General features: G+C 52.1%; 1 protein-coding gene across 2 annotated transcripts; it reads right to left on the reverse strand.

The window, feature by feature from the left end:
* Positions 1-12196: 12196 nt before the first annotated feature.
* TBX3 (T-box transcription factor 3) lies at positions 12197-23464 on the reverse strand (the record flags this gene model as incomplete). Of its 2 annotated transcripts, none has more annotated exons than XM_080628527.1 (7): positions 12197-13316; positions 13915-14618; positions 16000-16157; positions 17447-17523; positions 19716-19862; positions 21045-21312; positions 23070-23464. In XM_080628527.1, 7 exons carry the CDS (start codon positions 23462-23464, stop codon positions 12870-12872), a joined length of 2196 nt encoding a protein of 731 aa, XP_080484653.1. In that variant the 3' UTR covers positions 12197-12869. The 2 variants fall into 2 exon arrangements, with proteins under 2 accessions (XP_080484653.1, XP_080484652.1); XM_080628526.1 differs by having other exon boundaries at positions 20949-21312.
* Between the last annotated feature and the right edge of the window lie 47322 nt (positions 23465-70786).

A 70786-nucleotide genomic window follows, 5' to 3' on the forward strand; every position in this document is an offset into this window, starting at 1 on the left:
CCAGGTTTCTATCCAGCTTTGAAGATCTTGATTCAGGTCTCTACTCAAGCACAACATAAGTCACTGACCCAGTTTACAGCCCAATTTGCAGTTAAACTCCCCATCATAGAAAGGGTGATGGGCTGGCCAAGCTAGGCACAGAGAAACTCACTTATTGAGGGCCAAATAATGGTATTCAGACAAAGCTTCAAGCTAGGAAGGGATAGCTAAGAGCAGATACCAGAAAATGAGGTGGCTCCATCCCATCTTTCCCTCCACACCTTTCCAAGGTGTTTTTTATTAAATCTCAGATTATTTTAAAGCCAAAACATTGCAGTTCTATAGGAGTAGTTTCTTAAAAGCAATATCTATTTCTACTCCTTTTCAGACCAAACAAAACCATAGCGTTGAGTAACCCCAGAAGCTCACCACAACTACTCCTCTATTCCTGCATGCTGGTTAGCAACAGCAAGAGTCCCAGCACACCCACAGCCCCAAGTGGCACTCATTATCAGATCATTGTCCCAGGTTTACTGTGATGTGCCTTGCCAAGGAGGGAAAATTACACATTGATGCTTTACCTGACTGAGGTCCTTAGAAATAAGAAACACCATAGGTAGTTTGGGGACTTCCCACATAAGAAAGCAGGTGTTGAACGGACCAGCCAGGCTGGCAGATAAAGGCAGGATGATAAAAGGCTGCCAGGCCAGCTCGAGGCACCATGTCACTTGTTTATCAAGTTCCTTCCCTTCCAGCTATGCTCCTAACTCTGGAACAGAATCTTTGCCACGCTCATCCCCGAGTTTCAACATCCTCCCCAAATCCAGGCCAGCGCCTTTGTTCTCCAGCCAAGGAACTCCAAAAATCAAAAGCACAAGAGACTGATACCACAAGACCCCACGTATAACTCAAATCATTCCACATCCACTTTCAGGTGCAGAACAGATTGGCTACAAGTTCTCCTCAAGGACACGTTGACACTTGGGGACCAAAAATCAGGTTGGCTTAGCTCTAGTCCCATAGACAAGAGAAGGTAAGTCTGGAAGAGCCTCAGCAGGGGAAGAAACCAGCTGGATAACTGCATAGGCATCATGATAAAACCTGGACCCCTGGATTATTTAATGCTTTGTCTTACTAGCACTTACAGCCATGCGATGGAAGCCAGCAAACACAGCATCAGCTGAAAGGCCGAGGCAATCCAGCATTCCAGGGAGGAGAAGCAGCACCATAAGAAGCTTCTACCAGACCCAAACACCACCTGCCCCCCGGGTTTTCACACACAGACATTGCAGATTTGCACAGAGCATCTTTCTCCTTCACACTTCAGTCCCATGTAAATCACATCACTTGAGTCTCTGCTCATCACACCAGTCCCCACAGAAGCAGAAGCCAGAGCGCCAAGGCCCTGGAGCCCTCTGAGCCACAAGGAAGACACATCTAACACAGCAAAACACCCTCCTCACAGCTCTTAAAGGCAGCAAAGAAACCACACAGCAGCTATTAACAGCACTGTGCCCACACCACATCCCCATTGCTTCCAACACAGCCTCCTACCTCCAGAACGAATGCAGAGCTCCTCATTGCAACCTCTGCAGATCCTCTCAACAGCCTCTTACAGCTCATTTGACACTGCAGCCATCCAGAAAAGACCCTTTCATGGCCTGAACCAAGCTTATAAAGACTCAAGTCCCTCTTCCTCCCTGCAGCAAGTTCACACCTTAATTTTAACTTAATCAATCACAGTTGGTCCCCTTTGCTCCTGCTGTGTAATGGCTTGCACCAGTGCAAAGCCCAAGGTCTACAGCATGAGGGGAAACCCCATTGCCAAAGCAGGCAGTGAGAGGCTGGAGACATGTCAGGTCCTGCTCAAGGGTGGGAAGGTATTTGAGGGGGATTGCTCAAGTGATGTGCTAGGAATAAAGAGCAGCCTTCAAAGCTCTTTGGTGTTGTCTGAGCTCACAGAGCAACTCCCCCCTCTATTTCTGTAGGAAAAACAGAGTTTAGCCCCAAAATGGATGTTGCTTCTATTACAGCTCATTTCAGTGCAAGAGAACTTTGGTGCACGGTGCCCAAAGCCGTGGTCCCTGCAATGAAAGCAGGTTGGAAAACATCACCCTCCATCCCTATGGCCTCAGGGCGTGGGCATGAGGGTGCTCACTCAGCCTCCGAGTACACGGTCAAACCAGACCTTGGCTGTTATTTCTCCATCGTTACTCACATTAACACCCAACACTGATGGAAATACTTTCTGAAGGGAAACCTCTGTGCACTTGGAGTGGTCTCACCCCCTGAATGCACCAGGGTGATGTGATTTAAGAGGAAGTTGAGAAAAGCAGCAATTGATTACCCGTAGAACAGGGTTATAATCCCATAAATAAATGATAAATCAGTGTGTCTCCTCCTAGCAAGGAGCTGGAGACCCAAAGCTCCTCTCAAAGCAGCTGAACAGAATAGCCATTATTCAAACTGATCGCAGCTACCCAAGTGGAAAGAGCAGCTGTGACTTCCCGTTTCCTGACACTATTCCTTGCACCTTACACCCTTCCTTACTGAAAATGAAGTGATTTGGACTTGAGATAACTCATTAAGGAAAGGCAGGATGGTTGTTTTCCAGATTACCTGACCCCTGTCAATTCAGATCAGCACCTGACACCCAAAGAGCAAACTGGGGTTACTTTGATACATCTCAAATTAATCCTGTGAAATCACTGCCCTTGCAGTTGTGGCGTTCCCCGGAGGTCCATTCACACAGCTTCACTGAACAGTCCTCAGACCATCATCCTGCCCTCCCCATCCAACGCTCCTGGAAGCACTGGGAACTCCAAAGTCCTTCAGAAGCTTTTTGTGCTGCTGGAACCTGGGAATTGCCTGTTCTTCCCTGCCAAACAGCTCAGCTGCAGACTTGCACACACACAATTCAGGGGCCTTAATGAGAGCGTGCACCAGCCTGGGCACAGACAATGGGCATTCCTCATCCCTCAGCAGAGACAGTCAGAAAGTAGGGCAGCGCTTTCTTTGGAAGCTCTGCTAGACCTGGAAAGCCACTTCCCTCCAGGAGCACAGGGATAAGGTCCCCTCCGCGTTGGTCCAGACATCACTGACACATATGTGTCTGCCACCAGTTCCTTAAGCGGGGCGAGTGTCTTTTCTTCTTTCCCTGGGAAGGCTTTCTTCCCCATTGTGTGACCACTGCACAGTAAAAGGCAATCAATATCATTCCCATTGTTTACCCTGAAGTTTGATGCATGTCTTCCTGCTTTTACATCCTTGTTCTCACATTTTAGTGTCCCCCAGTTCCACCAAAGCAAGTTGATCTCTGGCCTGCAGCGAAGTGTTTCATGCAAAAGGGCAGTTTCTGGGGCAGAACAGATTTGTAATGAGGTAAAGGGCAGAAAAGAGAAATAAGGATATAACAGGACAACATGCTCATGAAGAATAGTTCTCTGTGTGTGTAGAAGAGCAAAAAGTGTAAGAGAAGTTGGAAGAGTATGAATAAAACTATGAAACAAAATAGGAAAAGATCCATTTTGTGCTTGCACACAGCTGTAAATGTGTATGAGTGAGCACGTGGTGAGGTTAGCACATGGAAAAAGCCAAAAACAGGGAAGCAAAATAGCTCAGCACATGTGCATATGTGAGGGAGGGCAACAGAGACAAAGCAAGGGCAGGATTGTGCCATGCAAACAAACCCACCAGTGCATCCCCAGGAGGGTGATGGCTCATTTTAAGAGCTCTGCTGCTTTCAGAGCGCAGCTCCGCACACACCTGTAAAACTCTGGGAGGTTTCCTACTAAAATGCCAGGCCTAACACTGCTTCCCTCCCAACACCCAGCACCAGGGTTTGCGTTCGGAGGCCACTGAAACCACCAGGCGCCGTCGTGCCGGAGCTGATGGCAATCTTGGATACACACTCTCAGCCCCCTCCCTGCTGTAAGGGAGCAGGAGGAGGGTGGGAATGTGGATTTTCCAGACAAGGCGCTGAAGAAGAAAGACTTCAATTCTCCTTTTTTAATGCTGCTCCTTGTATCCTCTGCGCTTCTCATTGCCAGGCCCTTGGGGACGCTCCGCACAACCCCGCTCCCCTTCCAAGCTGTAGCGAGACGCTTCCCGGGGGGCAGCGGCGGCAGGGACCCCAAGAGCAGAGCCCTGCCCGTGCTGCCGCTTCGCTCCCACCAGGTGGCGCTCCAGGAGCGGCTTAAAGACGCCACTGGGAACGGGAGCGACCCCCTCCGCGGGGGACACCCCCAGCACCAAGGCACCGTCCTCTTCCTCCTCCTCCTCCACCTGCTGGCTGCCGGCAAAGGGCATCCCGGTCCTGCCATGAATTCGTGATTCCCTGATTTCATTGTTTCGGGATTTCAGGGAGGCAGGAGTCAAGGGACGAGGCTGGAGCCCCCCCGCATCACTCTGCCCCGAGTCCGGGGTCAGCCGAGCAGAGCTGGAAAGCGCTCCCGCCCCGCTGGTCCCTCCTCCTGGAAGCATCTTGGAGCAGCGAGATGACGAGCTGAGATGGGGGGGGGGGGGGGGGATGAGAAAGATGAAATTTAAAGATGAAATTCATATTTTATCTCTCTTCCCCACCCTGCCCCCGAGTAAATGTTTGGCAGAGGAAACAACCCAGGAAGTCGGCTGGAAAAGCACCGGGGCGGCAGCGGAGTGGGGAATGCGGTCCAATATGCCCCCCTTTTCCTGGAGCTGAGATGGGCAGCGAAGGACCCGCAGAGCTGCCCCGGGAGTGGCGAGGTAGCCCGGCTGTGCTCGTCGAGCTGCTGCGTTCAGAAATGAAATTACTCAGGACCCGCTTTAGCCAAGATAATGCAAAGCTAACAGGGACACAGTGACCAAATACACCAGTTAGAGCCCCGCGGCCCCAGCCTGAGCGCTGCTGGGCTCGGCCAGGCGGGACAGACTCCGACAAAGCCTGGCCCGGAGTCGGCAAGGGTTGTGAGCGGGTTCGGGGGCCGGGAAACACAGTGCCCGGTGTCTCACACCGCACACGTCTTGTGCAAAGTGTAAAGAATGCGCGCATAGCCTCATCTCTTTGCATTATCTTTATATAACGACACGTACATATACGCAGTTGAGCTATATAAATATTTGAAATATATAAAGCTGCTTAGCGCTCTATACACATTACGCACGGACAGAGCTGTAGCTAAATAAAGCCATGCACAGATACAGAGGAGTTCTGGGTTCTGCACGTGGTTTCTGAGCGGAGAAATGTGCCTTCGTGAACGCAGCCGGTAGAGACGGAGGGGACCGGGACTGCTTCGGGCCCGGGTCAGCGGCAGCTCACCCGCGGGCTCGGGCGGCCGCTGCAGCAGCTCGGTTTTGGGGTTTATTTTGTTCCCCTCGGTCATTGTTAAAGAACATTGGAATATCGGTGCAGTAAATAAAGTCTCTGCTGGCCCAAGCCTCCGCTTTTCCCTGGAGGAATCATTTCGGGGTGCGAACCAACCCCCCGTTCTCTCAGACCGAAACAGCCACGTTTTCGGAAGGGTCGTCGCTCGCTGCGCTCCCCCACGTGTGTTTTCACCCTCCGTGGTTCACCCGGGAGCCCTGCCGGGACAGGTTATTCCATCGCTTCTGGGCAGGTTCCTGTTGAGAAATCATATTCACAACAAACCAAAGTAGCCACAGGACCACCGCCGCCACTGTGGTGCGGCTCCCGGCTTAACCCCCCCACTAATGACTGACGGCTGGTGCCACTGAGACAAATAAATACATCGTAAGGAGGGCAATGGGTCGCGAGTCGTTTTGGCCCTAAGGTGAGATTTAGCAATGACCGCCCATTAAAACAAGCTTTTCACTTTTTCTAGGCGCAGCCCTTACTCCCACCCGCTCCAGCCAGAGGAGCGGGGGGAGCCTCCTGACCCGGATTCTGTTTGTATTCAAGGTTTGGGGCTTTTTTATCTCCCAGTTTGTTTTTTCTCTCGGAATCGGGGAAAATGGAAACCGGCTGAAATAAGACTCAGAAGAGCTGAGGAGCTAAAATGCGCCCCTAAAAAATCTACGGGGAAGGCCATGAATGGACAGCAAAGGAAAGCTGGGGGGGGGGGAGGGAATTAATTTTCCAGAAACCTGTCAAAAATAAAGGCGAAAGCGCCTAGGAAAATTTCCCAGCGGAAGGGAAATAATCCTGCCAGAAGATCCCAGTGTTTCCCATGGAGCACGCAGCGCGGTGGTGGGGGGCAGCGGAGACCCCCTTCGTCCCCACGGAGGAACCAGGGACGTTCCTCCGCGCTTTACACGACAGCCTGGGGCAAATCCGTCCAGTTTCCTCCCTGACCTAAGGAAGGTTCCTTATCCCAGTGAGCCCTCAGATCAGCCGGTGGGATGCCCCAGCCCGGTCCCCCAGTCTCCTCGGCCGGCGTCCCCCTTCCACTCGTAGCTTCAGAGGAAGGAGCAGGTCTGGAGCGGGGAAGCATCCCTGGCTTTTTCTGCCCAGCCAATTTCCTTGTTAATGTAATTTTTGTCTGCGGCGCTTTGGCGTCTTGCAAGCAAATAAAGCTTGAAAAGACTTGGGAAAGGAGAGCAGAGGGAGGCTGTCCTGAGAGAGGGTCGGGTCGGGTCGGGTCGGGCTGGGTCGGGTCGGGCTCCGCACAGCCCAGCCCGCTTGGTTTTTTTTTTTTAGTGGTTCAGTGCCCCTCTACTAAGGGCTTTATTTAGAGGGAGTGAGGGGAAAGCTGAGTTTAGTGACACCAACGTGAAATGCCGCAGGAATTATGGCCGTGGTTACCTGCGCTGGAGGTTGGACTCTGTTTTGGTTGAGAGAGTTAAAAAAGGGGGTATTTTCTCCAGAATAATCAAATAATTTTAAAATAATTTTTAAAATATATAAAAAAGGAAACTTTAATAAATGGCCAAAAAGTGCATTGGTAAAGGGAAAACCCAGCGATGGTGTACGCGGGGCAGCTGCGGGCTGAGCTCCGCAGTAACAGCGGGAGAGGGGAACGCAGCTCCCGAGCCCCGCAGCTGGCCCGGCCTCAGGCGGGCAGGATCCTCTGCAGCCCCCCCGACCCCGAGTCGGAGCGAGGAGCTGGAGCCAGGAGTTACAATAAATAACGCCTTGAACGGCCACTTCAAGCTAAGGGCTTCTCCTCGCCGTGTTTTTACACGCCTTAATTGTTCACTAATAATGCGGGGTTTGGGAAGAAGCACGTGGGAAGTTTGAGGCTGGGAAAAAAGGAAAAGGAAGAGAAGAAAACCCTCAAACCAACCCCATGCATTACCCCCCTAGCTGGCTCCATGGAGCCGGTGGCTCTTTCTCCCCGTTCGCAGTCCGAGGGGCTCAGGTGCTCGGATGGGGCACTGCGGGCAGCTCGGCTGGTCAGGCCGATAACGCGCTGCTACCCAAGCTGGAATGTCTCCTCGTGGGGCTGTTTGTTCCCCTCTATGTGCCTGCATAGCCTGTGGGGGGGGGTGTGGGCTCTGGGGTGCCCCCGGGGACGGGGGTTCTGTGCTGTAGATGCCGAAGGAGGGAGGTGTTTTTCCCGCCCCGTTTCCCCCCCTCCCAAGCTCACCCCGGCCCCGCCGTGCCGGCGCCTCCAGCACGGATCCGCCCGGCCTGGTGCCCCCGCTGTCGTCGTTCCCCCCCCGGGCCGGGGCGACAGGGACCGGGGAGGAGCGGGCTGTCCCCGCAGGGTGCGCGGCCGTTCGTCGCCGCCCCGTCAAGCACCAGCGCCTCAAGGCAATCGCCACATCAGACCATTCACCCTCCCGAGACAACAAACAGCCGATCCGCCCGTCCGTCCGTCCCTCCGTGCCTCAGCCAGGGCACTGCGTGTCCGTGTGCGGAGCAGCGCGCTCCGGTAACCGCTTCGCACCGGGCTGCGCAAATGGGGGGTGAGACCTTTGCGAGTCCCCAACGTTCCCCCCCAAAACGCTGTGGGTTCACTTTGACCCCGCTCTTGTGACGGCATTTGGTGGGGTGCACGGCCCGGGCCCCGCTGCCTACCTGGGCAGCACAGAGCCTGCTCCCACCCGGGATGGGATGGGATGTGTGCTTCGGCAGACACACGGCTGCTAAATTTCAGGCAACTCCTTCGATTTTTTCCCCCCTTCTTTCTTTCCCTTCTTCCCTTCTCTCCCCCTCTCTGCCTTCCGAAAATCGTTTATCGTTTCCCTGTGCAATCCTGCAGCCCGGAGCGAGGGAGGAGGCGGGATGCTCCCAGTTTCCAAGACTTCTACGAAAAAAACCCAATCGTGAAAGAAATCAACCTTTTATTATTCCCCCCCCCCTTCCCCTGTGCGGAAGCTGGAGAGGTCCCTTTGATCTGCGAGGCCTGGCGCTCTGCGAGCCCACACGCTGGCTGGGTGCGGGGAGGGGGCTCAGCCATAATGAGACACCACCCCCCCCTTGAGCTGGGACAAGAAATAGAAAGGGGAAGACAAAGGAAAAGAGGGGGGAAAGAAAAAAAGGGCGTCCAGGGTACGGGAGAGATACCGAAAGGCTTCAATATTTCATATTCCTGGAAGCTGTCAAGGCCAAAACCAACAACCCGCCTCCCTCGGAGTGTTTGCAGAGGGCAGGAGCGTGTGTGCGTGTGAGGGGGCCGGGAGAATGGCGGGGGGGGGGACGGGACGGGGACGGGACATGACACACCTCATAAATTTTCACTTGTAATCGATCAATAATTAACTAATAGCGGAGCGCGGCCCGGCAGGACGGTGGCTGCTAATCGGACGGCCGGGCCCGGCGGGGGGCTCGGTATCGGTGTTTGCATCCCGGGTGGCTGCAACCCCAGCCCTGCGCTCCTCTCCTGCTTTCCCAGAGACTTTGGACTCGGGGATGAACCTCCCGCGCATTAAAACCCAGCAAAGCCCGAAGCGAGCCCCACCGGGGGTCTGAGGAGTTGGGGGGGACGGGTGGTTCATCTTCCCACACATCCCCCCCCCCCCCCCTCGAAGCTACCGGTGGGTGCCCCAGGTCTGCTCCGCATTGCCCGGGCTGCCCGAGAGGTGGCGCCGGCGCCGCGCAGCCCCCCCCCGGCGGCCGGACACCCCCCCTGCAACCAGCGCCGGGTCGCCTGCATCAGCCATAAAACCATTGAGGATATCAAGACAGGCGCCAGGTGAGTAATAGACAGGATAATCCAGAGAGATTGCTCGCTGTTTACCTCCATCCACAAGCGCCACAAGAGTTACTCATTAACGTTACTATATACAAATAAGATACACAAGAGATAAAGCCATTTGCAAGTCAGAGTTACACCTGCGGTACACGGATTTCTTGCAAGGGCATGGGGAGGGGGAGGTCAGCGTTAGGCCCGGGGGAGGGGGTTAAATCAATCAAGCTGCACCCTCAGCCTTTAAAAATATAATGATAAAGGGAAATAAATCGTAAACTCCGGGTTTGCGGCGCCCCAGGGCTGCGGAGCGGCTACTGGGCTCCGGGGCCGGCGGGAAGGCGACGAGGGAGAGAGAGGGAGGTGTTCGGGGGGGTGTTTGCTTTCCTCTGAACACCAGAAGCGAATTTCCTTGTCAACTGCAAACACACACCCCATACCCCCCCACCACCACCACTCTCCCTCTGTAAGAGAGATTGGGGGGGCAGCAGCTGAGGGGCGGGGAGAGAATAGGGGTTCCCCCATCACTCCTGAAGCCAAATGAATGGCAGCGAGGGGCTGGGAAGGGCTGTAACACTGGAAAGATGCCCCTACGCTGCCCCTGAGGCCAGAGCTGAGAGAGGAGGAGGAGGCTGAAGGCGAAGCGAGGGGGGTTGTACAGCCTGGGGGGCTCCGCGGCTCCGGTGGAAACCGGCTTGTGGGGTGCAGGCCGAAGGCTGGCTGCCTTGGATCGGGAAGGGAGTTATTTTTTCTGCTAGACTCTATCCCTAAAACCCCGCCTGGCCCAGAGCATCAGCTGCAGTGGCACTAGTGGCACTTCCAGCAGCCATCACCGTGGGCCACCCGCTCAGCCCAAACCTTTCCCCCCCTGCAAGCACTGCGAGTTTAAAATACACACACCCACCAAGCTGAGATGGAAAGGATCCCATCCCCTCATGAAGGGGACTTGAGCTGGATTTGATGTGCAAGGGATGGGGGGGGGCTTGAGGACCTGTTAAAAAATCGGAGTTTTCTCTCCACTTTCCCCCACCGAAGCTCCCTTTATCTCGCTGGTGCAGGAGCCGGGGGCCGGGGGCCGAGGGCCGAGTATCAAACAGGATACAGGCTGGAAGTACATCCTTATAATATTTATTACTGGCGGAGGATGAATCGCTTTCCAATATACGGGCCACTAACTGTTGACGGGAGGCGGGGGGGAATCTCTTTAGCAGAGAGAAATATATATGTTCTGCTAAAGGATGTGCTCATGGGCTGGCAAAGGTACAGGCAGGAGCTGCCAGGTCTCAGTTCTCTTCTCAGTGACCTCCCAGGCCACTGGTCCAGCCTGGATGCCTGCTCCTGTTCCAGCTATTTTCTACTTAATCTCAACGTATCTCGCCCAAGGGCGAGAAGGGGCAAAACCAAAGGAGGAAAAAACCAACAAACTCCTCGATTTCCAGGTGATAACTGACTGGAAAAGCCAATTCCTCTGCCCGGACGGGAGGGAAAACAAGCCCAGCAGCTCCTGAGCACTTTACCTGGAAACTTTGAAGGAGTGCTCTGCATTAAAATTTAACCGATCGATTCTCTAATTCTTCACTTTTGCGTTATTAATTTATGACAGATAAAAGCATAGCTGAGCCTTTCTCATTAACTTTTCAAACGCCACTTAATATTGTTCCATTAAAAGAGGTGACTGAGTAGCCTCTGGATCGACTTTAAAAGCGAGAGGGATGAGGACGAAAAAGGCACATTAAACAGCTTGCTTAAAACCCGTACTTTCCCACCAACAATTCAAACGACACCATCCTGACTGGTTCGTACTAGCTCCTTCCAGGAGAAATAGCTTAATATTGGGATGGGGGATGGAAGAGAAAGGCAGGCGAGGGATATATATCTTTCAACCCCTCCATCCTCCCAGGCACGTTGGGGAGGGATGGGGTGAAGGCATTTCACAGTACGCCCAGGACATTTCAATAAAAATTTATTGAAACTTCAGTGACTTTTAAAAGGAGGGGGGAAAATACAGAAAAAAAAAATAGAAATAGCAAGAACTTCTCAACATTTATATAACACAAAATATACCTTCATTAGTTTTGGTTTTTCCTTTGAACCAGCTCTGAGCACCTGACTTTCAAGCCAAGAAAATATGCACTCACTCAAACAAAGACAACGATAAGCACAGTAGTAAAACTCCATCGTGGGGTTGGTTGGGGGTTTTCTTTTGAGACACACCAAGGAAATGGGGGAAAAAATAATACAAAGTAAAGACACTCTCAGAATCTTCATCTTTTTCCTTTCTCTCAAGCCGCTGGAGAAGCCTGTTGTCGTGTGTATAACTTTCTGTTGATATCCTATATGGAAAGTAGCGCTTTGAACACTGAAGAAATCGATGATTAAAAGCTACCATGGCACATCGCCTTTCCTTTTAATCTTGCCTTCTTCTTCTTTTTTAAAGGTCTTTGATTAATTTTGCTTGTTTCTGCTTTGCCTTTTGCGTTCGGCTCCTTTACAAAAGGACGAGGTCAGGTTCTCTGGGGTGAACTCCGATTGAAAACGTGAGCCCTCAGAAACGGGGGGATTTCTCCTCTGGGTCGGGGTGTATGTTTAAAGGAATTGCGCACTTGAAATGAAAACGACTAAAAATAAAACCAGAACAGGAACAAAAGAAGACGGCTGCAGTCGTATTTACAGAGATATGTACAATGTCAATAAATTAAAGTTTAATTTTGAGTATTCATATTCCACGTATTTACAAGAGTTATCAAATAATTACATAAATACTTTGTTTTAATAATAGTGTCCGCTCTTTTCTTCTTCTCAGTATGTTTAAACCTTGTTATTGCATATACAATTAAAGAGGGAAAGCTGTGATAAACCTACAGTCAAGCTAGAGGGTTGGATAAAATAAATTCACTTCTTTTTCTCTTTCCAACTACACTTCTTATTGTTGTTGCTACAGGGAGAATGGTTTAAGATAGGTCTTATTTTTGTTGGGTTTTTTATTATTATCATTAATAATATTTTTTTTTTTCCCTGGGATTTGAAACGAGCATTCAAAAAGAAACAAAACCCCACCGAAATCAAAAATAATACACCACCCCCCCTCTCAAAGAAAAAGCAGACTACTATGGAACATGCAAAACCAGCCACCGGCTGGCTCTCAGGCATCACAACGATATTTGAAACACACAGCTTCCCTTAATATTGACTAAGGGGGTTGTCGTTCACAACCCGCCCAGGAAACAACTGTTGAAGAACCGATATGCGAGTTACTTACACACTTCTCTTTTGGAAAGAAAAAACAAATCACTTCTCTTGCTTATTTTTCATCCATACATTTGTTTTGATTTTTTTCTTTATTTTTGCTTTAAGGTTTTTTTTCCTGGTTTTTTTCTTTTTTTTTTTTTTTTTTTTTTTTTTTACCCCGGTTTTTGGTTCATTTCGGGATTGGTTTTACACAGTTTAAAAAATCAAAATAAAAAAAGAAAGAAAAGAGGATGCCACAACCCTGCCGGTGACCCGGCCCGGCCAGGCCGCTCCCTGCGAGCAGCCTCCGACCCAGCTCTCCCATCCTTAACCCTCTCTCCCCCGCCGGCCTCACCCCCTTCCCCTGCTTCACCGGATACCTTTTAGTTGATAAACGCGCACACAAGACTGGGGGGGGTTACATTAAAAAAAACAAGATAAAGGGGAAAAAAAAAGACAAAATAAAGGAGGGGGGAGTAAAAAACCCCCAACGAAACAAAACCCAAACACTCGCGGGGTGGAGGATGTGGTTTCTTTCAAACAAAGTGCACTGCGAGACTGATTTGAAATGAGCTCCCGGAGACGGTGGGGGGGTTACGGGGAGCCGCTGCGGGATCTGTCCTGCTTGGGGTCGAGCCCGCTGACCAAGCGCTGGATGTTCTGCAGTTCGCTGGTGGCCGCCTCCTTGTCCGCACCCAGTTTCGGGGAGAGGGACACGGAGCCGGAGGAGAGGGTGGACGAGCGGCTGGTGAGGTCTGAGGCGGAGTCCAGGGGCACAGAGCCGGGGCTAGCGGCCAGCCCCGCCGCTTTACCCTCGCCGGAGCCGGCGGCCAGGCCGGGCAGGGCGGTGGTGAGGAGGCTGCTGCCGTCGGGCAGGGGCACGGGCAGCGGGTAGGGGCTGTAGCGGAGCCGCGGCCGCACGGCGCTGAGGAAGGGGTGCCGGTGCACCGAGCTGGAGGCGGCGCTGGAGGCGGCGGCCGCCGCTGCCATGTAGGTGTAGGGGTAGGGGAAGAGGCTTCCGAAGGGAGACATGGCCAGGCCCTGCGGGACGGGGGAGGAGAGAGAAGGGAAAGGGTTACGAGCCTGCACTTCTCCCCCTAAGGGGGATGCTCCACGGCACCCCCACACCGGCATCCCCACCGCAGACATGCCACTGGGAGAGCAGACAGTGGCCAAGCTGCTTCCCACGGGAGGCGATGCAGACCCACCCAACCAGTGCCGAGGTCAAAACCATCCGGATCTTCGAGGCAGACCCTGCCCTGCACGGCTCCCCCTCCCCGTTCCGCGGGGAGGTCGTGGCCCAGTAGGGGCAAAACGAGATAAGGGACATGCTGTCTCCCCCCACCACCTTCTCTGCAGCGGGATTTTCTTTCACTGGGTGAAACGCTCTGGCCCCACAGGTACAACCATAAACACCCCACCCTTCCCCCGACGGGGCGGCCTCACTCCAGTGGGCAGGAGGGGCTGCCAAAACAAGGGGGTGAGGGTAAAATGCTTGGTCCCGGTGCAGTGTCACAGGAGCTAGAGGACAACGGGGAGAGTGTGTGAATGGAAGAGGTCTGGGGGTTCACGTTGGTGCCCTGCTGCCCCCCTTTCACCGAGACAGAGCCTTCCCTGCTCCAGGGTGGGGGTGCGGTACCTGAGAAGCCAGGACGTGCTGCTGCAGATGGAAAGGCAAAGCAGCTGCCGATGCTCCTGAGAGTCCCTGGGCCGCTGCCGTGGCCATGACCGTGTTGTCCAGTCCCGAGACACCGGCGGATGCCCCGGAGACGGTGGCAAGCAGGGGGCCCATCCCGGCGGCCATGCCAGAGAAAGCCCCCCCCATGGCGAACTGCCCAGGGTGCAGCAGCAGCGGATGCCCGTTCCCCAGCGGGTTGAAGAACTGCTGGCCGGCCAGGGCAGGGGGAAAGCCGAGGTTTTGCAAGTGTCCCTGGCTCAGGTGGGCCGTGCTGTCGGTCTGGACCGTGAGGGGGGCGAAGGGCTCTTTGCCCAGCAGCCGGTTCTCATCTACTTTGGGACCATCCCTGAGGGGGCTTTTCAGTTCCTCGCCGCTCAGGCTTCCCCCCCGGGTGCTGGAAGAGATCGTAGCCGGGCTGTGCCGGGAGTCTGGAGGGGCTTTCTCCGTCCTTTCTCGGCTCCGACTCCCCGCTGAGTCACTGGGGAAGAAGTGGCTTTTAGAGGGGCTGCCCCCCTTCTCCCGGGGGTCATCTCCCGAGGCCGCGGCGGAGCTGGCGGGTGCTGGGGTGGTGGCTGTGGTCGTGCTGATTTTGCTCGTCTCGTTGGCTTCTAGCAAGGGATCGTCTTTGCTGTCTGCATCGCTGTCTCCCTCGCTGGGACAGAGATCTGCAAGACAAAGGGAGCCCGGGGCTGGGATCCAGAGCTGCACGTCCCTAAATCCCCGTCGGGCTGGGGAGGGGGGCAGAGAGGCTTCCTGGCCGGCCAGAGATTTAGGTGTAAATACTTCCTTTTATTATGATTATTCTACATATAAATAAATACACCCCTGCTCCCACCGCCCGCCCTATCCAAGCCAAGCCCGAGTTTTATCCAGTGCAGCTTTTGCTGGCTGCGAAACAAAAGGAGGGCCCCCTTAGGCCGAGAGTTTGGGGTGGGGGCATGGCTGCCTGGGGTATCCGCACCCCCCCCAGCCCGGGAGCCTCCTGGCTGCTGGAGAGGCAGTGAAGCGGTAGGGCCGGCCCCGTTCCCCCGGCAGGGCTGGAGGGCCTCGGGGATGTCTCTTCCAAGAACTTCTCCCAAGTTTTCAGCCCTTTTAACAGGCAAACTTTGAACACGGGCGCACACACGCACAGAGCAGCCTCCATCACCCCCTTCCTCCTCCTCCTCCTCCCTAAACGCATGCACGGCTTCGCTGGATTCCTCTGCACTTCATCTCCTAGTTTCAGCGCCCCAGGTGCGAAGCTCTGGTTTGCTTTTCGGGTCCCCTCCCAGCTCCCCTCCCCTTCTCTCGGCAGGACTTTAAACAAACGAGTAAAGCAACAACAAAAAAGAGGTTGTTTTCTCCTCCCCCTTCTCCCCCCCCCCCCCCCCCCCCCCCCACCCTCTGGATGGATTAATACATGGGAGAGAGCTGCAGACAGCTCCCAACCCCGCACGGGGAGGAATCAAGGGTGACTTTTCTATAACAAAGTTCGGGACTGTATCCAGGGGAAAGATCCTTCCTCTAAAAACAGATTCAGAGAGGAATATTAATGGAGTGACTCCAGTTTTGAACTTTTGCCCCGTGGTCTGTCTTTGCTCCCTTGACTTGGAGCTGGCTCCTTTCTGAACCAAGGAGGGGAGGAATGAACGTGCAGCAGTGGGAGAGGGAGGCCGGGGAAGAGGAGGAGGCCGGAGGAGAGGGAGAAGGCGAGAAACAGTGGGGGAGAGAGACTGAGAGAGGAAAAGACGGAGAAAGGGAAAGATAAAAGGAAAAGAAGGAAAGAAGGAGAAGGAAAGCAGGAAAGAAGAAGGAGGAAAGAAGGAAAGAAGAAGGAAAAAGCAAGAAGGACAGAGAGGGGAAAAGAAAAGGGGTCAAAAAGAGAAAGAAACTAGAAGAGAGAGAAGACAGTAAAGAGAGAAAACAGAAAAGAATGAAAGATAAAGGAAAGAAGGAATGAAGGGACGTGGGTGCTGGAGGGCAGCGGTACAGGCTGGGATCTGTCCCCCCCACAGAGCCAGGGCCCATCCTCTCCTCGGGAGTGACCCGAGGGGCCGCAGCTCTCACCTTTGAGGCTGGAGGTGCCGACAGCAGGCACGGTGGGGCAGGAGGACTGGGCGAAGCACTTGAAGGCCGTCTGCTCATTGGAGGACTCATCCGAGGTGGGGTTTTCCTTCTTCTGCCTCTCATCGTACACCCGCATGGACTGCAGGGTCAGCTGCTTCCTATGGGCACATGCACCCGCTGGGCGAGTGGACCTCGGGACCCCCCCGGGACCCCCATCCCTTCCCCAATCCTTCTTGAGTTCCTATTTGGGGAAGACTAGGGGAATGAAGGGCCAAGGTCCCCTCGAGGGGAGAATGCCTTGGCTGCTAATGAGAGGAGATTTCTTGGAAGCAGTGAGCAGCTCCTCAGCAAAGGCAGATATTAAAGACAAGAGGCAGAGGGGAGAGGGAAGCATTCCCTAGAGATTAGCTTTTAAAAGGCGAGGATGTTCCAGAGATATGAGCCATCTTAATGGTTGCTAAGATTGCTAGGAAGTGGTTATTTTGTTAGGCACTTTATGTAATCTTTTCACCAACAATTAACCCGGAGTAAAAATCTATTTATATTTAGAGAGAAATTAGAAATCATTTCCGTCCTGTGGCTCCAGCGTTGGCTCTATTTTCACACTGGCGGACACAAGGAGCTGGCGTGTGTGTGTGTGTGTATGTGTTGGGCTCAGGGCTAGGTAAAGAGAAAGGCCTCTTGTTTTACGTTACATTTCCAAACCCCTTTTTTTTTTTGGAGGGGGGGTGGTGGTGGTGGTTAAAAAAGAGGAATGAACAGATTTATTCATTATCTAAACTCGAGTGCAAACGGCTAAAATAAAAACAAAACAAAGACATATCCCCCATCAAAGAAAACAAAAATCATCCCTTTCTCTACTTTTTTCCATGATTAAAAATGGAATTCTTGAGTCCATTAAAACGAGTCCTGTCCATCTGGCTACCTGAGGCACAAACTGCATCCTGCTGCTTTCAGTAGAAGACAGAGATTCTTCCATCATTAATTACTTCCATATTCACCAGATAACTCTGTCACAACAGTTTATTTACATGTTTCTCCTCCATATATTAGTCTGTTCAATACAGTCGTCGGGAAAACACCAGAGATTGAGCCAGCGATCAGCTCTGCCCTCTCTTCTCCCTCTTTCCCAGTTCCACATACTATAATGTAATATTCCCTCTCAAAAATTTAGGGAAAACTTCTTTCTCCGGTGATATCTGCTTAATATACCACCAGCCCTTTGGCAAGCCATTCCTTGTGCCATGAGAACAAAAAAAACCATGGAAAGCAGGAAAGAATTCCCATGCAATCAGCTTGGCATGATTAACGCCAAGATCCTTATGAATTTTGGCGGGGGGACGTGTGGTTTGGAGGCAAGGCGAGGTGATTTTGACCTCTGCTCGAGTTCTGAGCTTTACCCACAAAACCCCAACAAGGCGCCTCTATATAATCTATCCAGACTCACCTTTTTTCCCTCCTTCCATTCCCGGTGTCCCGAAAACCTTTGGCAAAGGGGTTGTTGTCAATTTTTAATTGAGTAATCTATAGGATGGAGAGAAATAAAAACAAATAGGTAGGGGGTTGGGACAGAAATAAGGCGATTTTGTGTTAAAAACCAGAAGCAAAGAGACCTCTCTCCCCAGTTTTCCCAGTGCCAGCAGGATCCCAGCAGGAGCAGGAAGAGAACGGGTAGAGATCCCTGTTTTTGGTGTGAATCTCTCTCTTCCCAAGCCAGTTTGGACGCAGCTCATCCCCAACCCCCTGTCAGGACTGGCCAGTGACCCCGGGCTGCGGTGGCAATGAAAGAGCCCCGTGTTGCTGCCACCGCATCGGAATTAATTGAGCCGTGCAATGCGATCCATGCAAGTTATGCCTGTGCTTAAAACTCTTTAAATGCCATAATTAAACCGCAAAGGAATCATGCTCACCCCATCCCCCTTGCTATAATAAAATACTTTATATAATCGCATTATGCTCCGCGTGTGCGTTGGGGCGCTGGGGGTGCCAGGAGCCAGTTGATTTTTGGGGGCAGGGGGTGGGTAGTATGTAAGTTTTCCGGTGGATGCTTGGGGTTTTCCTCAGAATTCAGGGAATGAGTGTTTCTTCATGAGTTTGGAGGGACTGGGGGGGTGCAGGACACCCCGTACCCCTGCATACAATGAGCGGAAGCTGATTCAAAGCCCAGCTGGGGCTCCCATGGCTATAATGGGATAACGACAACGGGAGCCGGGATGCTTCACTTCCAGTCCCGGACCGGGCTGGAAGCGCCGCAATCTCCCCGGTTTGAGGGCAGAGCTGGGCACCGAAAAGCAAATCCCTGTCTGCAGCTGAGCACTGGGCAGGACCGACACCGGCCACCGTGTTACCCCCCCCCCCGCCGCTTCCACCCGGGATCAGCAAAGAGCAGGAAAACCCACTGCTAAAACCCAGCAGGAGTTTTAATCCAGGTGATCCCGGCCGTGCCTTCCGACCGGCCGGCGAGGGCTCCCGCCACTCCCGCACGCCGCTTTCCAGGCGATTTCATGGCAATCAGACAACTATGCTCATTTCGGTCCTTCAACCAAGCCGGCCCCAGCTGACAGAGCTGGGCGAACAGCCCTGCTGATAAGTCCCAAAGCAAAGTCTACTCTCTCTGCACACACATTTTCTCTCCATTTCCTTGCAAGCGCCCGACTGCAGAAAAGAGGAAAATAACCCGAGCCGCCGAGGGAGAAGCGGCTTTTTGGAAACCGAAGGTAGAAGGGACGGGGTCCCCCCTTTTCACTCCTTAATAGTGAAGGATGTGAAGGGGCAGAGAGAGGGACGGGAAGCCGCAGCGAGTGGGCACTGCACATCCAGACCCTCCGCACTTAATGCACACGCTTGCAAAGTTGTAATTTACAGAGAGGCTAAAAAAAAAAAAATCAAAGCCCCTTTTTTGGCTCTTTCCCTTCCTTCCACTTGACTTAATTATCATAAATTCACCATTTGCCACTCTCCCAGATATACCACCTTGGTCGCAAGCGACAATAAACCAGCAGAAACGGGAAGGCAGCGTCCACAGCGCTGCAAAACTTTCTCACACTGGCTCTTTCAGACCTCGCAGCTAAATGCGAGCGAGATAGCCCTCTCTGATCAGAGCATATTTCTGCACCACAAAAAATAATAAAACACTGCAGGATGCAAGAAAAAAAAAAATCATAATATAATAATAATAGGAACCAGACGTGCGCTCCAGCCTTATTGCCAATTGCTGTTAAAGGAGCTAAAACAGCACAAAGGCCAGGAAGAATTACAAAGTCTCCAGCCCCGCTGCTCTCCCCCTCTGTCTTTCCACACACGGAGCTGATTCTCTTTTTTCACCCCCTCTTTTTTTCCCTTTTCTGATGCATCTTAGATTAAATTCACACCGAGAGCAGCGATCGCGATCCCCCACCCCATCCTACCTCTTTTCACATACCGGGGAGCGGTACCGGTGAAATAAAAAGGTAAAGAGCCCTAAACGGCCCTCTCAACCCCCCAGACCTCCCTTTTAATTGCCTTCCCCGAGGTCAGTATTCGGAGGGTGCCCGAATCCCTGCTCTGGCGCCTTCCCGAAGTTGGATCAAGGAGATTTGGGGGGAAAAGACGAGGAGAGGAAGAGGGGGGAGGGAGAAGAGCAGGATGGGCTTCGTGATTTTTAAGGGAACAATGCAGAGTAAAAGTTCTCTTAAAAGCCAAAACACGTAAAACAAATCCATTCTTAATCTCCTTACCTTATCATTCTGGTATGCGGTCACTGCGATGAATTCAGTCTCCGGGAAAACGTAGGTCCTGAACGTGCTATAGGGAAGCTTGAGAATATCGTTGGCTCGGACGATGTGGAACCGGGGCTGGTACTTGTGCATCGAGTTTAAAATGGTCTGGGGGTGGGGGAGCGGCGGCCGGCAGCAGAGAGCGAAGTGGGGGGGGAAGAAGACGGTCATCAGGAGCAAGCACCCCCGCCTCGCACTTCCCCCCAGCCACCGGCACTTTCTCCTCCTAATTTGCCTTCCCTCTCCTTCCTCCACTCACTCCTCCTCCCCGCCGAGCACACTCCAAACACACGCACACGCCTTGCAGCAGCCAACAAAAAGCACTGACAGCTCCAGCTCGCCGGGGTTAGGCTCATCCGCTGGCCTTTTCGGAGGGGGAAAGGGAGGGAAAATCCCAGCATAGCTCTCCTAGGAAAGGGGGAGAAACTGCCTCGGCTCGGGCCGCAAAGTACTTTGATTTCAAAGTGAAAGAAACTAAAAACGAAATAAAAATTAAACCCAAGTAAAAAAGCAGCAGCAGCTACAACAGCAACACGACCACGAGAGCCTTGGCTAGGTCTAATTGCTCGCCCCAATCCACTTAAGGCCTTCTGCGAAAGGCAAAAATGTATCGTCTAATCAAATCACAGCCAGCAAATGCAATCTTCGGCACATTAGAGATCCCCCGACCGCGGTCACCACCAGCAACCCCCGGCTCCGAGGCGGAGGCTTGCCCAGGAACAGAAAGAAATGGCAAGGATCGCCAGAGCACTTATCAGCAGGTTTGTTTGATTTCACTCTTAGGGTAAGTTTTTATCTCTGCACACCCGGTAAATGTAAAGGAGTGGATAGACATGAATGGGCAACTTGACCTCTGATTTTGGTCCCTGTTTATTTTCACTCCGGCTTGCTTTACATTATCCAGATTAATATATATTTAAATGTTTGCATACTTAGGCCTTTAAGCCCTTTATACACACACATATATCAATTTCCTATGCTTAAAAAGCATGATCAACTTTATTAAAGAAAATAAAATAGATATAGAAAGTCACCACAGCTCTAACAAATACCCAGTTGCGCTATGCTGGGAATATACCTCTCTAAAGTGAATGCTGAATGGCATGGAGAGGATATAGAATAAACTCGAATGTTTCGTCCTGACCTCAGGAGCACTAAAAATCAGGGAATGCTATAAACCAGGCTGAAGCGCACTATTTCCCTGCCACGGGAGCTGCGGGCCCAGCTCTGGCTGGAGCAGGGGGTCCGGAGGTAAGGAGGGGGGCAAAGCAAAGGGGAAAAGGCACTTACAAATCCGTGCTTGTCAGAGATGTTGTTAGTGAGCTTCAGCTTGTGAAAGGTGACGACTTTGGACATCCATTGTTCGCCGGTGGCCGGGCTGTCCGGGTGGATGTACATTCTCTTTGGCATTTCAGGGTCAGCTTTCCCGGCTACCATCCACCGGGAATTATGGAATTTGTACCTACAATCATCCGCCGCCACAATATCCATCAATAAAATGTACTTGGCCTTTTTATCCAGTCCAGTGCATCTCACTTTAAATGGAGGAAACATTCTCCTATGGGCAGAGAAGGAAGGGGTTGGGTGGGGTGTAAAGAAAAGACAAGACGAAAATAAAACATAGTTAATTACAGCGTTTAATGAAGCTCCTGATTCTCTGTAGCGCTTCTACCAAGCAATAGCTTCAGCTCGAAGCAGCAAAAGGCCTCCCCCCTCCTCCGCCCACAGCGAAACGGTTGCTCAAACGCCTCGAAGTTTCAGGAGAAAATGGTCCCTGGGATGGGAAACAGAGGGGGAGAGGTCCGTGTTCCTTAGGAATCTGCAGGCGCCTTCCCTCTGCCACTCCTGAACCCTCAGAGCCTCAGCTGGGGCTCCCGGCTCTCCCTTTATTTTCCTGCTAAACAAAGAAATGCGAACAGCTCGCACCCCGATAAAATACCTATTCCGCATGATTCTGACTCAATTCACCGGTGGGGAAGCGGAGAGGGGATGTTTTCACTTTACAGAAGAGGAGGAAAAATTAAGCAGCCCCTTCGGTTGAGGCGGACAGGGCGGCTGCGGGGCTCCCCCCCCACTGGGGACAGCCCATGGTGTGCGGGGGGCTCCCCACATCCCGCACCGCGTTGCCTGGCCCGGCTCCGAGGTGCAACAGGATACCACAAATTTGCTGTTTATTATATCGAGCGGTTGGCATTCAGCGATCTCAACTTAAAAGGAAACACATGACTTTGCAACATGTAAGAGCGCTTAACACCGGCCGAGGCTTTCCCGCAAAAACTTTTGGACCACAATTAACACAGGAAAACTTGGGGAAACCAGTAAAATGGGTGAAGGGGGTTTTAGTCTTTCCCTCCTTGCTGCTCTTAGTTTAGTTTTTCTTTCCCCTGAGCCTGCAACTGGTGCCCTGCAAGTAGGTGAAACTCCAGCAAGGCAGCAGAAGGCCATCTAAGAAGACTTTTCAGGAGTGGCTTCCTCGAGTCATTTTCCTGGCAAATCACACGCGAATTGTTTAGGAGGTTTCTAATAAAGTCCTTTAGAAAAGCACCCGGGTGCAAAGGGGTTTTTTCCCCCCTCTGTGTCATCCCAGGGATAGGTAGAGTTGTAAAAGAGAGCAGATGTCAATAGAGATTGGGATTTCAGGTGGGCAAAGCTCTAAAAGGCAGAAGCGCGGAGCATGAACGAGCCGGGTGGGTTCATTCATTCCCGGGAGAAGGTTTCACGACCGTAGAGACGAGAGCTACGGGGCCGGGACCGCTGCGTGCCTTTGGCAGCTTTTTGTGCTTTTCCAGCTAGAATTAGTCAGCACAAATGCACGCCTAGATCCCAGCAGTGAGAGGCATAAGGGAAGCGACCGATAAGCTGAACCTATCTGCCCTCCTGCAGCTCCTGCCTCGCCAGCAGCGAGCCGCCGCTCCAAAGAATTTTTCCTTCATTCCCCCTTCTTTTTCCTGACGGAAGGAAACCTACGTGCAGCAGGGCTGAAATCAGGCCGGCTCCTTTTCCAACCCCAAGTCATTTTCTTTCTGCTCCCAGTTTTCCCCAAGTAGCTTTAAGCTACTGAAGCACGAAGGGACCCTCTCACTGAGCAGGGCCGGTTCGTGGTGGAGCCTTTCCCCGCAGTGTTGCTGCCCGAGTTGGGCTCGGATCTCTGGCTGCCTAAAACTTCACGTAATTCCAGGTGAAAGGAGCTTTATGGAGAAAGCCGCCGGTGAAAGAGCCTTGTTCTGGAGCAGCCTGGTGGGGTGCTCAGGGACTGAGGGGTGAGGGAAAGGGGTGGAAACAGAAGAAAGACGCAAACCCCCGACCCAGACCTACCTTCCCGATTTGGTAATCACCATCTCCGTGCCTCTTTTATGGAATTGCTCCCAAAGCTCTTTGGCTTCCAGATGCACTTTCGGATCATCTTCCACTTCTTCTTCTGGCTCCAGAGTTTTTAAAGGCCTCAGATGGGCTGCTGCCTGGTGACCCAGGGAAGAAAAGGGGATACCAGTCTCTGCAGCCCCCACTAACTGATCCATGATGGGTTTAGCCAGAGCCCCGGGAAGGGAGAGAGCGGCCGCCCCGTTGGGAGGCAAAGCCAGAGCCGGGAAGAAGGGAGGCTGATGTCCCAGCACAGCGCTCATGGCAAAGTCCGGTGCCCGGTGCGGTAAAAAAGGATGATAAGCCATGCTTGTCCCAGGGATTACTGGATCTCTCATCGGTATATTCATCCACTCCACTCCTCGGTCTTCCTACTGCTGGAATAGTCCCGGAGTGGTTTCTAACAGCACATCATGAAGAAGAAAAATTAAGATAATAACAATAACAGCAAGAATGCACCAAAAAAATACAGGGTGGGGGGAAACAAGCTCTAGACAGCACAGTACATGGGGGAGAGGCAGAACTTCTACAGCCTACAACTTCCCGAGCCGCGGCACATCCCCAGCCCTCGGGACAGCGGATTAACAGGATTGTTCATTATTAGTCCTGCTTTTTTTGTCTTCGGTCTCTGCTGTTTGCCTTTTTTTGTGTGTGTGTGTCCTGAGTGGAAGTCCTTGCGCTGGAAAAGAAACGCCGAAGAAGGGAGGGGGGGGGGGGAAAAATCCACCGGGTTCGCTGTCTGCTCCTGTTGCCGCAGAAGGGCTGGACAAGCAGAGATCCCCTTTTTTTTCCTCTTCTTCTTCTTTCTGTTAGTCTCAATCCCCCGTCTCTTCTTTCGTGGCGGAGGGTGACGGCTCGAAGCTGGGTTTTCTTTTTGGGTGGCTGGCTCTCCCCCCCCCCTCCCCCCCACCCCTCCACCTTTCCTCCGTACGGTCAGGCTGCAGAGCAGAGGCTGGGAAGGGAGGGAAAGCAGAGAGAAGAAAACAAACCCACCCCCCCCTCGCCGGCCGAGGAAGGCTCCTGAGCAACCTTCAGCAGGAAAAACTTGTAGGGAAATCTCGGTTTTGCCTCGCCTTCCCCCCTCTCCGAGAAGGAGCTGGTCAGGGTGCCCTGATTTCCATCAGGATCTCTTCTTTCTTTCACCCTTTTCCTTTATTTTTTCCCCCTTCTCTTTCTCTTTCACTCTACCTTAAAAATAAAAAAAATCTGGAATAATTATACTCTTGTCTCCTCTCCAGCAGCGCTGCAGCAAAGGAGAGAGGGAGAAAGAGGGAAAGAGAAGGGGGGGGGGGGGGGAGAGAAAGAGAGGAAAAGAGAAAGAGAGAGAGGGAGAGAGGGAGAAGGAGCCTCTCAGCTCTGAGAATTCCCTGTGAGTCTGTGCTCTGCGTGCACCAGATTGTATGGATGTGTTGTGGGTTACAAGGGAGCTGGAGCCTCCTTGATTGGCTCTTTGACGCTTTCGGACCAATTGTGAGGCTCCATAGGCGTGGTTTTGACAGGTCGAGTGGAAGGGGGACAGAGCCGAGTTATAAAAAGAAGGTGTCGGAAACTGTAACGCTGCAGCAAAGCATCACTAGTACTCCGGGCCGTGTGAATATGTCAACATGATCAGAGGGGAGGGCGCAGGCAGCGCCGGGGAGGGCGGCCGGCAGCACCCGCCTCTCGGGGGGGGGGGGGGGGCTTGGGGGCCGCCTCCCCCCCAGCCCCCGGCTCCCCGCGATGGCCGGCCCGGGTATTTCCAGCGCGCTCTCCTCCGCCCGCCTGCCCTGGTAGGAGCTTCCCAAGCAGCGGCTGCTGGCAGCGCCGGAGAAGCGGCGAGGGCACGCCGGGAGTCGGGATGGGGGGGGCTCCATGCATGGTGGTGGGGGTCAGGCTCTGGGTGCCCCCCCTCCTCCGCCGCACCGTACCCCAGCTCTGCCCCGGCCCGCAGAGGGAGGGGGAAGCACGGTGCGCTCCCCCCGCCTCGGAGCTCCAGACCCACCTCGGCCGGCCGCAGGGCCCACAGCGCTGCACGCCCATCCCCGCCCCGTCGCGGCTGCCGCCGGTCCCCGCAGCCACCGGGGTTGGTGTTCGTCATCCCCACCGACTCCCGTTGCCCCCCCCCCTCCAACGGGAGAGTTGGTTTGTTTAAACGAGACAGAACCTCTAGGCCGGGGGCCCGGAGCTTTCCTTCCCCCCACAGATCTGGGGGTGAGCTCCGGGGGGGTTGGGAGCCGGCCTGGGAGATGGCTCTGCGGGTCCCCCCCCTCCCGGCTCGGGGCTCGTCTCCGGCTGCCCCGGCTGCCGCGGCCGCCGTTATTATTGTTGTGAGCGGCTGCAGGCTGCAGCGAGGAGAGCAGGGGCCGTAGCTCGGCTCAACCCCGGGCCCGGCTGTTGCTAATCCATAGGAAAGGTTGAGGGGGAACGGCTGGAAAACGGGATTTTCTTTCTTTCTTTTTCTATTATCCCTTTTTTCCCTTTCTTTCTTTGGCGCTGATGATTAAGGCCACTCGGCTGGCACCGGCGCCGAGAGGGTTACGCTCCCACACCCCTCCTCTTCCATGAGGTGCGCGGGGAGGAGACGGGAAGTGCGGCTTTCCCTGCGCCCGGGCCGGGGCAGGGCCGGGGCAGCGCCGGGCGGGGGGGCCCATCCGCGGGTTGCCCCCGTGCCCGGGCCTTCCTGGAGCCAGCCACCCCCCTGGGAAGGCATCACGCGTGGGGCTCCGCCGGCCCCACGGAGAGGAAAGAAAGAGCCAGGCAGGATCCGCTTGGGAAGTTTATGGTGGTGGGGGGGTGAGGACAGTGCAGAGGGGAATTGCGGCGGGGTGGGTGCGTGTCGTGGGAGCCGTGGGCATGGAGGGCACGCGGTGCCCACGGGTGTCAGGAGGGATATCCCAGCGCTAGGAGGTGCCGAGTCATCTCCCCATCACCTCCCCCGCCTCTCTGGGGGTAGCTGTGGGATCTCCCGACACCCCCATCCTGCTTTCAAGCAGGGAAGCTAATCCTCCGGGAGCGGAGCGGCGGAGCGCGGGGGCCCGGCGCTGGCTGCGCGCAGATGGGAGCGGAACCTCTAAAGTGATTAGCTCTTCTAACATTGCATTTTTGACGCACATGGTTAAGAGCGCTTGGCGCCAGCTTGGTGAAGTCCCTGTAGTAACCAGCGTCTAGGATCGCTTTGCATTCACCAAAATATCTCCCCTTTGGTCGAGGGTGGGGGTGGATGGAGAAAAGAGGAGGAGGGAGGAAAGGAAGCGGGAGTAATGCGTTCAAAGAGGATGAGGAGGGGAAAATCTGATGTGTTTCTCGAAGCCAGGAGCTTGGCTACCCGCGCGGCGCTCGGCTGCGCTGTGCAGCTAGTTATCAACCAAGGCAGCGAGTCTGTCCAACCTCTGCTCGGAACCGGTTCTCGGGCTCGGTAGGAACCCCCGAACCCTCATCCCTTCCCTGCAACAGAGCCCGCAACAAACGCCCTGTGGCTTCCAGAACTTTGCCGCAATTCGCCTCAACCGGGCCCCGGGGACCAGGAGGTTCCCGACCAGGACAGTCGCAGCCGTTCCCAGCCCCGCCGCGCCCTTACCCCCGCGCCCGCCCCGCCGGTGCGCTCCCTCGTTGCCGCCCTCCGCGCCTCTTCCGCGCACCTTGCGCCGCGCTCGGCACCCACCCGCGGAGGAAAATAAAGTGTTTTGCCGCTTATGATTTCCAATTTCAGCGTCTGGCTAATGGCGTGCAAACTTCCGCCAGTTCCGAGTGACCTCCCCGACGAAGCCCCCTGGAGACTCGTATTATGAAGGGAGGCTGCACTAATCTAAGATCAAAAGCGGGAAGGTGCGAACAGTCTTTGTCTCCCTTCGGCCGCCTCATTCCCCCTTCTGTGTGTGATAAATCTACCCTGGCGCCGACTGCGCGCTGGATGATTAATTTGCAAGCAAACAAAAGGGACCTGATGGCCAGCCATCTTAGTTAAATATTGGCCAGTGCTTCCAGCTACTTGTTAGCCGCCTCTCTGCCAGAAATAAAGAAGCGAGGCAGAGAAATAAATAAATAAGGAGGCCCGCAGAAATAGATGGCGAAGAGAAGTGGAAAGAGGGGATAAAGGAAAAAAGATAAAAATAAATGAAAATAAGAAAGAAGGGATCAGTGCTGCCGATGGCAAAGGGCCGGGAGCGGAGCGGAGGTGGGAATGGGGCTGATCGCAGAGGAGGCAGGGTGATAGCACGCTGAGATAGCCCGCTGCCCCGCGCCTCCCGGCCCGTCTGCAGGCTAGGCTCGCACCAAGGCCGACGCTATCTTGGCTCTTCAAAGAGGCATGAAAGGTCTCCGCTGTCTCCCCGGAGAGCGGCCAGGCCGGGGCTCTCTAATCTCGGAGCACAAGAGCTAAAGGCGGAGAGAGGGGAGGGGAGGCTCCCACCTTCCCCAGCTCCCCTGTCGCCAGCACCTCGCTGGGTTTTCCCTGGTTCAATCCAGGCCGTAGGGAATGCGGAGTTGGCCAGACCATGGGCCTTTTGGTGGTGGAGCGGCTGGGAGAGCCCCGCTTGCTCAGATTTCACCCTCCTAAGCAACTTTCAGCGTTTACACGAGAGCTCGGGGCGTGCAGCGAGCCTGCCCCGTGTGTGTGTGTGTTGGAGGTGTGGGAGGAGAGAGGCTCTGGCTCTCTCCCGGTGGCCTGAAGAGCCAGCTGGAGGAAAAGGAGGCAAGAGGAAAATAAAGGCAGACCAGCTTTCGGGGCCCACACGTCCTCTCCCAGGCCTGCGGGAGCAGCTCCAAGGCGTGTGTGCATGCGTGGATGGGCTGTGAAAGCGCTCCACGGCCTCTGTGTGTGTGTACGTGGAGATGTTTGTGTGCGGGGTGTGCGACCGAGGGGGATTCGTGCCCTGGGGAACACCGCAAATCGCTGTTCCGACAGCAAACCCCGAGGTGTCCCTTGCACCCACTGCGTGTGCTGGGTGCCCTACCGGAAAGAAGCCTTGGTGCGTGGTGAGCAGGGCCAACACGCACAACATAAGTGGGGTTTTGCATCCTCCTTCTGCATTTCCTTATCACGCTGCCTGTCCCCAGCATCCCCAGGGGCCCAGACCCATCCTTCCTGCCAGCAGCCTCGTACCCTGCAGGATTCATCCCTCTCCTCCCTCCCTTTCCCCTGGCGACACAGCCTCCGCTCCGGCTCCAGCCCTTCGGAAGGCAACACCCCACCGTGGCTGCGCTGTGTTTATCCGAAGCAAAACGCAGTGGGCTGGTTTACTTTGGCAGGTTTGCAGTAAATACCGGCTGGAGCACGGGGGGCATCTGGCGAGTGGCGATTACACGCTTCTTCCGAGGGAAACTTCCCCGCCCTGAGCAGGCCCTTTCCCAGCCCAGCAAAAGGTGTCAGTAAATGCGGGCCGTGTTGACACAGCTCCATCCCAGAGTGGCACTGCAGCCCACAAATATAATGAAGTGGGTCCCTTAGGGAGCAAGTCTATATACTTGGACTGCATAAACTGTTATGGACAGTGGGGGGGCTCACTACTGCAGTTCTTTGCCTTTCCCTTTGGCAGAGCCCTTCTTCCGATTGGCAGTCAAATCTCACAGTAAGTGTGCCCTGAAAACAGCAACATAACCTGCCCGAGTCCAAAAACGGATTAGAAATAGCGAGAACAAGGAACCCCACATCTTTCTCTGAGCAGGCTGGGCCCCATCGTGTCCAACCACAATCAAAGGGGCTGTTCCCATCTCTACGAACAGAAGTAGGGAGGAACAGGGAAGGTCAGGTCCTCTTCACAATGCAGTCAGCTCAGGGCTCTGCAGGACCAGGGGGAGCCCAGGGACACGCCTTGCACATGCCTTGTTGGAGCACCGATGGAAAAAGAGAGGAAAGCAGCCTCTGAAGAGGTTTCTCACGCTCTGGCCCTCACTGGGATATGATGAAAGCTGCTCATGTGTCCAGCATGGCCCAGCTCAGTGTGAGCAGGGTGGCACTGACCACGATGGCAGAGCTGCTCAGGGGTCAGGCAGCACTGTTTCCCCAGACCAGAGTCACTTCAGCCCTTGGCTCCTCACTCCTCCTGAGCCCTCCTGGCCTGGCCCAGCTCCTGGTGAGAGCCCAAACATCAGGGCTCCAAGATTAAGATTACTGTTTTTTGCCCCCTCCACCAAACATCACGCATGCTTGGATCACTGGCCCTGCCCTGGTTGCTCCCCTCCTCACAAGACCTGTGATCGATCACCTTGCCCCTGTCCCCAGCCAGCTCTGATGCTCTTCAGTTGCTTTCACCAATGGGAAAAGAAAAGAAAAGAGCACCCAGAGCCAGTTCCTGGAGCTTCCTGTTCATCTCCCAGCCAGGCCCTTCCTCACTGGCCCAAGCACTGCAGGGCACAGCGAGGTCTGGGGCTAGTCTTCCCTTTGCAGTTTGCATCTCTTTTACCCTTTTCGAGCTGTTCTTGCACTACTGTGTTTTTCCTTGCCACAAGGCATCACCCGCAGCCCCAGCAGCCCTTTGCACACCCCTCGGTCTTCTTGCTCTCACCAGTGTGTGGCTGGCAGAGGTGAAATGAAAGCTCCCTCCCTCGCTCTCTTTCCACCCATTTTTATGCTTCCACCAGCGTTGGCCGAGCAGAAATTGTAAATGGAGTTCACTATTTGGACAAGAGTTTGATTTTCTTTTTAATAGCCAGGCATATACATACAGTTTGCTGCTCAGGAAGTAGCACTAATTGTCGTTTCCTATAGTCAAACAGATCTATCTTTTCAATGCTGTCTTTGTGTGTCTGCATAAGAGGGAGAAAGAGGGAAGGAGTGGGTACACTTATTCAATCATTCAAACACACACACACCACACTACCAGGACCGAGGAGGGACGGCTCCTCCCGCAGCAGCCCTCCGGATGCGACATTGCTCCCCCCGCTTCCCACTGACCCCGTCGAACAAGGCACCGGAGAGCACCCGGCGAAGAAACCGATTTTACCTGCTTTGACCATCAACCGTGCTTTTAACAACCCAAACCCGGAGCCTTTCCCATTTCCATTCCCGCCTCCCGGGGTCTGCTCTGCGTTCCCTGGGGCTGCGGAGTGGTGCTGGAGCTGTGGCGGTGCTGAGCACCTCCAGGCTCATGGTACCACCGGTCACAACGATGTCACCGGCTCACGGTAGACGCCGGGTTGCATCAGAGCAAGGAGGGGATCCGGGAGCCCCTGGCACCGCCGCTGACACGCACTTTACTCCCGTTTTCTCCGAGATGCCACCAAGTCACCCGGCCATCGATTGATACCTCGGCCCCGGAGGGAGCTGGGGAGGGGGGACACACCAGCTGTTGCGAAAGGACATGGTAAATCTAATAGGGGCTGCTGTCAATAGAGAAATGACAGAGAAGAAGAATCGGCTTCTTAAAGCCTGCTGAACTAACACTCATCATGTAGCCGCGGACACGTATTCTCCATCGCAGCCTGGTATCCATTACTATTTTCCTTACTAGGTTTCAATTAAACAGAGCCATAACCCCCACACGCACACCCCAGGGCAGGAGATACATGAAAGAGAAGAAGAGGCAACGGACAACTGCTGCCTGGACGCGACGTTTGTTCCCAGCCCCGAACCCTCGACGTGCCCGAGCGGATCCATCGCGGCCCGAGCCGGGCCAGGCCGAACCGAGCCGTGTCCCCACGGGGCGCCGGACGCCCCGCCGGCATCGCCCCCTCCCCGGCAGCCTCTCTGCCTGCGGGACTTCAAAACCCGCTAAAAGTGGATGTCTCAGGCGCTTTTGGGTAGCGAGGAGCTGCGGGTGGCAGCCGTGGGGGACCCAAGGCGTGACCGTGTCCCCAGTAATTTAATTTCACTCTTTGTCCTCTGAAACAGAGCCCAAAGCATCCCCGGCACAAAAAAAGGAATCTACAAACCCCACCGATTTTACAGGGGAGGAGGGAAGCGCTTTATTTTTCCCAATGTCTCAGTTAGGAGGTCTGGGAGCGGCAGGGAGCGTGGGGTTTTTTTCCCCTCCTCTACAGCCTCTCTGTATGTTTGACCCCTGGCATCTGCCTTGCGCAGGGCGAGGGAAGGGCTTCACGCCCCTGCCCTCACACGGGGGCTGCAAAAGGCAGCCGAAATGTGTCCCCTCCGCCCTAGGAAACTTTCGGGGTACGCTGAAGAAGTTGGCCGCTTCGGCCAGCCTGAAGGTGACACCCGACGTACAGGGCAAGAGGCTGCGGGCTCCATCCAAGCGGCACTCCAGAGGATGGTGTTGGAAGGAGAAAGCCCTCTCCTCCTTCCCTATCGCTCCCCAACTCCCTGTTGCAAGGGGACAGCTCCCCGCGGCGGCTTGCCCGGGCGGGGTGGGGGGATAGCCGGTCCCCGCGGCTCTGGAGGCTTCGGTCAGCCCCGCCGACAGCTCCCGCACGTCGGGGCACCAGCAATCCGCTGCGCCGCACCAAACCCTTCCCTGCTCTACATCCACACAAGATCCAGCAAATCCCTCGGAGATCATTCCCGTGGGGAGCACAACAATATGAATATATTAATAATAAATAAAGAAGGGGTGGGGGGGGAAGTGTGGGGGGCTCTTCTCTGTCTTCAGGGTGCGGGAGGTTTTTGCAGCGCTGTTTTATTTCAGTTTAGTATTTTGAACAAACTTTAGATTGATTTCCGGAAAGCGCAAACGCGCACACATGGGAAAGTGAAAAAACCGGTCCTTCGAGGTCATCTGAGAAGGGGAGACGGGATCTGTATCCCCCCCCCCCCAAAAAAAAAATAAAATAAGAGTAACAGAAGGGGAAAGATCCCATGTTTTTATAGTTTAAAAGTACTTTGAATTATTTGCTTTTAATGGCACACGTGGCTGCAGAAAAGACAGGCTCTGCTTTCGATCTTGCACTTGCTCCTCGCTTTTCTGTACATATGTACGTGTGTGTACACACATCCATAAGCTTTCCAGCCCCCACTTTCATAGCCAGGTTTCTCTCTCCCCGTCCTCCTCAACCCTTTTCCCCTGGACCGAAACCAAGTCCCAGGCCACTCTTGCTCCTGCGGTAATTACTCTTCTGCTGGGATTCAAAAATCCGGGCAGAGCCGACTTCTGCCGCAGCGTTTTTCTGGAGCAGCAGGAGTGTTGTGAGAATTTATTAAACCCAGATGATGCGGGAGTTGGGGCAGACGGAAAAGATTTCCAATTAAAGCCGAGCGGAGCAGAATAGAGCCAAGCTTCGCCTCGCAGGTGTAAACAATATTTGTGCAGCTCTCGCTCCGCTTCCCGGAGGGGATCTTTCCCCCTCCTGCGACGGGGATTAGAGGGGAAAGGTTTGGGGTTTTGTTGGAGAACCGCCGGGCTCGCCCCTGCCCGACGTTGGGCTCCGCGATGCAGAGAGGAGCATCCTTCCCCGCGGTCGATGCGCGCCTGGGCGGCTCGGTGCCTGCAGCCCCCCTCCCCGGAGCCATCGGTAGCCACCGCCGACCCCTGATACATCCCTGCTCACCTGTAGCTGCAGCCGCTTCTTTAATGGCATGGGCTGAAAGGGAAGCTAAAAAAACTCACAAGCGGGCTCGGAAAAGCGGCGGAGGGAATTATTTCAGTTAGAAGGAAGATGGGCGGCTAGGACAACGTAGACGGGGAGCCGGGGCATCACTTCTTGATCCCTTGGATAAGAAGGGAAATGAGCTCCCGGCGAGCAGAGCCACTTTCTCCCCACTTTGGGACCAGTTCTCGGGTGGTTTGGGGGCTTAAACGCAGGCGGGAAAGTGATTCCCAGCTCATCAAGTGCATTCAGGCTCCCAAATCACCTCGGGGGTCCTGAGAGCCACCCCACCAAAACAACTTTTTCCTCGTTAGAGTGAGGCTTGACACACGCTCAGGGTTTCTGAGGTTACAGTCCAAATAAGGGAGAAAAGCATTAATGAACGTTTAATCCGTGTTTTCTTTAAACACCATTAGGACAATTGTCCGGGTCCCAGGCCAGGGGAAAATGCTGTTCAGCGGAGACAGGAAGGCGACGGGCTGGAAGGAGAAGGGGGGATTTTAAGAGCGAATAAGTGGGTGCACCGTGCATGGAGCTCACCTTCTGTAAAGACAAGGCGTGATTAATGCCCGCCACTTGTGGAGCCGTTTGCCTCTGCCTTGGCGCGGGCTGCAGAGGCAACACAAATCCTGTTGCTCTTCCCCCCGACAGCAAAGTGAGCAGAGCATATTGTGAAAGACTCTGCACGCTGGGACGGGGGTGGGAGAGGGGAGTAAGTGGGAGAAAATAGGAAAGAAAATACAAGACAAGCCCTTCCCAAGAGCTGAAGTGGGCAGAGTATTACATGTACAAACATCCAAACAAGATTGGAGCAGTACAAAGCGTCGGAAAATCCAGAGCAGCCACATAAAAAGAGAAGTTAAGTAGGAAGTGGTGTAAAAGTGTTGTCATTTATTTTGCCTTCCCTTACAGATGTTCTGCATAAAGCCGTATCTTAACGAGAGAAGGGAGGGAGGGAGGGAGCAGACGCCGGGTGAGCCAGGGGGGTCCCCGCGGAGGGCCGGGCTCACCCCGCGGAGCGCTCCGCGGGCTCCGGCCACGGGATGGCGCCGGCTCTCACCTGCCGGAGCGGAGCTCACCTGAGCGGTCCCGCTCCCCCCGGCTCTCCAGGGGCGGCCCCAGCCCTGCTCTACCCTGCGGATGTGGAGGGGGGAAAGGCTCGGGCGCCCGGAGCGGGGCAGCGGCTGGAGCAGCGGCACCGCTCATCTCCACGGATGGCAATAAAAGAGCTATTAGAAGTGACAGCCAAGCGTTTATGGGCTGAGAGACAATGCGTGCCACGGCGGAGAGCATCCCTGCCTCCTCCACCCGCGAACCGCGGGTGACGCAGAGTAACCGGTCCCGGGGGTGGGTAGTGGGGAAAGGGGGGGCGAAGGAGACCGGTGGAGATCAGATCCAGGCGGTGGGAGTTCGGCCGTCGGAGTTAGAAGCGCCGGAGGCAAGTAAAGCTGACCAGGAGACAGGAATAACGCGGCGAGGCGAGAGAAGCGCTAAACCGAGCTTAAGGAGCGGAAGGGAAAGACCCAGTCTTACAAACCAGCTAGACTGAAAATATCCACTACCACCCCTGTTACATTTAAGGCTGGGGGAAGCTGTGCGAGATCTAATATTTCAGGTGACATGAGAAGGGAGCAAGCACCCTGCCAAAAGCATCTCTCGTCCCGCAGAGCCTCCTCCCCGAAATACAGTGACACCCCCCAAAAAGACCCTCCAAACCCTCAAGGAAATAAATCCAAAGTCGGGTCTCGCTGTCACCCGCCAGCAAAGGGGGTGAGGGTGGGAAATAAATCACTTTTCATGAGTCCTGCTCATCCTGGTAGTACTGGGGAAGCAACCGGTGGCCCCGGAGCTCCTTCCCCAGGCAAGTGCCCCCACCCTCGCCACAAAGCCCCAGATCCCACCCCGCAGCAAAGCGCTGAGGACAGTAGCTGGTCTTAAGTACAGAAAAGAGCCTGTTTGCTTCTTTATTAGTGTCGAGCCTACTCTAATTACGAGAAAACGCTGCTCTCGGGCTGAAACGACGCGTTGTCTTATGCTTGTAAAATGCATTTCAAGTAATTCTTCTCTGTCTGTAAAATACGGAGGGGTAAGGGGGGGGGGAATATAAATAAACCACTGTCCATTTGTTTAATGCTATTTTAGCCAAATTGACTGGCCGGATTGGAATTCGACATAAAAGCTTTAGTTTGCAAAACATCCGCACTGTAACGTCTGGGAGACAGGGCTTGAGCTCCAGCGCGACGGGCACGTTAACTGCATTAAAACCTCTCCATACATTTTCTAGCTTTTGTTTTTCTTTCCCTTTTGCAGCACATCCACCCGCTCTCCTCCCCGCCTCCGGGCGCCTGCGCCTGTTTTTCTGCAAATGAAGTATTTTACGTGATCGATGGAAGGAGTCATTTGGCCCATAATTAGGTCAATAAAATCAATGTTTATTCCTCTGATGGCCTGAAAGCTAATAAATTCCTCTTTTATATTCGCTCCCTCCGAAGATTGGAAACGAGCTCCCCCAGCCCCAGCCACGGCGCAGTGGAGCTGAGAAGGGCGGCAGCATCGGCCGGCCAGGATCGGATCGCTCCTCTGATCGGAGAGTCCCGCTCCCAGCCTTGCACCATCCCAGCCTCTGCACCCCCCCCCCCCCAAAACTCCGAGATTTATCCTCCAAATAAAAGGTTTATCCCACTCCTATCCCTTCCCGCTCCTATTTATGTTCAAGATGAAACATTTCGCAGCGAATCCAGATTTAGTCTGCCCCCATATCACAGCCCCCCTCCCATCTCGCAGATAACTTAATTTCACTTGATTCTCCTTGGAGCCCCTGACAAAATCCCTCAAGTCCCTTCATGAGCACCCAGAGAGGGTTGAAGGTGCCTTGGAGAAATCCTATTAGAGTTGGGGAAAGTAAAGCGCTTTTTTGGGACAAAAAGAGAGTGACATTTGTATTTTGCACGCAGTAAGAGAGAGGTAAAAGCATTCGGGTCCTAATCAGATCAATATAGAGACACTCAAATCTTTGCAAAGATTTAGCAGTTTACAGTGGGTTCCAGACCTTTGACATACATTGCGGATTAATTGGGCACTGTCAAGAGGGGGGAAGAGGAGGTGGGATTCCAGTTAATTAGTCGAGAAATGAATGAAAACTAAACATTATCGGAATTGTCTGCGGGTCTCGGTTTGTTAGTGGGGATTTGGGGATCAGCTTTTGTGCGCTGTAAATTGGATCTGAGTAGCGTGGTGCTGTCTTACACTGTCGTTTTGTGAACTGGCGACAGCTCGAGTCCATGGGAAAACTTAAAGGGAACCTGGAGCCGGTCACAGAGCCTCATTATCTCATGTCGGATACCATCTTTCGGGGAGAGCGTTTAATCAGCAGTGGCACACAATCCTCCCCTGGCAACCTGGGCAAACCACAGCACCTTCCCTTCACTCCGCCCTGCAGACGCCAGCCCGAAAGAGAGAGAGAAATAATGATAGACCCCCCCCAACCCTTTGTGAGTGGGTGAAACTGTCCTATAAGCTGGGAGGCGGCGGCGGAGACCCCGAGCCCCCCGGAACCACAGGAGTCCCCCAAGCGGGGGCTGCGCGATGCGCGGTGGGTCCCCCGTTGGACACGTGGGGCTTCACCCGTGGCTGTGTTTGAAAGGCCGGGTCTCCCCAAAGGCTCCCTCGGGCTCTGCCATTCCCTAAAGGGCAGAGAAGGAGCCGGGCCCGTGTCTGAAGGGATTTGTCCCCGCAGAGCTGGACGGGGCGCTCCCCGCTGCTCACCCGTCGAGCAGCCTCGGCCGCCGCTCCCAGCCCGCCCCGCCGCAAGCCCGGCACCGCCGTCTGGTTTCTCCTCTTGCCCGGCCTGTTTTCCTTAGGGAAGTCACGGCTTGTCACCCGCAGCCTTCCCGGTGCCCGCGGCCAGCAGTGGGGCTCCTCGGGCCGGGCCGGGCGGGCAGGCACCGAGCCCCGAGGGCCCAGGAGTGCGGAGTCCTGCCAGGCTGTCACCCGGCTGGAGGAAGGGAGTTTCCCTTCGCTCTCAGAAAGGTGAATTCCCAGGCACTCTTTCTTCCCTCCCTTCCTCCACAGCCTGCCCTGAAGGATCCGGCTGGCAGGAAGCGGGGAGAAGGAAAGAAGGAGATGGGAAGGACAAAGGGATCCGTCAGCACCTTCCCTCCAGCCACAGGAGAGGACTCCTTATGGGGTGAAAAACCTTCGGCAATGAAAGCAAATGTTAATCTTTGCCGTGCCGGTACCCTGAGCACGGGGTCTCCGGGGGCGGCAGCCGCACGTCGGGGTCCCCCGGTTCTACCCGAGAGCCCGTCCGGGATAGAGTAGAGAGGGGGAGCCCTCAGCCCGCAGGAATTCACAGGTGGGACGGGGGGGGGTCCCCCTGTGTTCTCCCCATTCGGAGCCGCTCTGTGTGCTCCTAGCTCGGGGAACACAAAGTGAGGGGTCTCAAGGAAGATCTATCGGCGGGTCGGTCCATGTCACAAGCTCCGGCTACCTAGCGGGACGGGGCTGGGAGGCACCGGAGAGCGGGGGTCTGGCGGGCAGGGAGGAAATGGTTATGGGAGGGCTGCGGGGCCCGGTACCCCATCATCTCCCGGGGTTGGGAGAGTCCGAGAGACGGATCCATACCGTTCCCATCGGTATAATCCGCTGCACCCCGGTGCCGCAGTTAGCGACGGGACGAGACGGCGATCCCCCACCCGCGGGCACGCCGCACCCCTCCTCAGGGGCTGAGCAGCAATGGGCCCCGGAGACGCGAACCAGCCGCCGGGGCTGGGACAGCCGCTCCGGGTGCTGCTACCGTCCTCCTGGCCAGCAAACAGGCCTCCCGGGTCAAGTCTCCGTTGTCCCGCTATCCTGGGACTGAGCCGGATGGAAACGGGTGGCAGCTCGCCTGGGGGCTGCGCCGGGCATCCCACCCGGTACAGAGGCAGAAAGAAACCCCTGCTGGGGTGGAGGAAGGGGAAAATGGCTGGGAGGGGATGCTCCACAAAAGGAGCGCATCCCTCCACTCCTCACACCTCCCGCGGGAGGCGGCGCGGAGCCACCCGCGGACCCGGCGACAACCCAGCCCAGGCCGGAGCATCTTCCGGCCAGCAAGCGGGCGTGCTCAAGATCAAGCCTGCTAACAAGCCCGTTGTCCTCTTCACCCCACCCCCGCGTGTGAAACATTGTCATTAGGCGTCTAATATCCCCATCGCTTCCAGGGGGGAATGGGAAGAGGCTGCTCGAAAAAAAACACAAACAAAAGAAAGTGTGTGAACTCCCAGCGCCCGTATGCACTGCACAATGCAAAGCGGGTTAATATCAGTTAGCAGTTCTGCAGTGACCTGTAAAGTTGCCTCTCTGGAAAGATTCTTGATGTATTACTTAACATGGCTACACAGTTATCTGTCTCGGCATTAATGCGTCCATTAAATCACTGTTGAGTAGCATCAACCTACTCCCGAGTCTTTCTGTCCCCTGGGAATATGGTTTCTAAACAGGATCAAACATGTGATGCTGACAAGTCATGAGATAAGTTATAATTAATTAGAGTTTGCTACATCCACAGAATGGGTACTTGGGGGAGTGCGGATGGACCGGGCCATTAAGGACTTCAGCCGGGAGGGAGGATCTATAATATTGAGTTGGAAAACAAGAAGAAGTAATAATCAAAGGTGGCCGAAGAAAACTGCAAACCTTTAGCTTTCAGAACTCAGTCAAGATTAAAGTTGTTCTTGATGGGAAACACACCATCCCCTTCTTAATGAAAACCATGAGGAGACTGATGCTGGGGATGGCGTCTTAAAGAGGGAGAGAAAGGCCTCGCTCCAGGTTCGAGGACAAAAAGCTAACAGCACAGTTTGCAGGGGGAAGAAGAGAAGGAGAGGAAGGAGTTGGGTGAAGGGACCCGCCTCGCCTGCATGAGCAGGGAAACCGCATCCAGAGGTCACGTCCCCACCCGATGCACACTTTGGGGTCGTTTCGCAGATGTTCCCCTGATTCAGAGAGGCCTGTAGCATCCCCCCTGCCTGCCCCAGAACGCCCTGGAAGCTGCCGAAACCCCTCTCCTCCTGGCAGACAAATGGCCCCTCTTGCCCTGGGCTGGGGCCAGCCTCCAGCCTTCCCCCTGCCCTCTCTCTGCTGGGAATAGCAGTTAAAAATCAGACTGCAAACAAGTGGATTTTGGTCTGGGCTGCAATGGCTCTTATTTGCTTTGCCTTAACAAACACCGGGGCGGGGGGGGGGGGATGTGTTTACTTTCAAGCTGGCTGTAAAAGCCCTGCACAGGAGGGGAAAGGCAGAGGACGGGGTTACCTGCCGGCATGGGGCGTCTTTTCCTGCCCTTTGCGAGTCACAACCATTGCTTTCTGCAGTAAATGGGAGCCCTTCAGGTGAGAAGATGCTGGAAGGGTGGAATGACAGCACAGATTTACACCTGTCCTTCCAGCTTACTCTGACAACCCCTGTAGCCTGCAGAAATGACCAGTGGTGCCGGGTAGTCTGCGAAAGCCAGCAGGTTCACTCTGCCTTTTCTGTGTTGTTTTTCCCTCTGTCCACACCCCCTGCACCTCTTGCTCCCTTCCTCCTTTTTCTTATGGCATGACATGAACCCCACTGATAAGCTTCCCTCAGCCACCTTCTGCTCAGGAAGACAAACAACACAGCCAAGCCTATGGAGCCCCTTCTTGGCATCTCCTTGGTTGTGCAGGGTCCCCAGGCTCTGCAGCCACCACACAACAGCCTCCTGCTGTATCACTGGCCTCCTCCAATTCTCAGCCATCCCCTCTGAGCCAAGAAGGCAGAGGGGAGATAACCCCCCATATGTCCTGTGCCCCCCCCCAGCCATCCCACCTCGATGACAGAGGCTGTCCAGATGCCTCCGGAATCTGGCCGGACCCGGCTGCCATCTTCATCTGTGGAGAGGACGAAGGCTGCATTCCCCATCTCCCAACCCAAGGGCCTGTTGCCACCTCCTAGTGCCTGCTGAAAGCCCTCCTCAAAGCCAGCTCTCAAGTGTGGCGTCTGGTGGAGCCAGGACCACTCAAGCCCTGCATTCAGCACTCCTGGACAAAGGGCTGGCTGCAGCCATTCAGGCTGAGGGCACAGGGGTGTTGCTGAGGGTCCCGTCCCCTCTGTAGAGAGGGGTGGAATGAGTTTTGTTTGCCCACAAGATGTTTTCCTAGCCAAAAAAGTCTTGTGAGCAAGCAATGCAGCCCAACATCGCATCACCCAACCTCATGCAAACAGCAATTAACAGGACCTTTGGATGCTTTCTTCCACCATGGGTTCTTAAGTTATGTTCACAGAGCCAAGTAGAAAAGCCACATGATGTGGCAGCATGTAACTGAGGTCTCTTGATGGATCTCGCATGCCTATGTCAGATGCCCACATTCACAGAACAGAGCTTCTGGGCAGCAAAGTGCTCAGCCACAGGATGCACAGGGCATAGAATGCCACACACAGAAGAAACACCAGGTCCTAAGCTGCTCTAAACGCCTTCATCTGAAGTTTGATAGATGCCGCATTCTGCCTGGGATCTCTAGCTTCAGTCCTTGCCCTGCAACAGGCAACGGAGCCAAAGTCAACCCTTCTTACAAAAACCCCAGAGAAGGTGTTTCATCTCCCCGTGCCTATTCTTGGGCTCATTCCAGTGATGATTTCCCAATGACGCAAAGTCAAACGGTTTCAACAGAAAAGACTGGGAATGCCTCACAGGAGGACTCTTGCCTCCCTGGGGCTAGGAAAGTATAGAGAACCTGACCCAAATGAGGCAAGCATGGGGATTTGCAAACAGGTCCCTCTGCTCATGGCGACAGCCCTAAGCCCTGGGCTGGGGTTATAGCCAGAGGCAAGCACTCGAGATTCCTCTAACATCTTTGGGAACATCTAAGGGCTCGGCACTTCTGACAATCTCTTAAGGCTTCTTCAGATGCCTGGAGATAGATTTCACAGCTTGCTTCCTCTTAATAGCCGAGTTTCAAAGTCTTTGGCCAGAAACATAGGCTGTGCAACTTCAGAGTGCCTTCTCTCTGATAATTAAGATTATTAACTCACCATTTCACCTATGATGCACCCTTATGATTGCATAGTCGTCACGAGATGAGTATCTCCCATGCTTCACCACAGTGAAGAAGATGGATAAGGATACCACAAAGGGGTACGGGGTGGAGAGTTAAACCCTTTATAGCCTGGAAGGAGCAGGGGTGCCTCTCCCTACTGCATTCCCCTTTGGAGACTGAGGTATACTGGGATGATTCTGCAACGAAAATATTGCAGGAAGCAATGAGGCCTAGGATATCCTTTGGCAACTTAAGAAATGAAAGGGTTTGGTTGATTTTTGCTTTTCCATTCCATGTTTTTGGATACCTTTTTTTGCAGGCTAGTTACAATGAACACAACCAAGGCAACAGTCAATGCCCTGATAACAGCAGCGGCAGAGCAGCACGGAGGAGGGATGCGCCTGTTTTCTCGTCTGAACGTGGATAGGTCAGCTCAGCAATTTGCATGTGACTACTCTGTAGAGTAAATGCCTTTCAGGGAAGAGGCAGAGATGCTCTTTGGGATTGGCAAGGGGAAGGAGAGGATGGAATACAGTATTATTTTGACCAGCCTCTTTCCCAGCCACTCGAGTTGAGAGGGTGACCTTTAAAGGGAGGCATCAATCCAGGTGCATGACCACGCAGGGTTAGACACTGCAATGCATCTCCTCCATGGAGGAACTTACTCAGCTGTTGCTGGCCAGAATTTCAGACAGAGGGTGCATTACATCTGCGCTTGGTGATCTCAGATCAACCGCAAAGTCAAGTTCAAGGTCTTGTCCTCATTGTTTTAAATGATCTGGACTTTGCCTCTCAGAGAAACCACTTCCCCTCCTGTACTCTGGGATCACTGAAGGCACTGGAGTTTATACCAGGAGGAGTTTGTGAAGGAGGGAGTGCTGACAGCAGGCTTTGCTCAACGAGAGGCCCTTTGCAAGACAACCCGTTTCTCACCTCCATTTACCAAAGCCTGGATGTGGTTACCTCCTGGTGGAGGTCGGCATTTTCTTCCAACAAGGATACCCAGATGGGAAAGGATGCACGTTCTGCCCTGCTGCCCTGTCAGGTTCCAAACATGATGGATTTCCTTCCTATTACTGCTCCCCTTCTGCAGAGCATACACAACACATCCCAAGCATCCCAGAAGCGTTGGGTTTGTGGCGTCTCTCCGAGACAGAGCCTATCTGCATGACCATTTCTGGCAAGTCTGCGTGTATTCAGCCTAGACATAATTTCCAGGCACGGAAAAGGGTGTGCTCAGAAACCTCAGACCTCTAAGCCTACTCAAGACCTGCCACAATCAGTTTGCCCAGCCAAAGAAGCGCTGAAGATGGAGCACGTGGCTGAGAAACATCGGATTTGGAGGAAGTTAAGGACATCCAGAAGACACTTCTGAACGTGCAGTTTTTCTTGCATGACACACAGGGTCACTCTCGTCAACAAATATCCCATTTTAATATTGCATTAAACTTTCATGGTGTACTTTGAGTCCATGATACAGGCACAGTCAACAAACCTAAAAATCAATTAATCAGTCCCTAAGCGAATACCCACTGAGAGAAAGAAAGGCTCCCATTAATTTCTCCAGACTTCAGGTCAAGCCCTAAATGTATAAAGATCAAAAGACCTGGAGATTAGCATTGAGCAAAGTCATCAGCAGTGGGATTTCCAAGGGTCACACTCGGCCCCTTGCAAGTAGATGGGCAAAAAATTATCGACCCAAGATTTTTCAATGCCCTTTTATTTCCAATGAGGCAACTCCTGGTTTTGTTGTTCCTTTTAAAGAAAGGAGATGGTGAAAGAAATTGTTTGCACTTTGCACCACAAGGCATAGTTTTCCTAGGGGCGCGTGCGTGCCTTGCACACACACGCATCCACGCACACACATCACTCCTAAGCTCCTGAGAAGATGAGTGACAGCCAAATTGCCTTGCAGCCTCTTTGCACATCTCCCCGGCCAGGTTTGCGCCCAGAACCGGTGGCTTTCGCACCTAGCACGTATTTCTCCTGGCTGAGTGTTAACAGTGAAATCAAATCCTTTCTTTTGACCTAGGAATTTTGATGGGAAAGGGAAGGGTGCCTTGTTTGAGGGGGGTGTGGCATTTCTTTCCACAGGAACATTTGTCATTTCTCTGCTGAAAAAAGAGAGCAATAACCCGTACCCCGTGCCTGTTATTATCTCGTGAATTCAAAGGTGTCCCATTTTTAATGGGCCCTTAGCAATAACGCAGGCACCTCATCATTTATCAACTTCCACTGACATCTTCCTTGGTGCAGAAAGCTCCTGAATGGCACTTCTAAAAGAGGCTTCAGCAAAATGAGCCGTGAAGGGTCTTGTAGCTCTTCCTACAGTTAAGCAAAAGGAAGACCTGAGGCATGTTTTTTATGCCTTTGCGCAGGAAAGAGTGACAATATCAGACACCCTATGTTCTCCTCTTTCCAATCTATCTGCAATGCCAGGTAGAGCACTGGAGAATGAAAACAGACCTCCAAGGGCCGCATCTCTCTCTTCAGCAAGAGCAAGAGGGATAAGACACAGCAGTGTGGGCAAGACAGCCCTGCTCCCACCTCTTTCCCATATGCTGCAACCACACCAGAGCCAACATGGTGCGGAGATGCCCCTTACACAGGGCAGAACTGACCCAAATTACTTCCCCTTCCTCCCAAAGCAAAGCAGAAACGAAGGGGTGAATCACAGCTTTGACCTACAATTTGAAGCCTGCCTTTTTCCCAGGGCTTTAAGGAAATCTCATGTTAAATCCATAACTGAGTCCTAAGGGAGACAGGCAAAACATCCTCTGACACAGTTGACCTCCTTTCTCTCCCTCTCTCTCAATCTGAGAAGATGTTTTCCAAGGAAAGAAGCCAAAAATTCAGCTTAGGGAAATGAGCAGAGCTTGGCTGGGTTGGGAAGGTTGAGCTGACTTTGGCCAGGCAGGCGCTGCCTCCTAACCTGCTCCTATGCAAATCCCACCACCACCAGTCTCACTTGCCTCCTGGTAGCCAGGTTTGTGCAAATACAGTCTTGCCACAAATCCATTTGCAATGGCCTTAAATGACAACAGCTGATTTTGATGCTCGCAACAGTAAATCTTCCATTTTCCCCTCAGAGGGTTTGGCAATGTGATGTTGATTTTCTTCTCCAAACCTTGCCTGGCAAAGGTTTCCCTATCTCATAGCCTCATGCAAGCACAACGCTCTGTAATTAGCGGGTCCAGAGTCTTTCATTCAAGTGCCTTCAAGGACTTTGAAGCATGAAGGATTTTGACTCGGCAGCCCCTGAGGCAAAAGCCCAAGGATTATTTTGCCCAATTTACTTATGAGTAAACTGAGGCACAGCAGAGAGGAACCTCTAATTTTCACGAGTCTGTTCATTCAGGGTTCCTCCTTTTCCACACTCCCAACTCAAAAATGCCCTTAAGGCTTCAGTATTCAGGCCTGCTGAGCAGCTAAATATTTGGCAGAGGGATTTTGCAGCGCTCCAGAAAGTCAACTCCATCATCTTCCAAACCACCCACTCAGAAAGAAATCAGGGCATCCAAAACTGGTGGTTTGTTACACTCAGCTGATAATAGGGTGTGTTATTAATGAGCCCCAAATCTCAACCTTTCTGCACTTTCATTGTAGAGATATCTAGAGGGGAAAATAGGAAAACAGGTAATACCTTCCCCCTCTTCTGCCCGAGAGCTCAGTGTGTGGGCAAAGGGTGGGAGGAAGGGAGGTATTTTCCAAACAGCTTCACATGAGGCTCAGTGCCTGTGCTTGCCAGGAGATACCTCTGTTGCAAGAAGCACGTAGGGCCATGAGCACCAGAATAGAACAAGCATGCCCTGGTTTTCAGCACATCTGCACCCATTGCCCACTTTCAGTTACACTAAGGCTGAGGTATGAACTCATCATCCCTTGTTTGTCCCCAGGGATTCTGCACAAGGGATGGACTCTCCATTGAGTGGTTTCTTCAGTGCCCATTAATGTGCAGACACCAGTGACAGCTATATCACCTACCCTGGGTTCCAAGCAACTGTCCCCAGTGGAGATCCTCAGGTCCAGAAGTGAATGCTTGCTACAACACCCACTGCTTTAGTGGGAATCACTGATGGTCTCCTCTATCCCACTATCCCTCTACCTCCTCCACTTATCCCACTAAAATAAAAGTTTTAGGAAACTTTCACCCTTTGGTCAACTTTGACTGAAACCAACATTTGCATTCCAAAGGTAGTAGGGGAAGGGGATGGAGGGGAAAGGCAAAGCTACTTAAACCCGCTTTTCCTAGCAACTGTCTGAAGAAAAAGGAATAACTGTGTATTATCCACATGCAGCCAGAGAAGAAGTTACAGGAAAGAATCCATCAAAGAGGGAAAGGAGATTCAGATATTCAAGGAAGAGACTTCCAAGCTGACTTACGATTTTTCCTCCACGATCTTATTGCAACAGGCACTGTGCAAACACACAGTGAGAGACAATTTCCTGCACTAGACATATTAAAATCTAAGCTGAAGAGACAGAGAGAGTGTGGGAGGGAAAACAGGAGAGTGGAGGAGAATTGAACTGACTCACCCAGGGTTACTTATCTGGTCAAGAACAGAGGCAGAGAGAAAGAATCCAAGGCTCCAGAGTGCCAGTCCAACACTCTGTCCTTCAGACAAGGTTGTTCCTACCTACCCCTTTGATCTGCTCATAACACCAAGGAGCAAGGGCCACCTCCTATCAAAATGAGAAGCTAGGCAGCAGCCAAAGAGCAGCACATGGAGAAATACCAAGAGGAGAACATCTGAGGATGCCAAATTCCTGTGAGAAGAAAGTGTCTGTTGCCAGCAAAAAAATGATGGTGTCACATGTGGGTTGGAGCAAATCAGCCTGCCAGGGCTCTGCAAAGCATCAGCAGGATCTGCTCCACGCTATCAATCACAGTGGTAGAATGGGGGGGAGCTGTGAGCTCAGTCACGGCCATACCCCAATTAGGAGAGCAGCAACATGTGGTCCCAAGCCAGTGATCTGGATGTGCTGAGCAGGGAGAGAGAAGGGTGATAACAGGAGAAAATGGCATCAAAATAGTGATGTAAATTAACTACCTTGAGTAAAGGAAAGAGTCCTGGTAAAGGTGAATGAAACCTTCTTTATCCCTATGAACCCCTGAAAGAGTTAACAAAATAGTAGGAAAAGGAGAACAGAGATTCTAATTTATGGAGAGGTTCAAAGGGCTTTTGATAAAGCCCTTCAGTAGAGTCTCCGAAGGAAATTTTATAATCATGGGGTTGGGAGATAAAGTGCTGTCATAGATTAAAAACTTGTTGAGACAGAAAACAGAGGAGAAGGAAATAAATGGCAAATGACCAGCATGGAAATAATTTAGGAGAGGTGTCCCCGGGATGAATTTGGAAAGTGGTTAACTGTAGTATGACTTTATGACTAATAGCAATTAGACTGGTAGAATAATAAACAGAAGCATACTAACACAGTGTTGAACCTGTACCCATTGCCTGCATGTGCTGCAGAGAAGAGTCTGATCTAGAAGAACACATCAGTCTTCTTTTGATTACTTCAGGGATAAAACAACAACCACAAAAGTGTTGTTTATTCTCATTCACTGCCCATAAAAGAAAGAACAGAAACGTGTCAATGCCACCTCTCTGTCCCTATGCTCCTTCCATGGGCAGCCATTCCCAGAGCACACTGACAAGGAATACCTGGCGCTGGGAAAGTGGAGGAGCAGGATTCTTCTTTGGCTTTCAGCTGCAATAAAGTTTTCAGTGATTCCCACCCCCTCACTTCTCCCTCCCTTCACCAACTGCCTTTCCTGAGCTCGTACAGCTGCGACCACTGGCTGAGAAACACCCAGGGCAGAAAGCAAGTGTTGTGCTTCGGTAGCAGCTGCAAACCAGTTAAGTCAAGCCTAGGTGAGAATGCTTGCAAATAGCAGGAGAATCCAAGAGTGTTATACAGAAGGGTGGGATACCAGCAAATAAAACTGAGCAGCAGGTAGGTATAAGCCTAAACTAGACCTTCCTCAGTCAGTCCCCTGAGATTGAGACGGATGAGAGAGAAGCGGTCCTGCCACCAGTGCCACTTGAGACCTGCTTCTGCTGCCCCCAAGGAAGCCCCAACAAGCCCTTGCCTGCTCAGATGAGCAGGAGCACCCCACGGTTTGGGCAAGGAGCCCTCCAGAGCTGGAAGATGCTCTGCAAGGAGTGAGGATGGGGATCTACTTGGCAGCAAATGATTCTCTTGCATGCTGCTAGGAGATGCTGGGCTTCTGCAGGTGCCATGTGTGGCACACGGATAAACACCAGGACTGCTGTGGCATCTCTTCTCAAAATGGATCTAGAAAAGATGACAGTGAAAAGCCGTTTTCCTTTTCCCACTTCCCAAACACAGGAAAACATCAGCTACCTGGCATGCTTCCTTCATGCTGGCTGCCCCCCACTTCAGCAGCTCTGCTCCAAGACAGAGGCTTGGAAAAGAACCTTCACACCATATCCAGCCCCTTGTTACAGATGGGAAAAAAAAGAAGAGCAGTGTGGAGATGAACCAGATTGCACTGTATGTTTCAACCGGCCTTTAATCAAGGCACGTGATCTCAGTATCATTTGGAAGCAAATGAAAATTGATATATGCTAGGCATGCTGAAGGCAGGGAAGGGAAAGGCGGGATGCGGCTGCTGCATGGGCACGAAAGGCAGCATGGACGATGTTCACGGTGGGTCCCTGCCCTCCCTGTGCCCCTGGGAAAGAGCAAGGCAGCTGCTCTGAGCAAGAAGGTGCCTGGCATTTTGAAAGGACTGGGCTCCGAAGAAAGAAGCGGTTGCAGGAGTATTGATTGCACAAGATGGCTGGTTGCCTGCCTCATCTTTGTGAGTCTTTCTGTTTCTTCTTTCGCCCACAACGCCAGCCCTTTTATGACAGAACGATTTTAGTGAGCCTAAACACAATGTGCCTTACAGCTGTAATTCTGGGACTCCTCGAGCATGAATCATATGATGCACAGAGCTGATAGTGGGGGCAGAGGCATTTGCTTCATTTCCAGACAGAGGGATGGAGTCAGACTCCATCCGGCTGAACCAGTGTTACCACCGCTCCCGCACCTTTCTCCAAACACCACGTCAAAGCAGGGCCAGGTACCTGTATGAGCCCTGTTTACTAAAAATCACCCTCCAGAGCTGCAGTGTGTCTGAGGAATCAAAGCACGGTGCTGCCGTCAAGAGCTCAAGGCATTCCAGTCCCTGGTCTCTTGCAATATCTCATGACCTTGTGTAGGCAAGGCCAGCAAATTCACTTGTTTGACTTCATTCTCAGACTTTCATTGAGTTTGACTCCGGGAATAAAAAAACCCAAGCCATAAAGTAGCAGAAATAAAAATAATACCAAAGGGAATGGAGTTTGCAGGGAGGGAAATCTCGCTGCCTTTCCCTCCTGCCTGGAGCTATGGCTACTGGAGACCCGGTAGCAGAGGCACTGAGAGCTGTCACTGCGGGCCATGGCAAGGCTCACAGGCAGCATCATGCTTATCCCAGGAAGATGGGGAGCAGGGGGCTCTGCAGGGCACCAAGGGGAAGCAGGGATGGGCACACAGGGGGTGATTGCAGCTCAGTGCTACATGGACCCTCCCTTTGGCTGCAGCCAAGGGGCCACGGTGGCAGCAGCCATTGGGTTTTATTATCAATACTTCATTATTTTTTACCTTTCTTTTACCCCTTTCTAAGCCCATCAGATCTGAACCCATTTACCCACAAGTCCCAGAGAAAAAGCAGTAAGGAAAACCATGGGACAGGGATTTGGGAGGCAGGGAAGGATCTAAAAGCACGCACAGGTGCCTTCCTCCGAGCAGGATTGTGCGTTTCTCCGAGGCCCAACGCACACTGGCATCGTTCCACTGACTCCAGACAAACCATACTACCTCGGGACTGGATTAATTTCCCTTAAGGAAATGCTCACGACACTTCTTTTTCCACTCACTTTGGTGGAAAACAGCACTGTTTCCACTGTCCTCCTGTCATACAACACACCTCCAACACTGCGCTCCCGTTTTATTTCTGTAGCCTCACTCAAAAGGTCACTGGTGCAAAAAATACACCTTTTTTACTGTTTGTAGGTCATAGGATTTCACAGGTATGAGTGTCCTTTTATAGCACAGGAGCAAACAGCTAAGAACATATTTTGATTACCCTTTAAAATTCGCAATAAAGGTGTTAAAAGGAGAGAGTGTTTTTACGTGCCATGTCAAGCTGTAATCTACTCCATATCTCACACGCACGCTCTTCCAGCAGAGTGCAGTTGTTTCAAGTCTGTCTCCACTGTTCGGGTTTCTTTTCCTAAGTAGAGCTTGTATAACCAGCAAAGGAAAAGCAGAAAAGCATACCTGCAAAGGGCTTTTGGAAGGAGCAGTTCAATGTTGTTGTTGCTCTCCTGCCCCAAGGAGTTATGCATGATGCTGCTATTGCCTTCCCACGGGAGGAGATAAGAGTGTTTGGGCTCATGTTACCAGCAGAAACACTGGCCTGATGACAGCGAACCTTTATAGAGTCCTGTGAGCCAGGATCCACGGTCCACAGCTCCAACACTCAGCTTTCTCCTGATCAGCTGTGTGCAGCTCCACACATCCCTGCTTGTGGGTGGGAGATGGGGACATGGGTCAAGCTGTGGGGTCTCTTGGCATGGGGGTCCCGCAAATGCTCAGCCTCGTCTCCAGCTCCTTCTCCAACACTGGAGGAGAATTAGGGGGCCTACAACTGGAATTAGAGGAGGCAAAGGGGTGGGAAACACTTTGGAGATAAGCCTGGGGTTTGCCTCCCTTTGGCTGAGAGCTCTAGGGAGAGCGAGAAACAGAATACTTCTTCTTCCCTTTAGCTATCTGTTGTGAAACTGGGGGGAGGAAGATGCTTAAGTGCCATGTATAAAACCATCCCTTAATCCCCCTCCCACTAGAGACAGAGTTGTCAGGAGTGCCTGTCTCCTAACCCCTCATGTGACACCTCCAAGACACAATCATCATTAGCCAAGATTGCAAATGATCAGTCCCATCCCCACATCCCCTGCATCCTCACGCTGCGCGACCCTACACCCTTCTCAAAGGCCACCCGCAGCCTGGATGCTTCTGCTCTCCTGTATCCCAGCTTAAAAGGCACAAAGCAAACAGGGTTCCACTCCTGATCAGTTGAAAAACAAACAAATGGTGACTCTCCTAAACCAGGAGAGCCCAAACAAACAGTTATCACCTCCCCCTTAACTCTGGCTAGCAGGGCCACAGAGCACCGGCTGCTCCTTCTGCTTCTGTGTGGTCTCCCTTATAGACAGGCGAACATAAAGGACTAAGTCACTGAAACTTAACGAGTTACTGCTCGTTAGCTGAACCGCATTAACTGCCTGCCTGCACGCTCCCTATGGATAGTTGGGGCAAACTCGTTTTATTTGCATCAGGAATAGGCTAGGGCAGCGTTTTCCAGAGTCTAAAGCTGGTTTTGCTAAGAGGTTCACAAAGGTAACTGGAAAACAAACCACTTGTCACCAGGGTTAAACAACTAACTCAGGGATGGGAATAAAGGAAAGCATTAGAGAGGAAGAGAGAGAAATCACTGGGCCTAGAGCATGCCAAAAGCACACACTCTGCTGGGTAATACAGCCCCACTGATAAGTGGCAACTCATGGTGTTTAGTTGCATGCAACTACCTGTCTGGGCTTTTATTCTCAGGGTGTGATGAGTGCCTTGAGTCAGTGCCGATGGGATTGCAGCAGCCATCTCTCTACACCCAGCACAAGGCATCGAGAAACAAAGGAGCAAGCAATTAATATGCCCACTTCAGAGTGAAGTTTCTCCATTTTTAGAACCACCGTAGATGGAGAGTTTGTCTATTCTGGACAAAACCTGTGCTCTGGCTACTTTCAGTCTGCAAACTGTGATGCTTTCAAAGGAGTTTGGAAGCACGACAAAGATTTTCAGGGAAAGGAGAAAGGCAGAAGTTAGGTGGGGTGAAAAGGGAAGGAGGAGGCTCTGCTCCGGGTGACTTCCCATTGGGGATGGGTAAGAGCAGCCCCACAGACAGTTAGAGCCAAGAAGCTGGCAGGCTGTGGCTTGTTGGCGTGGCCCTGCCCTGTGTCAGCAGAGCTGTAGCTGGATAATTACACTTCTCTCTCTTTCTCTGGACATTCGCACAGAGGCAAAGCTCGAGGCAGAAACCTAAAGCAAATTGCATGGTGGCATCCGGGTGCTAATAAGGTGCCTCTGCGTTTGGGAGCGTGAGAAATAAGCTGGCTGGGCTTTAAAAAGCAGGAGGATGAATGGACGACAAACGTTGTCACTGTTCATCCCAGGGGTATGGATGTTCCTGCTAAGGAAGCGTTTCAACCTGAGCTGACCTGTCAATGCCTTCCCTACCCGTCTCCTGCACGAGAACTCACGGCTGGAGCCTCTTGTCATGGCGGTCTTAGATATAAGAGCAAAGCTTTGGCATGGGAACACCAGCTACAGTAGCACTGCTTGAGCCAGGTTTCTGCCCAGGAGGGATTTATTTTTACAAACAGGTTTTCTCTCCATCAGCAAAGCTTTTGGAGAAGCCGACTATTTAGGAAGATGTGAAATCTTTGGATTGCTGACTTGGATTTTTCCATAGCCTGACTTGGTTGGGATCGCTCATCTTCCGCAAAAAGAGGGTGGAAATTTCATATGAAACCCAAATGTATTTTATGATTAATTTCTGTTGCCAGCTCTTTCCTTTTTAATAACTTCGGAGTTCAACAAAGCAATGCCCTTTTTTGCAGAGAATGTTTAGTACAATCTGTCTAGATGCTCACATGCCAATACAGAGGTATTCCAAGAAAAGGAGGCCCTCTCTTCTGTCATTATAGGCAATACATTCGCTATCACATTATTAACAGATAACCCCCCTTGGTGATCAGCAGAAGTGAACATCAATTTTTATTGGTATTTTTGTACATCTTTCTCTCTGCCATCTCTCCAATGAACTCACCCCAACCAGCATCTCCAACTGGGGCCACACCATCATTTATACTGCTGAGCTAATAATTCAATTTCCATTGGAGCAGGAAGATGGAAGGAAAGAGATGATTTTACTAAATTGCTTTACTTTGGATAATGTTCATCCTCTGTCCAGTTCTGATTTATATCTGCCATTGACAGCTTCAGTTTCTTAGCAATTAATTCCCTGATTTTAAAGAAAGAAAAATACCTTGACTGGACACGAAGGGAGCCCAGGAACACTGGGTACTTGATGAGCCTCAACCAAGAAGGGTCAATAAATCATCCCTCAGGGATGCAGGACGGGTGTCGCGGCAGCACCGCTGCAGGCAGAGCCCCGGGTGGAGGAGCCGATTTGTCCCCCTCCATCCATCCCTGCCCTGCAGCACTGCCCCAGGGCACAGGGAGCTCCGGTTCAGCAGCTCCTTTGGAGTTGCTGGGGGGGACACGACACCCCAAAGCCCGGCTGTCCCCCTGCTCAGGCACCCAAAGCAGGGTGCTGTCGCCGGGTAGGTCCCACACGCGCTGCCCTGGCCTGCTGCAGGCTCTGGGGGAAAAGGAGAAGAGAGAAAAAACCCAACCAAGGTGCCATTAAAGTTAATTGTTTTTATAGCTGGTTTAACAGTGTCTTGTAAATCTTTTTACGACCCAGCCCAGGAACACCAGTGAGGCCTAAACTGGAGGAGTCGAAGCAGGATGAGCAAGGGAGTGGGGACAGGGGATGGGCGACTCTTGCTCTGGTCCCATCCTCCATCCACACCGAGCCGCGAAATCTGGGGCCGTGATGCCCAGAAGAGACTCGGCGGCACAGAAGGGACTGGGATAAGCCCGAAGATATTCCACACCCAGGGAAGCACTGAACCTCCCTTCCTGCCCCGGCAGAAGGCTCTGCTGGGCCCATCATCAGTGTTTGTTCCTAACAGAGGCGCGATAGGGACCCACACGTGTCCTGCGGCTCGGGAGGATGTCGCCTGCCACGGACAAGGCGGAGGAGCGGGGACACCTCGCAAAGGTCCCCGCCGAGCAGGGGAAAACCCCTTTGATCTTGCAAGGAGAAAGCTAATCCCATGTTGTGATACAAGTACCAGATGCTTCTTGGAAGAATTATACTGGGGCACAGGGTTAATGCTCCAGCTTTTCTTTAAAGTGTCCTGTGGATTATACCCCGATTAAAAGGATTGTTCCCCAAACGGCTACAGTGTCAGCCCGGCTGTTGGTGTTCGTGTTGATACACGGGGCGAGAGAAAGGACACGGGGGGAACGGGGTGTTGAGATTTATTTCCTGCCTCAATAACCTTTTGCCCTCTCCCCCCCCCCCTCTTTGCCCGACTCCCTTACGAGCTCCCCGGGGGTGGGTTGGTCACTGTCGGAGCTGCTCACCCAGGAGGGAGGGAGGGAGGGAAGCCGGGAAAAAGGGTGCTGAGAGGGTGGGTTTGACGTTTTCATCAAGCCACCGCATCGGACATTCATCCATCCCTTCATTCATCCGCCTATGAATGAACTCGTGAAACCGGAGTGGGGGGAAGACACACAGAGAACGGGTAAAGGGCTCAGCCTCCGCGCAAAGGTGCAACCTGTTCTGCGCCCCAAATCAGCCCCGCTCAGCACAGGGGATACGGGAGAAAAGAAGGGAAAGAGAAAAGGAAACACTTTGGTTTTATTCGCTCCCGCAGGTAGGCTAAGCCGCAGGTCCCCCCGTTTGCAGGGAGCCGCTCCGCACCCGCGGAGGTGGTGTGTCCGTCGAGCCCGCTGAGATACCCGCGGAGCAGCCGCATCTCCCTTCCTTTTACCCCCATCTCCGCTGTTTTTGTTGTTCTCTGCCGCTTTTAGGTCTCAGCCCCGCATCCACCTGCCCACCGCCCGTGTTGCTTCCGCGCATCCATCACGTATCTATAGCATCTTCACTTCCAACCCGGGCCGCTGCCACTGCTGGGCGGGTGGGGGACGAAGAGGACTCCCCCCGGGCTCGGTGCCACGCTCGGGCAGAAGATGACGTGGGGAAGCAGCATCTTCCCGAAAGCAGAGAAAAAGCAGCAGCTCTGAGGAGGCACCAGCACAGCATCCCCCTCCCTCCTCATGGTGAAGGTGTTCCTGGGGTCCCCTCCTTCGCTTTTCCCCATCTTCCTATGCGGTATAGCGGTGGATCAGCAGAAGAACCGCTATCTCCGGATGAGGGAGCATTGCACCTCTTATTGTCAAGGGGACGTAAACGAAATCGCTCCCTCCGAGGCGGTGAGAGGAGCGTTTCCCCTGCCTGGGGCCGCCTGGGCCCTGGGTCTTCCAGGGGGCTCTGCTTCCCGGCCCCCCTTGCTCCCGCATAACCGGGGCTCCTTCCCTCGGGATTTCCCCCCCTTCAACTACGGCCATCCCTGACGAATAAGGGTTTGGTGCCCCTTGGCACCTTCACAAGGGGGTTGACCCCTGCTCACCCAATACCCCAGGCTGCGGGTCCTGTCCCCCAGACCTCCCCCGCGCGGCCAGGCAGCCCCGCAGCCAGGCGCTGGGGAGCCAAGCGCTCCTCTTCCTCATTACAGGGCCGAGGGTTCTCCACAGAAGCCGCTCAACTGCTTCCAATAGCCTGAAAGCACACCCCCCCCCCAACCATCCGCTCCTCTCCCGCGGAGAGCAGCGTAACCCCCGCGTTGGGCGGCCCCGGCTCTGCCTCCTCTCCGCAGTCAGCCCGGCGGTGGGATGGCCCGGCCCGGAAAGGGTGTCCGCGTCCAGGCAAGTCCCTTCTCCTCTCTCGGATTTGGGGCAGGGGCACCCCCAGCCCCTGCCCGCCCCCCGACTCCCGGCCTAGCAAGTCCCAGCTGCCTGTTCGCTGCCTAAACTCGGTCCATCTCCATCAGCATCTCCGCATCCTCTAAGCGCCCAGGGCGGACGCGCACCCCCTCATCCCCATCACTCTGCATAACAATGTGCTGTCTACATCAAGCTCTGTAGCGAGCTGCCTGTGCAGCCACAGGGAGCACTCGAGTGGCAGGTCATCCCGGTTGTGCCATGCTATGCCTGCAGTGACTCCTGCTTGTGCCCTCAGCCTCCGCCGTTCCCTCTCCTCATCCTCCTTACCGCTTTCGCAGCTTTTGCTCTCTGCCTGTCTTTTGAAGGATTTATAGCTGTGTAAAGAGCACCAGCAAGGGAACGGGGACACACAACAGAACCGCTGAAGAGAGGGAAAACATATCAAGGCCCGACGAAAGGGGGAACCCCCCCTAAAACATCCTGGCAGAGATCTTCAAAACAAGCTATTTCTCCATGTTTTCAGGGATGTTTTTTGTTCCACATTAAGTGTTGGGAAGGCAAAACCAGGGTCCATAACTGGGAAATTATAAAAGGAAGTAAATCCATCAAAGCAAATGCAATTGGGAATACAATTAGGCAGAAGGGCTGGAAGGACACGAAAGGAGGGAGGACGGAGGGAGCCCTGCCGCTGAGTGACAATATGCAGGCAGCGCAGGGGCAAAACACCCCAGCAAATGCGATTTTGTAGGAGGCTCTGAGCAAGGAATGAAATCGATGTTAAACCCAGGGCGGGAGGCGGGGAGAGCGGGCTGCGGACGCTCCCGCACCCTAGGGCTGGGGGGGTCGAAGCAAGCGGCTTAGGTCTGAAGACAAAACCAGCCTTTTTTGGTGTGAAGAGACAGCGGGACAGCGTTGGGGGAACGGGAACGGGGAGGGCAGAGCCTCCACCGCAGGCGGGGACAGGGGGTGGGGGGGCAAAGGGGGAAAAGTGCCACTCTGGCAGCCCCAAATCCAGCGTTTCCAACCCCCTCTTGGCCAGGACTCCCCCACTTCCTTTCCTAGGAATTAAGGGAAGGGCTTTGCCCTATCCCTCCTCCCCGCTGCTGTGCAGAGGGCTCCTGGCACCGGAGCGGGAATTTCGGCTGTCGAGGAAGCGGCGAGGAATTAAAACTATCCAAACTCTTCAGGCAACGCTTATCCGGACTTTTTCCCGTTTTTTGTTTTTGGGGTGAGGGAGGGACAGGAAGGTCGGTGCTAAGAAAAGTAAGAAGGTTTCATGCGCTGTGATTAAAAACCAGCCCCGTTTTCTTTTGTTTCTAATGTAATCTATAGCGCAGCTCTGGAAATCGCTTCTATACATAACGTGCGCTTATTTAAACAGCCTCTAATTAACACATCTACACGCGCAGAGCCTGACATGACATTTATTGTTCGGATCTTTCTTAAAAACAATGGATCTCCCGTCAGAATTTCCTATTCCCTGTGCTTCAGCTCATCACCGTTTCCACCGGGGGGGAAAAATGTGTCAGGATAATCAGCGTTTTTCAGCAGCAGTGGTTTTGTTTCGATCGGGGGGGTTAAAAAGAGAAAGGAAAACGAGCAAAGGTAGCAGAAACAGGCAATTACCTTACAAGAGCGTTTGCACAAATGAACTTAATGAGTAAAAGAGAGTATCTGTAGTTAAAGGCTTTGCCCCCTCACTGAACCAGATTAACAGTATTTGTTGCTCTTCTAACTACACAAAACTGCAGTAATGCAAAATAATCTTGACATCATTTAACTTCCTTAAGGTATCTTTCCCCCGCAGACGCTCTGAAAGCTATTAAAAGAGATGAGACGAGGTTGTATTGAACTGTTGCAATGCTCGCTTTAATCAAAATTAGATGGAATCGCTTAATATAATAATTAAGGAAAGCTCCCATTTTCTTTATACAACCCCCCCTCATTAGTTCCTAGCATCAGCAAACTTCAGCGCTACCAACCCGCTTTGCTCCAGCGCCAGGAGCTGGAGACAGACACCGAAAACGCTGCGGACACAAAGGCTTTAAACCCCCCTTTAGTAAGAGCACGCTGGGGACCGCGGGGTTTCTTCGCTTCCACTTTCCACAGGCTCCGGAGCCGCTGCCCGGTCCCAGTCCCCCGGGGTGCTGTCACCCCGGTCTCAGCCCGTTCCCCCCATCGGAAGAAGCGAAAGTGATTTTAGCTCCTTGTAGGAAATGAATCTGACATACCGCCGCACATGAGACTCGGACAAGATAAGGGAGTAGCCTGGACCACAGCATCCCGGAGAGGCATGTCAGCAGCTCGTCCCTCCGGAAGGAACCAGGACCACAACCCCCGGACCCCTTGGCTCAGATCACAGGGGTTTGGGCAAGTTTTGTTCAAACCCCTCATTTCTGTGAAGCTGCCAGGGGAGATCGGGGTAGACGTGGGCTGCGCCGCGCGTTGTGTAACAGTGGAGTTTGCATTAGACCGCTGTAGTAGGGATAAACCAGATGCGGGTCCCGCAGCAGCCGGGACCCCCCCGTTCCCCCGGGAGGGACCGCAGAGCCCCTCGTCTGGAGCAAAACAGGGTGCCCACGCGTGGCAAGGACAGCCTGGCACCAGCAAAGCGGTTATGTGGGATTTAGGGAGTAGGGGCAAAGGTGGAAACCCTTTTCTGGAAAACAAGGGAGGGGGGGAAAAACCCCAAAGAAAACAGAAAAGAAGGAACAAGAGGGGAAGATCTTAAAAAAAGAGGAAAAGGTGGAAAAAAGAGGAGAAAATGGGAAAAAGAAGGGGGGAAATAAGAAAAAAAAAGGGGGAAGTGGGAAAAATAGGGGGAAAAGTAAGGAGGAAAAATAAGGGAGTAAAAAGCAACTGTGAAAATAAGGGAAAAAAGGGGAATAGAGATAAAAAAGGGATAAAAAGGAAAAAAAATGGAAACAAGAAAAAAGGGGGTAAAAGGGAAAACAAGAAGGAACAAACAAAAACCAGAGAAACAAAAGCCAACCCCCAGTCCTGAGAAACCTCCAGTCGCAGCCCTGCCCCGGCTCTCTGTAATTCAGGAGAAGCCCAAGGAAATAAAAGGCGTGATGCAAAATATTAATAACAACCCTTCCCCCCCCCCCCCCCATTAACTCCCGGCCAAGGCTGGGCGGGCTGGAAAAGGCATAAAACCCTAGAGCAAAAGGTGGGTGTGAAACACAGAGCGGGTGTAAAGCACAGAGCAGGGGCCAGGAGTGCTGCCCCCCTACCCTGCATTGGGTGCCTAATCCCGGCGCTCCCCCTCCCTTTCCCTCCTCAAGCTCGGTTTTGTCCAAGCAAAGTCACAAGGTACCCATAGCTGGCTGTAACCTAAGAACTGGGGATGGCTGGGAGATTATTTTTCCATTAAGAGCTGCCCGAAGATGCAAACGTGCCTTCCGATGAGTTTTGCACTTCGGGTTTTGACTGAGGCATGTTGTGGAGTCATCTCCTGCTCTGTGTCCTACCCCCGAGATGGTGCTCACACACACACACACACACACACACACACACGGCTACAGGGCTCATTGCAATCCCCAAGGCATGCGTACCCCGACAGAGGACCCTAGGTATAAAAAGAAATCGAAGCTTCTGCTCTGAAACCGATCTCCTTTCCCCTGGATCACACTTTTGATCTAATTTGTTTCTCTGTCCAAATGACTTGGCTCAGCCTTCCCCCTGAAAATTCGGTGCACAGTTGACATCAATCATGTCTCAGTCTAGGGAGGGATAAGGATAGAATATCAGAGAGGTGACCATGCATGCCACATGATTCAAATCATCTCAGCATTGATTAATTGGGTTCAATCTGAGTTTCAGAATCATAACAACTGTTGTTCCCCTTCACATAACATCAACAGGGCCTTTAAAGCAGAGTATCCATTTACTCCAAGGCATGTGATGCATTAAGACCATCATATTCTATTAAACCTTAAAGGCTGGACGAATTTTAGACAAACTCAATTAGCTCAAGATGGTTCTGCAGTGATTAGACATTGTTACCCCCTTTCACTTCATCAGGGATTTTTCTACCCCCTATACTCTTTAATAGGAAGGACAAAGTATTTTAACCATTCATGCCTTGAGCCCGTCCTGTCTCTGCTCTGACCGGTCAGGTAACGCACTTAAACAAAAGCAAATTCCCTCTAAAACTTGTATAGGAAATATCTCATACAAGCAGGACCTACTTTCCCCTGGAGTTAAAGAAAAACTCTTTGGATACCCAAGAGTGTGAGCACGAAGCTGTTATCAAGGAGGAGCAGAGAGAAGACTCTGAGTTGGCCAGGACCTTGAGTTCAGGAGAAAGGAAGAGCCAGGCAGGACTCCAGGCCCTTATAAACAGAGTTATCCCTGCCCCTACACCCAACAAGAAGTTACGCTTGGGTTAAATAGTTGCTTATCACCTAACTACAGCTAAACCAGGACAGAAACACCATCTGGGCATGCAGGGGGTGAGCAGGGTTTGAGATGGAGACTACTTCTGCACTTCAGGTTTCCATATGTTAGGAAAGATGAGCCATATTTGTGTGTGTTTGATTCTTATCTAGCAGCTGGGATCACTCATCTGGGTTGTAACTGAAATAATAATGATTAAAGAAAAGCATGCCTGCCTTGTAATGTTGCAAATATGGGCCTCCACATCACATCTATTCAGCCCCGCTTGAGGAATGACCTATCGCAAATGCAGCCTTGAGCAATCAGAGGAATATCATCTCTAATTACTGTTTTGCAAGCTGAAACTCTATTAAGTACTTCCCTGTTGTGCCTATTATGACTGGTTCTACACTTACAACAAAAGCATCCTTCTTTTTTGTGATCTTTCCACTTTGTATGGGAACAATATCCTTGCGATTCAGCTCAGGGATTGCTTGCCTTTTTGTTATCTATTTACTTCTTAAGGAGAGCTTGAAGACTGTGGTTGCAGAGGTTGAGATGAATGTTGTATGCATGCTCCTTATAGCAAGGACAGCCTAAGAACTGTGCTTAAATCAATCCCCTGACTTAAAGCACAAGTATTTTCAAGTAAAGAAAGTCCACAACCAGATTTTTAGACGAGTTTTAAGGTAAATTTACTTTAAAGCTTTATCTGCACAAACTGTCCTGCTACAAATATGCCAGCAATGAAAAGAGATCTATGAATTACACATGAGACATATGAATACCCCAGAACAAAACACATACAACACAGCAGAGCCTTGGTAGGCTGAGCTCTGGGGATCACATTGCCCTTGAGAGCACAGAATACTCACACCGCTGACCCCAGTACATCATCTTGAGCTGTATTTTGCTTTCTTGGTTTCAAAACCAGGCTGATTTCTGGTTTTGACTGACTTTACCACTATAAACAGTGCAGAGGGGAATAAAACAAACCCCAAATAAATGGTAACATGAAGTGCACTACTGGAAAAGCAAAAGCGATGATGGGAGACAGCAGCAAACACTCCAAAGGGACAACCAAGTGATGTTCAGCTTTGGGATTAGGACTCTGGAGTAGGCAGTCATCACTGTGTTCACACAAATTAATCAAGCAAATTAATTAAGCAAGTCACAGTGCTGGCTTCAGGCTTCAGGATATCCAATGATGTGGTCAAATAACAGAAGCTGTTGTCCAGACACTTCTCAGGTCCATGTGTGTTTTACCTGTCAGTCACTGCAGCACAACCAGAGTTCTGCTGTCTCTGGCTTTCCCATCTGAAAAAGCCATTTCCTCTTTCGCAGGTCTAAGCCACGGGGACAAACACACTTCACAGGTACCTAGTTTGAAAGCAGTGGAATAAATAGATGAGTACACAAAGATGGACAACTCGTGATTTTCAGGCCAGGCGACTTTCAGCTCAGCCAGAGCAGAGGCAGACAGTCTCCACCGCTGAATTTGTATGAGACCTATAGGACATCCCATGACTGCACCTCAAGGGTGAAACCCAGCAGAGGTCCCTCCCTGACATCAGTCAGTGGCTACTATTGATGTGAGTAATGCTGGAATATGTAAAAGACCATCAAAAAGGAACTACTGCTAAAAATGTACAGCCCCCAGGCACTATATATATACAGCCCAAACTAGCAGATGGTCTTATCTTTTCTTTCTCGCTAGATAGACCAAGAGCAGCATCCCCTTATGTCCTAAGGCAGTTGAGACAAGAAACATCATAATTTGAGATGAACTTAGAACAGAAAAACCAATTGGAGATTCACATTTCAGCCTTCACATCCAGACTAGCAGGGAGTAAGGGGGCAGGGGCCATGAATAGCAAAAAGCCACTGAGTTGCTGATACCCATTTCTAGGAGCCAAGGCTGGTGGCATGACATGAAAGACTAAATTGTCCATCACCCACAGAAGAGAGTCCATGCAGGATTGGACCAGGCAACCCAGCACTGACCTGCCAACCTTAACGAAGCTGTTACAGGGTCACAGAAGAGCAGCAGCCCTTCCTATGGGATTAAATGCCCGGAGAACGGTCTGCTTTCCCAAAGAAGAAGCAAGCATCTTTCTCAGCCCTTAGCGCTCCCAGGGATGGAGGTCTCAGGTGCTCCCAATACTGAGGCTTATTATGCTGAAAAAACAAACCCTTCTTTTTTAGCCCCCAAACTCTACTTATAAGGATTTGCCAAGTGCTGACACCACGTGAAGAGGTTCCTCATCCCCCTGTAACACAAACCATCCATCTGCGTGGAGTGGATTCCTTGAGGGTTGTTTATTTTCTCTCACTTCTTTTTCCTTCGTTCACATCAGCTGCCTGGTCCCTTCCCCCAGAGCTCTTACGTAAAGTCTCAGATGGGAAACTGGAGATGGATGCATCCCTGAGCGCAACGCCGTTATCTCCTAATCTGTGCTGGGAAGGGAGCACAGCGGCACCTGTGCTTCTCTGGGCCAGTGCCTGGAGCTGACCCTCATGTTTCCCCCTGTAATGATACCCACTGTCCATTGTCTCTATAGGTTGTCAGTCTCCCCCCGGCAGGAATGGGATAAGTACTCACAGCAGACTCCCCTCCAAAGCAGCTGAAGGCAAGGAAATGAGAGAAAGAATGCACTGAACCAGACCTGGATTTGAACTTTTAAGTCCCCCTTTCGCTGAGCATAACTTTTCACTTTGAATTTGACTGATCCAGTAGCCATAAGCTAGAGAGAAAGAATGCATAATATAAGGATGTATCCACCCAGCTGGACTTCCTGGGAACTCCAAGCTGGTGCTGCCCCAAGTTTCTTCTGAGCCTCGATTCATTTACCGTTCACCAAGTGAACTATTCCAGGAATGTGCAAGGATCAGTCCCCAGAAGAGCAGCTCGAGAAGGGGGAGGCTCTACTGCTACACAGCATTTCCCCCAGCTTTTTAAAGCGGATTTCTTTCCCCTGCCTTCCAGCCAACTTCCCCTATGCGACCCGAGAAGTTCCCCCTAACAAAAATATAGATGTAACCTTATCTAAAGTGAGTGCAGCAAATGTACTACGGATAACGTGTAATTAATAACAGAAAAATAATGTTTCTGCTGTTATTAAATCAAGGCCTTCCCTGACCTCTCACCCTCATATACGTGCCTTCAGTTTTATGACAGCAATGGACAAAGTTATTGTGTGTCCGTATGTGCACGTATAACCGAGCTGGCAAGGGGCTCACCTCACTATTGCTGGAGCTAGTTTAGGGATTTCCTCTTTTTTTAAGGTTAAAAAAGAGAAATGCCTCCAATAGTTTATTTGGCCGGTGAATGAACTCAATCAGTGTATGAAACCAACCTGGTTCCACTGAGGAAAGATTCTGCCTCACAAGTCTCAGTGTAACACCACCTATTTACACACACGCGTGTGTACGTGGATTGCTTTTGGGCTCCCTAATGCACATCCAGGCTTAGGTGGATGCTCGAGGAATGCATCAATATTTTGATATATTTGCAGCATGCAAAGAGAAAACAAGGAGCGGTTGAATTCCCTGGAAGGGCTCAGCATTTTATTTGGTTGTAACACAGTAAAATCTCCACTGCTCACAACGCAGCGTTTCTTCCCTGGCTGCTTTCCTTGTTTTAATACCTGCCGACACTCAGCCCCCAGCCATCAGCACTGACAAAACCATATTTATAGATTGGGCAAGATGAACTAGGGAAAATTAACAAGTATGGACCTGAAAGTGCATCAAGACTTTAAAGATGCTAATAAATACGAGGCCAGCCTGGTTTTCTCTGCCATTCCTCCCCTTCCCCTACATGCTGATTGCCAGTAATGCTATCTAACTCCAGAGGTCATCGGGCTCAGCTGATGTATGGGCTTCCCTCCTGATTCATTACATTTGATGCACGGCTCTTCCAGGAGTTAACTCAGCAAAACCTTTGGGTTAATGGAAGCCACACCAGCTCCTAATCCAGTAGTTTGAATTCTTGTGTTTGTGTTGGATGGGTGCTATGTGAAAGCCCGGTCTCTCAAGGTCAGAGAGGGTCCTTCTGATCATCATCAGCAGTGGTGTGAACCCCAGGGCACACGCTTCGCACCCACTCCTCCAGATTTACCAGACAGCAGCAATGGTGCTTGCTCACCCTGGCAAAGACCTGCCATGAGCCTTGGGGACCTGCTCCCCACAGACAGGGAAGGGACAGGACCATGTCCCTGTCGTCACATAAAACAATTTGGATACGAGCCCCCTTCTATTCCTGTGCTTACTTAATTGTCTAATTCCAAGGCTCAGTCTCTCCCCCAAACGTTTTTCTCCTTGTCATTCTCTGCAGCGCTAACAGAAGCGGAAATATTGGATTTCTCCAACATTTTCAGCCCAACACTTTCCTTTAAGGAGGTGGAAACCCCTTTGCCTTAAACACACAAACACAAGCCAGCCCCTGGGTCTCAGTATTTATCCACTCAGCCCCTGTGGTTTGAACGTATAAATCAGTGCAGAGATAAACGTGTCTTTCGAACAGCAGCCGTGCACGCAAGCGCTCCAAGGTAAACGCTCGTGTAAAAGCAGGTATTTATTTCCTCCATCCTCCTTGCTCACACATTGACCTGCCATGCTTCTCCTCCAACACAAACCCCAGAGTTTGGAAAGCGGGAGGGCAGGGGTGCACTCCCTCCTCTTCCAGAGTCATCGCTAACTTTGGTTTAATCATTCAATAGAGCTAAATCCTGCCCTGTTCCTCAGAGTATCAAGCACCACACTATAAATACTGTGCCCTGCATTGCCCTACTGCCCTCCCTTCCCTCAAGACATGATTTGAGGGTGTATCACTTTCTTGTGGGCTCTACACCAAAGGCAATCCCGGCCCTAATACCTGCTCTGGGAAGGGGGAGAAGGGACATTTGTCTTTTGACTGATAAGGGCACTTGTGGGCATCCTGTTTGAAGAGGAGCTTTCCCCAGAGGGTAAGGACGCAGGTGGTATGTGATACATGCGTGAGGTGGGGAGGGCTTGATGATTTTCCTCCTTTGCTCTGTATTCCCAGGGGAACACGGCTATTTTAAGAGGATAAGGGATACCCAGGGGGAGCCTCCAAGCCTAGGGAGTGCAGGCAGCGGCCCAGCTTGCTGGGGCTGTACAGTCCTGCTGCTTACCAGCTGCAAACTGGCTTTGCACTGGGTAGGATAACACCTGACATGGGGAGGTTAAAATGGGATCAAGGAATCAGGGCACCCTTCTCCAAATGGCATAATGGAGACATGGAAATGAGTTAACCCCATCACCTTCCTCACCACTCTGTGTTTAAATCCCTCTTCAACTGGATGCGGGATGCACGGAGACACGCTCTTCTCCCACCAAAACCTGCCATTTATTTTCTGCTTTAATAACTCTTCCGTGCCCACGCAGGACATGAACGGCTGCAGCTGCTTCAGAAAAGGCACTTTTCTGTCTTCCAAGTCACCATCAGGCCTCATAAATCCTAAAAGTATTTTGAGGAGCACCAAAACAAACCCCGCATAAACCCCCCCTCCCCGAGCTGCGTTCCAAGCACGCAAATACTTTCAACGTCGACCAAACGTTTCACTTCAGTAAGGGCAAACTCTTTCATCTGGTTTTGGAGCCTCTTTGTTCAATCATTTCTCTATGGATTCCCCCCTGTAATGAGTTAAAAAACCAAATACAAGATCTTGGCTTTTTCAGCCTGAAAACATCTAAATAGTACATTTTGCAAAGAAACTCCCTCTTCCCATTGGGTTTTTCAGGGGTAGGTGTGATTTCTTATTTATCTATTTGAATTACACAAAGTTTGCCATCAGCAGTGACATTTGATGAGAGAAAAATCTGGTTCTATCAAAATAGCATTTTCTGATGAAAACCCAATTCTGCTGCATTTCCTCTCTTGGCAGAGACCAGTCCCGGGGACCAAGCATCCCTTCACCCATCCTAAAACCCCCTCTCCAAGAACTATGCACAAACCCAGCCAACTTCATTTTAGAAAGAAATCTGCTCTGTTTACTGATAAATATTTATTCCGACATTTACCAAGGAAACATGAAAGGCAAAAGGCAGCATCTGTATTTCTAGTATCACTCACTGGGAAACATCACTAAATACACTGGGGCACAAGCATCAGAGAGCGGCTTCTAGATCGCTCCTCCTGGTGCAGGGGATCTCTATAGGACATCCCTATGGGATTTGCAGTTACTTTTGCAGCCACTCCTCTTTACAACACTGTCCTGTTGTAGCTTTTCTGCCTGATTTTCGGCGAGCTTCTTCCTTGTGATTTATGCCAGCTAGTGAAAGATGAGGTCTGCATGCTGCCGTATGGCACTTCTTCAATTGCTGATATTACGGGCAGTTACTGGAAAATAATACGTCTAAATAGACCTTTGCTGCAGCTTATTCTATCAGATGAAGCTGTGGTTTCATATGGATGGAGGAAATCAGCTACAGCAGCAGAGCTCTAAAGAATACGATTAATCAAAGCATAAAAGGAACAAATGCTCATGAATCCACTGTAGAACCATACCTAGGCAATAAAATCCCTACAATAGGAAATCTCAACCCGCAAAGTTTTATCCCTGTACTTAAGATTTAACTTTGCTTTCCCTTAAGTAGAAAATAGCTCCTGGTCCGAGCTCAGTCTCTGGTTTGAAGGCTCATAGCTGAAGCCTGCCAATTCTAAAGCGTCTCAATAGGCAGAAAATTAAGGATTTTAGCTCAGGTACTTGGTTGCCAAACACCAAACCAGAATTTTCTCTTTATTATGAATTAGGATTTTTCTTTCTGTACAATATTAATAGAGTTAGAAGAAACAAAGCCCCCAAAATCATGGGGAAAAGCAAGTATTCCAGTCAAAATCACACCCCAAAATCATGGGAAAAAGCAAGTATTCCAGTCAAAATCATACCCCAAAATCACGGGAAAAGGCAAGTATTCCCATCAAAAAATCACACGAGAACTGGGGTTTTGATGTTTGTTTGCCAACAGCTATGAAATTCCGCAAAATCTATGGAAATACCCCCAGATAAGAGTGAAAACGATGCCTTTGGGTTTCTTCAGTGCTTTAGGGGATACAGAAGAAACAAGAAGAGAAACTCTGAGGTGGCACCTGAAAAGCTCCTCAGCTTTCAGCACAGAGGAAGGTAAATGTTGTTTTGCTTACTTTCATCATCGATTGATGGGAAGGCTGCTCAGAAAATGGTTCCCCAGCCTCAGCTACGATGCAGCTCCAATAATAGACAGCGTAGGCAGATGCTTAATCATCTTCAAATCATGTTTCACTATGCCAGATCTAAAGCTCTTGGCCTGCGGTGGGACACAGTTAAGCTCCTGTTTAGCTGAAGAGTTGCAACAGGGCTTGAAAGCAGTTGTCCCACCACCCGGGCAGAGTCAGACCCTTGATGCGCTGGGATTATGGGCAGTTGAGGGCTGTGATTGACAGGCAGCTTGGAAACCTCCCAAAGGAGAGGGGCTTTTCAATTACAGACACTTTGTAGGTCTCCGGAGCCATTTTTCCTGCTTCTTGACTGATTTTTGAGCCTTGAAATTTGCACCCAAAATTCGCTCTTAAAATCTGCAGCCAAAAAACACTGCACACCCAGTGCTCTATGTTATGTTCTCACCACCAACACAGCATCCTTCCCCTCCAAGATGCACATAAGGGGATACCTCTGCTGGAGGAACCACTGGATCTTCTTTCACGCTTCAAATTAAATTGGGAATGTGAAGATTGCCTGATGCTCACCATTAACCTCCTATTCCTGCTAGAGCTGAAATAAGAGGGTCTGAAACTCACTCCCTTCAAGGGGACTCGAATCTGCTGGCCTCCAAGGAACGGCTGTAAGATATCTACACGTTCGGCTGGGCCATCCATACCAGCACCCAGCTGCACTCCTATGTGCAAAGCCTCCTATTGCCATGACGTGTAGGTGAATAAATACCACTGCAAAGAGCTGCTGCTGTTCACAGGAATGGTGGAAACAGCACAAGAGAGCAAGGGAGGCAGGAAGGGTTAAATAAGCCGTAAGTCCATTGCGACTGGAGTATGGCCAAGCTGCTAGGGCTAATATTGCTCCGTCGGGATGGGTGCCACGGAATCCTTCCTAACTGGGACCGCTCACAGCCGTGCTCCCACATCTCACCCAAAAGGCACTGCAACAGCCCAGCAACCCCAGTTCAAGGCAATAATGGGGTGCTGAAAAGGCCGGCAACTGGTCTATCCTGCAGCACATCCCACTGCGCCGCTTTGGGAAGAGCTGGGATGATTGGGCAGGTCAAGGGGCCACCACACATCCCATCCCCGGCACAGGCTGCTGCCAGCGCTGGGCCTGGCTAATCCTTGCCAGCAGCTTCTCTTCACAGATTCCCTCCAGAAGGCAAGCCTAGGAATGCCTTCACCCACGCCACAGCAAAGGGACACCGCTTGTTCCCTCGCCGTCGGCAACGTGCCACGTCTGCAATCCTTCACGCTAGATTTTCCACTGTGGCTCTTGTTCTCTCCCTCTCCCATGGATACATCAGAGCTCACTTGCGTCCAGCTACTCCTGGCCCGGTGACAGTGAGGACACAGCAGTGCGTTGTGGTGTGGGGATGCCACCAGCGGACACAAGCTGGCATAGACATGCCGGTCTGGTCCATGTACTACGGCTCTGATTACAGCCACCAGCCTTGCTCCTCCCCACCAGCCCTGAGAGGGATGCCAGCATGTGGACAAGGTGTACAAACCCAATAAAATTAACACCCCTTTCCCCTTTAGCCTCACTGCTTGCTTTGGGAAACAGGATACACAGGGATTTTTCTGCTCAGGACTACCTGGGTCCTTTACATTGAGGGATTTTTAATGGTTCTTTTAACTACTTCTGTAAGTTTTATTCATTTTGGGGATCATATTTTCAGTTGTTGGTTTTTAGCCACAGGGAATAGCCTCCTCCTCCTTGCTCCCAGCATTATGAAAACTCAAATATCCATTTGGTTGTTCGATTACAGAATATAACTTTTGGGAGACTTATAATAATGTGGACACTTAAAGATGCTTATAGTAGGGGGGGTTGGACTAGATGACCTTTGAAGGTCCCTTCCAACCCAAACTATTCTATGATCCTTTGATTTGAGACCCACTTTCAAACAGGCTGAGCTGTGCTAGTATAGACAAGGCTCAGGATCAGTCCGTGCCAGAAAGTCCCAACAGCGACAGAATTCAAAGTCTATTGAGTTAGATGAACTAAGCAAACTCCTTAACAAAGGCTCTTTCTTTAGGTTCAAGGTTAACATGTTTCTGCTTGGCTCCAGCTACGTTTGGAACGCTCCTCTGAAATCATCCTGGACCAAACCAAAGCGAGCAGCAGCATCCGAGCTCACAAAGCTTGGGGTTTCTTTAACCCATCTGCGTTAACCAAGTCAAACCGAGGTAATGCCAAACCCCCTAACTGCACGCGTGTGTACACAGGGTAAACGATGGCTGGCTTAAACCTCTGTGAAAGATGTTTAAACTAACAGGTTTTACCTTGTATTTGCCATAGGCCAGGAATACCCCCGTGGCTGGTTAATGCACAACAGCTGAGCTCCAGTAACTTGATCGTGTGTCTGAACCTGGTTCAGAGACTGTCATACATGAATTAAACCACTGCAATAAGTCTCATGCATGGGGAAAAGCGGAGGAAACCTGTGTGTGCTCGGGGGAAAAGGAAGAAAGAGCCCAGCAGTCCTGCTGCAGCCAAAGCCCAGGGCTCCCACCCAGCCCTGGCACCTGACTCTGCAGCATCAGGAAAGCTTGGCTTCCTGATGCTCCTTTTGGGAAGGATGTGGCTTTTTCTAACTTCACGTAGTTACTCCTGAATTACACCAGCATGAGCAAAGAGACCTCACTTTTGCACTGGCCACATCCATCTCTGCAGGAGTACAGGGCTCTACATCGCTTTAAGCATCGCTAAGTCAGAGCTGAGTAGGTAAACCACAGCTTTTCCCTCCAATCCTCGACCAGACTAACTTCATTCTGTATTTCCAACAGGAAGGATTTGTTCCAGTACCCAGAACAGTGCCAAGCATTTCAACAAGGTGAAAAATACGCGCAAAAACCCCCTCTCATAAAAACCTCTGCTCAACTCAGGGCAAGCCAAGCAGACGGAAGCGTGACATTGGTGTAGCGAAATACTCTGGGAAACAATAAAACGCAGGATCCAGAGCAAGAAAAAGACGCTCAACTAAAGTCATTCAAGTAGGAAGACCAGATGGCAGGCTGCTTCCCTCCCCGATGGCACTTATCCATCGCACTGTCACAAGTCCTGCACCACCCTGAGCTCACCTGAATGGGTGCCAGGGGCTGGCAGGGAGCGTTGTGTGCCGGGGAAGAGCCAGCTCTGCTAGAGCCATCGCCAGGCGAGCACGGAGCTGGCTATCTCTTTTTCAGCTGTGCAATAAGTCGGGTAACAAGTGTCAAAAATAACGACCTGGCCGTGGTTGGAAGAGAAAGGTTCAAGAGTTCAGCTTAGAAGCAAAGAGCCAGCGTTTCCACAGGGAGAGAGTAACCAAGAGCAAGGGGAATGGCAGGGGGCAAATCCTCTCGCTTGCAGGAAGCGCCGGTTGGGGTTCCTGGCAGAAAGGTCTGCCCAGGTGTGAATGAGCCATAGTTCACACCCTCAACATCTGGGGGTGAGGATGGAGCCTGGCTGCCAGCTCAAGAGGGGGAGCTTTGTCTTGGTAGAGAGTGAAGGAAAAGGTGATGTTTCTCGCTGGGCTGTTCCAGGCAGCCCTGACAGTAATCCCAGCGGTCCAAAGGGACTTTTGGAGGAGTGCAGAAAGTAGTATGAGGGAAAAGAACAGTGTTACTTCTGGGATGGACAGATGAAACCACCATGATAACTTCCCTGACTGCAAAGCCAGCACCCACCTCTCAGTGTGGCTCAGGACCCTTCATCTGTCTTTGGAGAAGAGACCTAGACAACCTCTCCTCATTACAAAGAGAGTAACGTCATCAGCCTCGAGAAACCAAGTACAGCTTTATATCCTGCTTCTTGGTAGAGGGGGATTTTCCTGCTCTCGATAATGCATGGAGTGCGCAGGCCATGCAGGTCTGCAGATGCCACCGCTTTGGCTGCCTGGGTGCCATTACCCCATCTCAACCCCCAAGTGTGGCCCTGGGTGCTGCACAATGGCCTCAGGTGACATGTTGGAAATGACCCCAGCTCCAAAAGCCCATTTGGTGTCACAACAGGGTCTATGAATTAACGGCTGACAGTCTGCAGAGGAGACTGGACATGAACACCTCCTGCACAGATGCTCAGTGCCATCTTAACCCCAGGTGAGTCTCGGAACCACAGTGGGTATCCCCCACCCCAGAGGTTTGCTTTTGAGGATGCTGCACACCAGCAGCACTACCACCCTTAGCCCTTTGATTTAGAAAGGCTATTTCAGATGTGTGAACAGAAAGCACAAAATTGCACAGAAGAACTTCTAAGCCCCTTCAGCGGGGATGGGAAGGGCAGCCCTGCTCTCACCAGCAACACACTGAGTAGTGTAACAGTCAAAATCCCTGTTGCTCTCTCCCCTCCTCTCTCCAGCTTCGTTGTTAATACTTGAGATTTCTGTGGAATTATTCATTGAGATTTTGCCTTCCAGGAGAAGCTCTAATAGGACTGACCCCATCACTCATTCCAAATCACTTGCCTCCCTCTTGGGAAGAGGATTGCCTGGTTTATTCTGGTTTCTTTCAGTGGACTTCCCAAAGCAGGACCAAAGTTTGTGCTGCTTTTGCATGGAACGTGGGAAAACCAGGCATCATGGGCGAGATCTAGAGGAAACCAGGGTTTTGCCTCTTCCAAACAAGTTGCAACCAACCCCTCTTGGCCTCTGCCCCTCCAGACGGCTTCTCCACGGTGCAGCCATCAGAGGCAAGCACAGACTGAGCAAAGGCTCCTCTCGCAAGCACACCGGCTCCCATCGAACCCAGTACCTTCCCCGCAGTGCAAGCGCTGAGCAGCGAGCGCTTCCAGGATCGACAAGATGTTACATGCAATGAGGACGAGGTGTCTGATGAATCATTTGCAAAGAGGAGGATTTTTTTTAATACTAAAAAGAATTTACATCCCGCTGCAACACCTACAAGAC

The sequence above is a fragment of the Psittacula echo genome (assembly GCF_963264785.1).
Source record: "Psittacula echo genome assembly, chromosome: 13".
Classification (NCBI taxonomy): Eukaryota; Metazoa; Chordata; class Aves; order Psittaciformes; family Psittacidae; genus Psittacula; species Psittacula echo.